The 68,909-nt window shown below is 30.6% G+C and overlaps 1 protein-coding gene and 1 long non-coding RNA gene across 2 annotated transcripts in view; both read left to right on the forward strand.

The window, feature by feature from the left end:
- The first annotated feature begins 31,372 nt into the window (after window positions 1–31,372).
- LOC113512555 (uncharacterized) lies at window positions 31,373–57,245 on the forward strand. Its single transcript, XM_052900226.1, has 37 exons — window positions 31,373–31,496; window positions 33,466–33,489; window positions 34,441–34,455; window positions 35,848–35,877; window positions 36,492–36,509; window positions 37,414–37,437; window positions 38,423–38,443; window positions 38,941–38,964; window positions 39,655–39,681; window positions 40,883–40,897; window positions 41,842–41,865; window positions 42,223–42,243; window positions 42,814–42,834; window positions 43,413–43,433; window positions 44,706–44,726; window positions 44,853–44,876; window positions 47,380–47,391; window positions 48,117–48,128; window positions 48,503–48,514; window positions 49,240–49,251; window positions 49,618–49,629; window positions 50,003–50,014; window positions 50,372–50,383; window positions 50,680–50,691; window positions 51,066–51,077; window positions 51,453–51,464; window positions 51,825–51,836; window positions 52,203–52,214; window positions 52,590–52,601; window positions 52,959–52,970; window positions 53,337–53,348; window positions 53,715–53,726; window positions 54,102–54,113; window positions 54,471–54,482; window positions 54,870–54,881; window positions 55,254–55,265; window positions 57,217–57,245. Exons 1-37 carry the CDS (start codon window positions 31,427–31,429, stop codon window positions 57,243–57,245), a joined length of 669 nt encoding a protein of 222 aa, XP_052756186.1. The 5' UTR covers window positions 31,373–31,426.
- Window positions 57,246–64,967: 7,722 nt separating this feature from the next.
- The window catches only part of LOC128201847 (uncharacterized), a 5,503-nt gene continuing 1,561 nt past the window's right edge, over window positions 64,968–68,909 (forward strand). Inside the window, exons 1-3 of the long non-coding RNA XR_008253464.1 lie at window positions 64,968–64,994; window positions 65,813–65,824; window positions 67,530–67,832. This is a non-coding gene — a long non-coding RNA (uncharacterized LOC128201847). The remainder of the gene's footprint in view (window positions 64,995–65,812; window positions 65,825–67,529; window positions 67,833–68,909) is intronic.

Consider the following 68,909-nt stretch of genomic DNA (forward strand, 5'->3'; position numbering starts at 1 on the left):
ATGGACATTTTAAAACATATATATAATTTAAATATTTGAAAATATGTTCCTACAATTTTCATGTCATAATATTTGATATTTTTTACTTTATGGATACAATAATAAAAGAACATTATTTACACATATAACTTTAAAACGACATTTACAATAATTTATATTAAAAATTATATTAATACAGTAAATCTTTAGTAGCCTGAATAAATAGTCTATTTGCAAATCCACTACTAATTTAAAAAAGTTTATTCTGCCTTTTCGATTTATTTATAGGTTAGTTATTTTAATTGAAGTTATTTAGTCACAAAATTTAAATGTTACTATGAATACAACCGCCCAAAAATCATTGTACAATTTTTATTTTTAATTATGTTTATAATTTTCATACATTGTATTATTATGTACACATAAAATAAGAAAAATCTACATTTCCAACTATGTGGGAGGATTTTCTCAATTTATGTTTATTGCAATCAAGAAGTTCATTCGAAATCTTTTTCATTTCTAAACCGAATTTGATTTTCTTTTTTTTAAATAGCTAATTCGGAAACCTCCCTCGTAGGTTAGTTAATTAATAAATAATCTACACTTCCTAGGCCAAATTAGGAAGGGCTATTTTCTTCAAGACTGGAGATTTTTTATGGGGAAAAATCATACATTTATTCAATACAAACTTTCACTTTTGCAAACTTTAAATTTTAAAATAAACAAAGAATTATTTATTGCTTAATATTTTTTATAATATAATGGCAAAAATTCTACTTTAATCAGACAGTTCTCACTGCTATTAAAATAAACGGATTTATATTTATTTAAAAAATTCACATTGTAATCAGCCGCTTGGTATTTAAGCGCTGTACTGTTACAGATAGATACCCATTTAAACAAAACTTAATACTATTGTAAAATTTAAAGCTTTTTCACTATCCCTCTTTATGTCAGAAAAAAATCAACATAATAATAGATAAATGAGACTGTAAAAATTAAACACGCCATCCCATCAAACTGCACGTCGACAATCACCAACTCTATCACCTCCATCACCATGGAAATTAACAGCCGTGTTCTCACATAAACAGGGCAGTGAAATGTAAATTGTGCCAGCTATCCTGGAAAATGATATCTGCATTCAGTATCAAGGTGCCCCCCTAATTAGGCGAGCGACTTCACGCTATGCATGCTAAGAGCTCACATTTGCATTTGTACGGCTCGCATTATGAAGTGGGCAATTCTAGTCAGAGTAGGCGACTAGTCGAATATTTTAATACCATTTTGAGCTGGGTGTTCATTAGTGGATAATATTTCTTGCCAAGAAACTATTATTGTAATAAAAAAGTAAGATTCATATTTGAACTAGCTTTTTGCCCACAACTTCGTTAGCATGGGGGGAAAGGGATTGTTAGTAATGGAGACTGAGAATCCTATTGCTAACAATATTGGGTATATTGTTAGCAATAGGTCGACCTCCTCGCGGTTCTCCCTGGAAACTATCATGATTAATTCCTGATGAATTCATCATGATGGGCTAACTGGCCTGTTTTCATTATCATCTATTACCCTTCACTGGTGCTCCGCCAGCGTATCCCGTCAGCGCAGGCGGGGTTACCATACCATTTTCACCCATCAAAAAAAAACTTCTTTAGCATGAATTTCAGAAGAAGGAAGAACAATTAAATTGACTACTTCTAGACGCATTATAATAAAAAAAATCGTCAGATTTTAAATTAGATATTCGGAAATAAAACTGTGGAAACTGTATTCAATTTGATGCATTGGTAGTAGTTTCTGTATGACGCCGAAACAGGCAGACAGGCAGAATTTTTAAAATAACTGTTTCGTTATCTATTGCTCTTATTAAGACTCATATAAAAAACTCATATAATCATCCAATTATAATTTTATTATATTAGTTACAGTAGATTTTCAGTATTGCATATTTGTTAAGTTCCATATTTTGTACTACTACTAGTTTTTTTTTTTTCACAATTTCGTTCGTGTGACCGAAATATGGTGATTGTTCCTTCACCATAACTCAAGCTATCTGATTACATCAATTAAAAGTATCGATTTATTTTTTATTGTTTCTACATTTGATCTTTCAGAAAATAAATAAATGCATTGGGTATAGACCCAAGGCACAGTGGACATAGAGTAGACAGGTAGTAACAAAAGAAATATATTATCTTCAAAAAGTTAGAGGTATGTATTAAAAATACAATGTGAGCCAAAGTATCAAAAATTTGCCTATTAAAGCTAATATTAATTATTAATTTATCTTTCTATTTATCAATCCGCGCAAAGCAGAGAGGTATTTCTAGTTTAAAAATAAAAAAAGGTGAATTATACGTACAAATAAAAATAGATTAAAATCAACATAATAATGAAGACCCGGCTTTACGAAACGCGGCGCGGAACAACTGTCAAAATCACGTGATCATTACACCAGGGAATGAGTCGGAAAATGAGCGTGCACGGATAATTGGCGTCCCGAAATGAATTTGTGATTCTGTAACGCGATATTTTGATGAGGTGCGGATGACGCGCAAATATAAACGGACGTACACTCAATATATTTAAGAGGGTAATAAGTATATGTATCATAAACCTTACAATTATTATTTGAATATAAGTTTGTTTGTTGCCTCTTAGCGCCTTAACTGCGTAACCAATCACTATGAAATTTGACATACGTGTACTCTATGGAATAGAGAAGGACACAGACTAGATCTTTATACCAATATCCAAAGTCACGTGTAAAAATTAATCTGTAAATATAAGCTAGTGACTCACTCTTAATAATAGCGTTTCTATAATAGTTTGTATAGACTAGAAGTAATCTAATGAGAATTTTGACTATTTTGATATAATATATGCCACTTTTTAAGTTCGTCTAATATTTAAAACATAAAATATTGAGCCTCCTACACTAATTTAATAATTGCAGGCACTGTTCAGTTTCAATAGTAGAATTAGGTATTGTGTTTCGATTTTAACTCAATTTGATTTCATGCTACGAGTATATGTACATCAATAGCATTATTATATATAAGCCGTCAACTGCTGAACAAAAGTCTCCCCCTATTGGGGTGTTTTGCCAGTAGTTGCCACGCTTGGTATACTATAATAATAGTATACATAACATAAAACTATAACATTATATACAAATTCTTGCAAAACAATTTAAATTTTTAACTACCTATAATAGAAGTTCCTTTCCTTTGTTTCTTTGTTTTTTTTCATGCAACTTAGAATGGCAAACAATCTGACAGCTCACCTGATGGAAAGTGGTAACCGTTGCCTATAGACATGAGCAGTACTATGGACATAACAGAGTATACTGTTTCGCCCATGATACCTCCCATGCATTGCCATTTCAGAGGACTCAGGTATTATTGCTCTGTACCCTGTAAATTTATTCCCTGTAAGTTCCTTTGTGAGACCGAACTTCTAATGCATTATAGGAAAACAACCCATCTCGTCTAAATTAAATAATATTATTCTGCTGTTACAGCACTTAAGTACAACGAAGTAAGCAAGACTATAGAGGCTTCTTTATTGTTATTATAACATATAAGTATTCTCTTTGCATATACTGATACTGAAATTGCAGTTCACTCCTGAGGGACATTATACCACCCGCCGAGTCTCGTAGTTTCCTTCGGCTAAACGAGTTTTTTCCTGTTTATCGAATACTATTTCATATTTGATACTACATATTTGTTATTCACGACGTAAAATAAATACGGTTTATTTTACGGTTTTGAATAATAAGTAAGTAAAATATTATATTTTTTTACCGATTTCAAAAACAAGGAGATTCTCAATTCGGTTATATTCTTTTCTAAGTTTGTTACCTCATAACTCAGTCAGTTCTAAACCAGTTTGGAAAATTTCTTTTTTTTATCTGTAAGGATATGCTTACAGATTAGTGCCATGAAAATTTTATCAAAATCAATTCAGTAGTTAAATTTTTACATGAACATAACTGGTATTGCCACAATTGAAGTCGTTTTTCTTTGTAAGGCACAATCTTAATTTCTGAATAAGTATTCTTTATTTGCATTAAACGACGTAGGGAATAAAGCAATCTTAATTTCTGAATGAGTATTCTTTATTTGCATGAAACGACGTAGGGAATAAAGCAAGGCAACTAACAAATGTAACAATACAATTGTGTAATAACCTTAGAATAATGGATTAATTGTTGTAGGCACAAGTAGATATATAATTATAGAAGTTATGTAACTTAGAATGGCAAACGAATTGGCGGCCCGCCTCGTGGAAAGTGGTAATAGTAATCTCTATACACACATAGACTATCGTTTAAAATTATCAAAAAAATTGCCAAATCGGTCCAGCCCTGTGATACGTTTAACCATAAATAGCATATCATTTTTATACATATATGTATGATACAAAATATTCCTAGTTATAATATTGATTATTTGTACTAATTGAAACATGTTAAGACATAAAACTTACTTAAGAAAATTACATTAAACATTTGTATACCAAATTAATATATTTTTATCGCACGCTCAAGGTAAATAATAGACTTTTTAATTGGCACACTTAGTTCTTCATATAAACATTCGCTTTCTTAATCACTTCATAAGAACAAATCTTGGATTCAAAATATTGATCGAACATTCCTTACGCTTATATTGGTCGTATTTTGCAATTCAGACACACTTTATCTAGAATACAATCATTTTCGCGCAAAATATATTTCAAAATTTAAATGTAGATAAGTATAGATTATTGTGGGCAGATGATGACTGATATGATGATATCATCATACCTATAAAATTCCTACATATCCTACAAAATTCCTAAACCTAATCTGTATCTATTATTATAATTCGTTTGAGATAGGTATTTTTATTATTACTGTTGTTTCCCGTTTTGTTACAAAATATCCTAACATCGGTGTGAAAGTTACTAAAGAAGAAAAAAAAAACAATATTAGTTAATTTATATTATATTCAAATATAATAAAAATATTTATTGTTATATCAATATACAACAATAAAAATATATTAAAAATTAAAAAAACTACCTAAAATTATTTTAAAACGGGAAACAAATTTCGGTTTTATTTAAAACAAAACTTGATGACTATGTACAGAGGTCAATGACTATTTCATTTCACATCAATAACAATTAAAACTATTAAATTAATTAATAAAATTAATTCGTATTTTAATGATATATGATTTATTACTTGTATTTATAATTGAAATTTTATTCAGAACTTAATTAATTTAATTATCAATAAACAACAAATAAATTCTGCTAGTATTTAACCATAGATTATATTGTGATCACTCAGAAAATTTGATACCTACCCTCTTGTTTATTCTATGTGCTTTTGTACGAGTATTAAACACGAAAATCGGATCAAACATAATTATAAGATTAAATTAAATATAACAATGCTTGCTCACACAGCTTCATCTCTATATGACTATAAGGGTAGTATATTACGTATATTTTTTTTAATAAGATTACTTTTAAAAAAATGTCACATTGAGAAATCAATTAAAACTATAATAACAAATTCCACTCGCTTCGAAATTTAATTATCATTCGACTTCGAATACAAGCCGTTTAAATTCACTAATTATTAGAATATAATTTTAAATTTTATTATTATTTACATAAAGACATTTACTTTATAAAATGTGCAAGTGCATTATTTTACCAGAGGAAGACTTTGTACAAAAGTCGATTGCTTGGGTACCTCTGTCCCATTCATGTTTCAACCGTGAAGCAGTTGTGTTTGCATGGCTGTGTTTCGGTTTGAAGAGTGGGATATGGCGTGAATTTACTGGGTACACAGGAATAACACCTGCGTCCTCAGGAATGGCAACGCATGGAAGGTATCATGGGCGAAACAGTATACTCTGTTATGTCCATGGTACTGCTCATGTCTATAGGCGACGGTTACCACTTTCCATCAGGTAGGCCGTCAGCTTGTTTGCCATTCTGTGTTGTATAAAAAAAATATAAAAAAAAAGTTAAAGTTTTGACCATTCCTTTCTTCTTTAATTTGTAATTGACCACACTTTATTTATAATAAAATAAACCCTGTGTGATTACCAAAATCTAACTGCGATTGCAATCTCGCCTGTCAAGTGTGGCAACTACAGGTAAACCCCTCCAAGGGGAAGGCCTATGTTCAGGGGTTAATATTAACGGCTGATACGAAAATGATGACGGTAATATTCTCTTCTTTAATACTTTATTTTAATAATAATCCAATACTAATATATAAAATTATAATATTTATATATATAAACTACATTTTTTATGAGTTAAATAAGATACTTGTGTGAAACGATCTGCGATTAGGTGGAGCGACGATATACGTAGGATTGTGGATAATGACTGGCAGCGAAGAGCCAAAGATCATGCTTCGCGGGGTGCCTTGGGAAAGGCCTATATCTAACAGTGTACTACACTAGGTTGATTTTGATATAAGTTACTTTTTTTGTCTTTTTTAAAACTCGGACTTCCTACAAATAAAAATACGTAACACACGGCGCAATACGAATGCGCCGCATCCCCGTTTACAGTCTGACAAAACACCAACAAATGTGCAAACAAACAAAACTCATCAGAATAATTACTAGCTCAAAATTTCGAATGTTTGTTAAGAAAAGAGGGTTCATTATACAACGCCATATGCCTGCCCAAAGTATTATAAAAACGCTTTTGTAAGCTACCCTTTCTATGCGAATGTACTGCAATGAAATGCTCTTTTATCCGTCAAGAGGATGTACAGTTCGAATGAAATTTTTTACAGATACGAGTATTTTAATCAACCGATGATAGAGAGATCAACGTCAAAACCCGAATTTTTAGAGAAACAAAGGGTTCTATTAAACTCCCCTCCACATTTTGTCGTGATACAGAATTCAATAATGTAATACATTAAGTGCTTGCCATTATTTAAAAAAAACCAAATAGTTGTACCTGCAAATTTGTTTGCATCCTATTTTATATAAATAACAACAATATTTACATTTAAGTTCACAAAAGCACAACATAATATCCTATTTTCTCTCTCAAAGTAATTAAAACCTAAACGTGTTGTTATTAACGGGATTAAAAAATATATAATAAAAAAGGAAGTGATAAATATTGTATGCTTGTATTTTTAGTTACAATGTAATGATTTCAAGCAAAACAGTATTAATTTATCTAAGCGGTACTGCTACAAAATAAACCTTTTAGTTTTTAATAAGAATAATATATAAAAAGAAAATACACATAATTATTTTTTTACTCACACTATAATCTATTATAACAAATATTAAACTAGCTGATTCTTAACACATTTCTAGCCGACTGTACCTACTGTACCGTCAAAAACACACAAGGCCCTACAAAACCAGATACTCCACTCCTTTAGACAATACATGTTTTGATAATATAACGCTTTTTGATGAGGGTTTCCAGTGGAGAGAAACAGACAATTGCCTTGCTGGGATACCTTTAAAACGTTCCGCTGAAATACCCATAAACCAACTTTTTTTATTTCTGAATACAAGCATACTTGTAATAACGTATTGACTTCGGAAAGGCTTTTAAAGTGTAAATAGATAACTACGTATCTCAACGAGTGTTTTGGTCATTTTGGATTTGTAATATAAAGCCTTATATATAATAGATAAGTAATGTAGAGACGGCATCAATAATCGTTGTATACATTAAAATATCACTTATACACACTTATACTTGACCAAACACATGCCTCAAACTTCAAACCGTATCCAATCAAAGAGGTTTATGATATTACAGTCAAAATTTACATCGTAAACAGAGTTTCAAATCAAACGGTCCGAAATTCCCCAATAGTTTCGCCTTAAAGGATTACCTTTTGTAAACTAAAATGGGACGCAATCATCATCTTGCGTACTAGGATTACATGAGGGCTCAGGATTATGCACGAAACTATGTCTTACTTACGTTACAGCGGCCTCAGGCACAACGAGGCGACCACCCTCCGTCCTCCGCAAATATTCAACATAATCATTCGCTTTTAATTATTATTGCTGTAGTGGCTAAGTTTTGTTTGATGTATTGATTAAATTCGTGTATGGGATGCGGCGGGTCGTCGTGTCAATGGACTAATACCTTGGGGTATTGCGTCTGCTTTATGGGGTTGTAACTGAGAAGCGTAAAAACGTTGTATGGCTGCTTAGAATTAAAGTGATATGTCAGAACTGTTATTGAGCCGGAAATTAATTTTAAAAATAATTAATGATATGTTGTTTAAGCCGGAATTCGGAGATAAATTCAGAATGTCTTAGTAAAGGGACTAATGAAGTATGTTAGTCAAAAATAATATAATTTATTTAAATCATAGTTTTCACCACCATTTGTTTAATATTGAAGCGTCCTGCGATTGATTACGATCTGACCTGATGGAAAGCGATGATGTGGTCTAAGATGAGGCGTACGGGCTCAAGTTTTACTAATAATAATATATTAATGTATATAATGTATAATAGTAACGCAATGTAGGACGACCCCCCACTAGATGGAGTGACGACCTGAAATGCATTGCAAGGAGTCAGTGGATGCAGGTAGCTTAGGACCATCCTATGACCGACCGGGATATGTGTATTGATTAGTATAACTATTAGCACACCTTCTTTTTCATTCTACACAATACGTGTATACCAAATTTCATGACAAATGTTTGAGCCATTAAATTACCAAGAGGTACCAAATAAACTTACTTTTACATTTATAATATTCGTAAGGACTTATCCTTATCCTATCCTTAGATAGTAGGGATTGTATCATAAATCATTCATATAGAACTACTTATAACTCTTTGCAATTCGTAACATAATACTTTAGCTAAAATATTACTTTAAAATTCTAATTTTAGAGATAGGGAATGTACTTCGAATCAACTTCATCGTGTTCACATCGGCCACACGAATAACACATATAAAATAGCAAGTGGTAATATATATTTAATATTTATGCGCATATCTTGTGAATGAGAAATAAATTACAAGTGGCCGCAAAACGTGCGACGAAGCAAAAGCGACGAGTAACATTAAAATATTTTATCAGGAGCGCATCATGTCTCAGCAATAAATACCCAGCGTCGCTCGTTACATTGAAAATTTCATATTCAGAGCGTAAACACATTGGGTAACATTGTCGCGTAAACTAAACGACCAGCAACTTTACGATCGCATAAACATAAAAAACTCATCGGTACTATACAGGCGAAAAATATGAAAACAGCCCTAATATTCCACCTATATGTGTGAGAAAAGTTTTTCCATTTAGTGGTACATTCGCCAATGGTATTTCCCTATAGAACTCATAAACATCCTGGTCCGCGGCTGATAGGGCCTGCATTGCACTAACCCTCTCGCTGCTTAACGGCCAAAGTTGGATTTTATTTTGGTCTGTTCTGTAGGTACTAGCAAAAAATTTAATTTCGGATTAAATACCGGCTAACTAATAGCTTAAATTTTCTTTTTATTTATAAAACTTGTAATATATTTACGTATAAATTAAGACGTGGAAATAATAAACCCGAATATCATATAGGCAACTTCAAGTAATAACTATATTTACACTGGACTGGACGAAATTTGATTAAATTACTTAATTTACAATTTATTCCATAGAGATATAACTTTGTATCCTAACTCAAAACATATGCAAATCTATAAGTTACAACTGATATTCTAGTAATTCTGCCCAAAAAAAGTCACTTACGTCAAAAGTAAATATTTGAAAACACATAAATAAAATGAGTGTATCCCAAAAAATAAGAATGCCTATTTAGAAAACAAAGACTTTAATTTATATTCGCTATAAAGGAAAACAATTAAGGTGTATCTTTTAAAATGGTTTATATTTGTAAATCACAACTTAATAAAGAAAAAGAAAGTAAGTGACGCTTCCTGCGTTATTGGGAGCAATTTTTAATAATTACATTAGGCAACCCCAAAATGCTTATTGTATATCAGACGGCGTGCTATTAGGGATATCAAGAGGCTCGCGGTAGAGCCGGGCGAGCAAATAAACTTAGCCCGGAACGCACGGTAATGAGAGTTCATTGGATTACGGCGGGCTTATATAAGCCCCAATAATAATAACCAAAAATGCACGTGGACTGGGCCGCGCATCAAATAACTCAGTCAATATTGTCTAATTTAGGGACCGGGATAGACCCGGGCGAATTCCAAACCCGGGTGCGCTAAGGACTTTATGCGGTTTAGGCTTGCGGTACTCCATGTTTATGGTTATTCTCATTACCATTTAATGTTATGAGTCTGTGTATTTTTAAACACGTTATTATAGGGTTACTTATTTTTTTCCAGTTAAGTTAAAGCAATTATAAATTAATGTAGCTTAAAATATTATTTACTGCTTTCCTAATCCAATACCCGTAATTTTGGATTATTGTCTTAGTTTATTAAAACAATATTATTTACTTGCCACATTTCCAGAATTTATACATGACCTACAATTTTATGTTCAGTAGTAAATCTTAAGTTATAAAACGTAACACTTAAAAGTAATTATGAGCTGTTAAAAATAATAATCTAATATATATGTATAGTATGTGTAGGTACTTACTACCTTTTACCATTTTTGCAGAAAAAAACGACTATTTAAGTCTTATAAAACTATAGTTTAATATAACGAAATAAATACTTATAAATACTGTGGTATTCTTACTACTTTTTATCCTCAAAATATTACGAGAGGTGACTTATGAAATTACTAATCCTTCATTTTTGAAATAAGCTAAATTTTATGATGATGATGAAAATACCACTTACTGAATATAAAATTTGAACTATAGATTCAACGCATTTGAAAAAACTTGCAACTTAGATTAATGTAGATTAATGTCATACAAGCTCGCGGCTCACCGTATAAAGAGCCAAACGATACTCTCTAAGATTTACTCTCTAAGATATACATCTTGTATATTTATTTCTTCTATATTTTGAGTTACAGCGACGAGAAAAAGTATTTAACGGGTATAGAAGGATTATTTATTTCGTGTCTTATTTTTATACAACTTAGAATGGCAAACAAGCTAACGGCCCACTTGATGGAAAGTGGTAACCGTCGCCTGTAGACATGAGCGGTACCATGGACATAACAGAGTATACTGTTTCGCCCACGATACTCCCCATGCGTTGCCATTCCTGAGGATTCAGGTGTTATTCCTCTGTACCCTGTAAAATCACGCCCACCCTTCAAACCGAAACACAGCCATGCAAACACAAATACTTCACGGTAGAAACACGAATGGAACAGAGGTACCCAAGCAATCGACTTTTGTACAAAGTCTCCCTCTGGTAATTCTATTACATTTATAGGATATAATCATGGAGAGCTATAGTACCAAGGGTATTTCGAGCGTATTGGCAACCATGGCGAAACACTTTCACACTTTTTAAAAACCCAATAATGTCGTTTTTTAACAAAACACTGGCAAGGATCTCATTCTGTAACCCGTGATATTTGTGATGTCAATATCGAAATATGAAATAGAATAAGCATTTGCAGACATTCCATTCGTCTACAGCTATAATCGCTCTAGATAGTGGATGTCGCCGGCGCAGGTGTTGTATCAGAACAATTTCGAGTCATTTGTCCCCAGCTAGCGACATAGCAATAATGCACCACGCTCCATTTGCACCTAGTGCAATTTGTTCTAAATTCAGATGCATTTTTCGCTACGCCCCACGTATCTTTTTCACTTCGCTGGAGCAATTTAAAAAAGATTTCGTGTTTGTTTTCTGTCAGGAACGCTATTGTTCTTTCTGTGTAAAATGGCTGTAATATAATTTAGAGAGAAATATAAATATCATCCAGTTTTTTAATATATATGTATATATTGTTTAAAATACGAATATGTTACGCCATATCTCTTGCATGATAATGAAAAAAGCATCTATTCTCGACCTGATATCATGAACATGGTTAATGGGATATAAAACTTCTATATCTAGCAATATACTTTATCAAATTGACCTCCATGCGGTTCCTCGTCGGAAACTGTTGTTTTTAAATCCTGATAAACTCGTCACAAAGGGCCAACGGCTTTCATACTCACATATCACCTTTCACTAGTCCCTATCAATATATATAATGTAAAATATATATTACTCATTTAATATATTATTAGTTACTCTATAGAACTAAGATACTATGAATCTTGCCGATTGTACTAGAATAAGTATCTAAAATGTCTAATAATAAGAATGCTTACTAATAACAGTTTAAAGTGTTTAAATTACCTATTTGGTATACATATAAGTAATTTGTCACCACTTGTTTTCATTCCAACAATATCTTGAAATATGTCTAGAATAACATTTGATTAGTGTTAGTGAAGAAACATAAGAAGAACAGACCTTAACACAAGATGCTAAACCATGCCGTCTGATCAACGTGAGAGAGGCTAGGGAGTTATCGATACACAAGAATCGGATAATAATAAATTCCGATAATCTGCATTATTGGCAGTTCAAATATCAGCCACTTGTGGATTCTGGAGAAGAAAAAATAATTCTTACTGGATCAAGATTGTGAATACGAATTAATAGCAACCAAATGTTTCTTGTTTAACCCCACCACTATATTTCCAATAATTAATTCCGCATTAGTTTTTTAAACACAGTAAAGAAGTAGTTTTGTAATTGCAGCTTCCATATAAAATATGTGGTTAAAAAAATTAGAAAGCAACAGATTCATCTCTTTAAAAACGAGTAGTCATTATGTATATATAAAATGACATATGCTGCGTGACTGACAGACTGATACATCGATGCTTAAACTGCTGAGGTTAAAATTTTAATACTTTAAATGCATGTTCCTCTTATGATGTGGATAGATATCAAAAGTATTTGAAAATGTTATATTTACTATAACATTCAATCAATACCACTTATGTATTCTTGTTTCTTAAATATATTTTTGGTCAGTTTGACAAATAATATCGTCAGCAATAACTATTGCTTCTTCTTGCGCTTCGTATATTTAAAATTTTCATAAAGATGTAAAGTGAACACTCCATACTTTATAGTAGCTACTTCTTTGGAATATTTATCGGAGACGAATATAAGATATTATGCCAACGCGTCGATTGTAAATAACATTGTTCTCCGCAACATTAATACAAGGTACGATTCACCGCCACGTCTCAGCTTTATATCTTTTATTTCCGTTTTGCAAAATTTTGCCCCATAACATTATGTTGATGGCAGCAATAACGCTTGAAATATTTACGAATATCCAAACAAACGAGCCGGCTTGTGATAAATAGGCGATACTCAGTGTTGGATTGACCGTGTCTGAATAAAGATTAGCTCGGGACCGCGAAATCGTTTCATTTTTCACCCAACGAAGATTTGTCCAATTCGATTTGTTTTCACTATAAATTGAATGGTAGCATTGGAATTCGTAAAGAATTTATTGGTTTTTGTACAGGTTTATTGTTTCTTGTATTAATATTTTTAAATTTATAAGGACTCACTTTTTCCTTCTATATATGTAGGTGAACTAACCGCTAAACATTATTTTAAAATTATTTTTGTTTTGTCCACACCAAACATCGTCTATTTGGAGCTTAGAATTTTGGATGTGGCAAAAATTTCACATTTCCAAATCATTCTGTTTATTTTTGCATTGATTTATCATTGGATTTCTCCTTTTATATTTACATATAAGCTAATATCACACTTACTCTATACTAAAGTATTTTCCGTGCTTATGATAATTTCTAAAAATAGCATTAACCTTTTTCGTTTTTAAGCTTATTCTATTTCTTAAAAGCTAAAATTAAAATTTATTAAAATTATTAATAATCTTGCTATTGAGACCGTGAGTGAATTTCTTATGAATAGGAAGACCTCTCGTTCTAATTTTAATATATTAAATTAAATATATTAGGTATACGCTAGCATAGTAGCCTATACCGGCTACTATGCCAGCAAATACTGTAACAAAAAATAAATAAATACAATAATAATAATAAATCTTTATTGTCAATCACAATGACACTTTATTTTAACATTTTACAAAATAAAAAATACATAGTTTGCCATGGGGAGTGGACAAAATCCGTACCACGATACCCTGTGTGTATTCTTAATCCCACACTCGGCCCTTTGCTATACAAAGAACAGGTAGATAAACCAACAAATAAATATTAAAACAATTATCTATAAAATTAAAATAAATAATAAAATAAAATAATAAAAGGTATAAAATTGTATAAATAAAATTCAGACTCATAATTTTAATTATAATTAATATTGTGACCAATCGGCTCGTTTACTATTCTAAACTATATAAAAAATGCACTGAAACATTGATTTAGATTCGATAGTTGTTATAGATTGTTCGCAAAATCATTCACACGTAATATATCCTTTCACGCACCACGGGCGCCGTCCCTTATTAACAATACGAGTAGATTTGACAGCCGGCAGCCTCTTATCTTGGATTATATCGGAAGCAAATCCCAAACGTCACTGTACGAAGTTCAAGCCCCGGCTAATTTGGCCCTGTACTCCGACTCTTTACAAATTACTGGACAATATCAAATCTGGACATACGGATAGATAAATTCAATTATTAATTGTTAACACTTAAAAAAAAGTATGTAATAAAATAATTAAGATTATGTTACACAAAAAAAAATGTTTTCAATTGTGGCAATAATAGTTATTTTGGTTTAAAAATTAAATTGCTAAACTGATTTTATTATACTTTCTATGATAGCAATCTGTAAGTATATCCTTTCAGACAATAATTAAATAGTGTTGCACAATAAAAAAAACTTCATTCAAAAACAGTCATTTTAAATTAAAAACTAAACTACTGATGCGTTTCCTTGATGATTACATATCATCTGTATAAATAAAAGGAAATATTTGACAGTTACACAATCCTTAGTTAATTAAAATAAAACTTTAATTCATTGTATCGTATCAGCCGTTAACTGCCCACTGCTGAACATAAGTCTCCCCCAAATGAGGAGTTTTTCTGGTAGTTGTCACGCTTGGCAGACGGGTTGGCCACCTCAAATAGGCTTTGAGAATGTTTTAAGAGGGACGATGCTGAGCATCTCTCGACCATTAAGTTCCTCTAAAACTTTAGTAACCTCTTACGACACCCACGGGAAAGGAAATGACCAATTCTATACCGAGATCGCACGGCAAATTAATTCATATTAATAATTTATTATAACTTAATTTTCTTCAAATATTTATTTAATTTATTTATTATTTATTTTAACGGCTGTGTGTAGTATCTAATGGTCAGTTACAACACAATCGCCTACAGACAAGTCAATATGAAGATCCCCAATTACTGGACGGTACCCTTCTAACACGACCCAATTAAATCACCAAATATTCAATAGTTATACTAATTAACGGGGTACCTTGCTCTTTTGTGTACACATGCGTATATAACTTCTATTTCAGCTAATTTATATATGTATGCATCTAACTGTATCTATGTTAAATACACTATGAAATTTGATCTACAAGTGCACTTAGTATTTGAAATACTATGTGGATATTCACTATAAGTTTATAAAGTTATTTTACGAGGACAATATTAGCAAAGAATAAGAATATATTTATTAATATTTTTTTCTATTATATCATCCGTAAACTGGCTACTGCCGAACATAGGCATTCCCCATAAGGGGAGTTTAGCCAGTTGTTGCCACAGTTAGTTAGCGGCTTTGGTGATGTTTTAAGAGGAAACTTGTTGTCCATTTCTCGGTCATTATATTCTCTCAGTCGCCTCTTACGACATTCACGGGAAGCGGTTTTTTATTTTTAGTATTTTTACGTTTTTATTCTGGATATAGTAAATATGTAACAAATTATCGTTGGTGGTCAAAATCTGCGGAAATACCAGTAGACAATATTTATGGAAATCCTTTGTAGTAAAAGCTAGCTCACAATACCTACCACCCTAGCCGGGTGGTATTGTATTTTTTTATTTTATGTTTCTTCCTTTCTCTCTTCACAGTATACACCTAACAGTAAAATAATATACACCTTCTAAATGGATAGATGCGTAGGTAGCAGTATGGTGTAAATTATATAAGTAATTAACGTTATTATATTATGACTTTCAATAAATTAATCTAATTTCATTACAACCATAATTACCGAAAAATAATAATATATTTAACAAATAGGTATAACTAGATTTTATTAAAACATTTATTATAATAGATACTACTATCGTATAAACACCTTGTTTACAATGATGGCCAAATAATTGGAAAACAAATCGAGACCAAGTATTGTGCAATGTCATGCTTAATTCATGCGGAGTCGTGACGTCAAACCGTCGGGTACGATTTCCCCAAGGACCCTACCGCAAGACAAGATACCAATCTAATTATAAATTCGATTCGCCAATAAATATTCCAATGGTTTTGAATTTACATTATACGGTCCGCATTTACTGATCTAATATTACAGACCTATCTGTATACGATACGAAGAATAAATTGACATTTTATCTGATCGCATCGAAACTGTTTCTGAACGCAACGTAGAAGAAATAAAATCAGACGTCAATTGTATGCAGACATCAAAGAGTACAAAGACTCAATTACAAGTCTCAAATTGATAGTTGACAACCCTACGTTATAACCACGAAATAAGGCAATTTCGCGGACAAAGGATGTACCTCATTGGCAGAATGGACGCTGACGGCGATTCAAAGTTTCCAGTTGAAGGGCTGACGGGGCCGCCCCTACTGTCCGAAATTGTCCGAATTTATTGAATTTCGTCTCTGGGTGACCACACGTTTATTGTTCTGTCCGGCTTTGATTAGGGTGTAACGTTGTAACAGGTATATCGAGGACGGTTAATGATGGAGGGTACATATATGATTATACATATTTAAATGATATGTATAATCAAATATTTCATCATACGGTTTTGATATTAAATGATAAAACACGATATTGGTACGAATATCTTATTAATAAAATTAAATTGGAACTATATATATCTTAATATGGGAGACATTTAAGTAAAATTGATATAAAGGATTGTCATAAAAAACGAATGGTCAAAATAATCATTTTTAAAAATGTTGTCTCTCTATCTATCTGTCTGTATGTTTATTCCAACATTACGTAAAATTTATACCAAATTGAATGTGGTTTTTGAAGTTGTATTGTTGAAAGTCTAATTTAAAATCTGATGGATGGTAGATGGTAATTCATTGGTTTTCCTAATTCTGACATCGACGTGTATGAAGTAGCTGGCAAAGAACTTTATAAATATATACGTTCTATATATAATATAATTATATAATCTATCAATGCTCTAAACAGATTTCTACAAATTTCTATATTCATGATATGAGTAACAAGTTGGATTATTTACAAAAAAATAAAGCCTTTCTCTTCAGTGGCGTGACCTGTCGTGAAAATATATAATATAAGCATCAGTTTCTATTTGTATTCAGTTTATTTCACTCATAAACAATATTACTCCTCTATCAACTTCAAAGTTGTCTGTCAATAAAAATACATTTTAGATATTACTGAGAACAAATTCATAACATTATTTTAAAAAGTAATAAAATACAAAATTCTTTGTCAATTTAGAGCACAAAATAATCACTAAAACTGCTTGTACGAGATTACCTTCACTGAACAATTTGTCTGTGAACACACAAAGATGATGTAATTGGAGGAGACATTTACATATGCACTGCGTATGTGAATAGTCTGAATAGCATAGAGATGCAGAATCAAATTCTGTCAACCCGCACTGTCGAGAGGTAAAATTTTCGATCTTACTACGTTTTTAGAATAAGAAAGAAACCTATGAAATACTTATTTATGCAACTCTTTAGATATAAAATACTTGTACTTGTAAAAAATTAAACAATGTAGATACGCCGGTATTAGAATCACTAGATATGCAATCGACTTTGTTCGCGGATACCAAATATGCGTAATGGAACTTTTATGACCTTACCATGTTTGTCGTTTCCAACAATTGTTTCGACTTCATCCAGAAGTCTTCTTGATGCTTAAGTCGCAACTTCTCGCCTGCATATATTTATCGATAAAAAAAAGCATATATAATTTACCACGCTATACATTATTTGTCTCACAGATGGTAATGAAATTACACGGTACGAAAGCATAATATCTTAGTCCTCAGAAATGACAACGTATATCCACGGTGCCGTTGACGATTACGACTTTTCATCAAGTAGATTGTCAGTTACTTCCATTGCAAGTTCACGATCTGCCTAATATATAAAAAAATATTTAAAGCCAAAGTTGCTCCATTTTTTATTCTCAGTGCACCGCTCCAAGAGAGATTTTCAATAATAATTCCACGATAAATTCTGCCGGTGACCACGTTTCGAGGGGATATGGTGAACAATTAATTATTATATAGCTTTTTTGACAGCATTCTCAGCATTCTTGCTTTATTGAGATAGTGTTTTTAGGGTCGAGATAGTTTTATGGGTAGGTGTGAAGATTTATATTTTCCTTTGCTATAATGTTAAGGACTTTATTATTTAGGTAGATGTACCTATTTTAGATGAGGCGAGAAAATTAAAAATGATATTCTAACTGAATATATTTTTAATACAATTTTGTTTTTATAAGATGTACGCGATATTTTCAAAAATATCATTGATTTAATTTTATTTATTTTTTTTTATTTATTTAACACTTTATTGCACCAACATAACATGATTTGTTAAAACAATTTTCAATACGTATAGTGTAGTACAAAAGGCGGTCTTATTGCTAAGCAATCTCTTCCAGACAACCTTTGGGTAGAAAGGATTAAAGCATAAGTAGGTAGGTGGCGCGTTAAAAAAGATAGATTTGTAAAAAATAATATTTGTGACAGCATAGTCATATACATATACATACATAAATAAACACATACAACCAAACATATACATATATATACATACACATACACATATAAATATATATACATACATATACATATATACGCATAAATACATACAAATATACCATATTAATACACATATATATAACACACATAAAACTGGAAATACGTAGGACTAAGTGATTATAAGGATAGGTAGTGGGCTTTAACTAAGTTTTTAAAAATGGGCAACGATTGAGCGATTTTAATTATAGAAGTTTATATTAATCTTTTTTTTATCGTTAATATTTGTTTCTGCTTAATGCAGACGTAAGCACATCTGTCATATTATAGCATCAATTGAAAACGGACTTCCTATAAAAGTTAAAAGTAGGATATGTGTTCGAGTCTTGGTTTTAATTTTGAATTTCGTTTTAAATTTTAAATTAGAAAAATATGTTTACATTTTTTGACGCAAATCCTTTAAGACGATTTAACTTCCGATGTCAAAATAAGTATGCTACAGTTTATTGGTAACGTAGTCCAGGGTTCATTAACCCACCGTCTACTGCGATCTGTTACTGTAATGTTGGCAATATGTCGCTTAACCACCGTTATAACTCAGGAGTGCGGTATAACAACTGATGTCATATAATGGTTATTTTGCTAGCTTGTTTATTGTTATTGCCTAGACAGACAGTTTTTGCTTGACGATCGTCGTTTGCAGACGAGATTGATGAAAGCTATCAATCCCAAACAATCGTAGATACCTACTCGTAATAAGGGGATTCCAAGCTCATTATGATGAGATTTTTTTCGTAAATAAAATCTGTTGTACGTTTTGGAATTTGTATAAACTTAATAAAAATGTAAGTAATCATATAATTAAGCCGACAACAGTCTGCTAATATCAAATAGTAGTATAAATAAAATATGTAACGTAAATGTTACTGTTCCGTGATTTTTAGAACGAGACAATTTTCTTTTAATTATTAACATCATAGGAATAAATTACATTACATTATTATTCAATTATAATGGATAGTCGCCATGTAGTCCCAGCATAGAATAGGTCACTCCTAACATTCCCGTGGCTGTCGTAAGCGGCGACTAAACTCTTCAAACATTTCCAAAGACTAACTGCGGTTGCCAATCCGCCTACCAAATATAGCAACTACGGGCAAAATCCCCCAAGGGATACATAGAATTTTCGAAAATAATATATAGCCTATATTACTCATTGATAATGTAGCTTTCCATAGATAAAGAATGTTTAAAATGGGTAGAGTTAATTTTTGAGTTCATCCATTACAAAAAAAAAGTAATGGAATCTTTCCTCTTTATAACTATCATCATGATCTCAGCTATTATCTGACTATTGCTGAACATAGGCTCTCCTCATAGACTACAATAAAGAAGGGTCCTGAGCCACCTGCATCCATTGACTCCCCGTAATACATTTGAGGTCGTCACTCCATTTAGTGGGGAGTCGCCCTACACTGCGTTTGGAATAGTCCAAACGTACTGCTTTCGGAATATATCTGCCATTGGTTCTTTTGCAGACATCCTAAATTCAGAGGGCCTACCATGAAATATTTTCCGAAATTTCGGGGACGAACGAAACAGAAATTTGATGTTAAAATTTCATAACACATGCCGTTTAAAAATATTAAAAATGTTAAAATATCGTTCCTCTGGACTATTAGGATAGGATTTATGATGAACGAAATTTTAAGCTCTATTTGCTAGGTCGATTTCGCTACAAACAAAAACACGAAATTGAGTTCGAAAATTCGGAATTTCATTTCATGGACGACCATCAGATTCTGTCACGCAAAGAAACTTCAAGCATAGTCCTCTCAATAACTCACTGAGTAACTTGAAGCTTTTGCATACAGGAAACCATGTGGAACCAAGTTGATAATAACGACAATATTTTAATTACTAATAAACTGGATGTACCGTTAAATGAGTGCACGTGTGTTGCTTCTGCAAAGCAAGGGGAAATTGTAAAATTGCCCGCGTTACTCATACTGCGCGCACGGAGGACTTTATTAAAGTTTAAAGGTCTGGCCCATTATTCATGAGGTGGGTTGTCTCACTTGATTCTCCACACGTAATAGTTGCAATAAATTGGATGAACTTTATTGGCTATTAAAATAAGTAATGACGTTGCATCGTAGATTCTGTCTAGTCCGCGTTCGTTTACCGCAGAACGCGGAATGTACCGGGAATAATAGATTTTCGGGGGGTACGAACATGTATGACGTGAGTTTGAATGTACGTGCCCAATCAATTATAATACTTAATCCCTTGTCCATAATGTGCAATTTACTGACAATTCTAAATCTATTAAGCTTATAAATTATCAATGCAAAATTGTTTAATGGATTTTAGTATTCACACTACTACACACACATATATCCTTATAAATATATTAAATTGGAAGTAAGTTTGAATGTTTGTTATCTCTTAGCTTTGTAACGACTCAAACTGTCATGAAATTTAGTATAGACATACTATACGGGATACATACTATAAGTCGGAAAGTCTTTGTAAAGTGATACTTATGGTATATGCCGTGTGGTACCCCTCTTTAAATATCATCAAAGTCTAACTGTAGTTGACAACTCGCTTGCCAAACGTGACAACTACTGGTAAATCTACTAATAAGGGAATCCCATGCTCAGCAGTGGACAAGTTAACGGCTAATTCGATGATAGTATACGAGATGGTAAAAGATATAGGCTTATCTACATCACCAGAGAGAGACTTTGTACAAAAGTCGATTAATTAGGTACCTCTGTCCCATTAGTGTTTCAACCGTAAAGTAATTGTGTCTGCATGGCTGTGTTTCGGTTTGAAGAGTGTGATATGGCTTGATTTTACAGAGTACAGAGGAACAACATCTGAGCCCTCAGGAATGGCAACGCATGGGAGATAATATGAACGCAACAGTATACTCTATTATGTCCATGATACTGCTCACGTCTATAGGCGACGGTTACCACTTTCCATCAGGTGGGCCGTCAGCTTGTTTGCCATTCTAAGTAGTATAAAAAAAAAATCAATTGTAGGATTTATCCCCATCAATCAACATATAGCAATTGAGTGGTCAGAGTCACAGGTAAAAAGTAAAGGATGTATAGTCCGTGTATGTACATCTTCCTGGAAGCTTATGTACTCGTAACACCCGCGTGTTAATTAAATTCATATAAAAGTATTTACTACATAAATTTTCACCACTATACTTGAATCCTTGCTATTGCTAGCAGTATTATAAAATCAAAGTTTGTCTGTAACCTCTTCCTTTACTCCTTGGTGCCTTAACGACTCAATCAATCATCATGTTATTTAATATACTCGTACTATTTCGAAAGAATGACAAGTTACTGTTTACACTAATCGGTTAGCATCGTAGTTACGTGAACTAAGATATGAGTAGAAACTAGTGACATGTAAACTAACGAAGGACTGTTATGGTAATATTATGGTAATCATATCCGAAAAACGCAATTTAGCATCCTTTTCAGGGATATTGTACCACTTAATATATATTTAAATAATAAATTAAGCATTATTGTACAACTTCCAAAAGAAGTAAACTCTCAATTCACCCTTATTTTTTTTATTTCCATGTTTAAATTTTTTTATTACGCAATCACATAATCAATGTTGTATCGATTTAGATAATGGTTTATACAATCAATAGGACCTATTCCCTATTCATCTCACATTAATTTTAAAGTCACAATTAAATTGATTTCTTTTTTATGGGATAAAAAGTTTTATTGTTACAGATTAATTATATAGGAAGTTTCTGTCGTTAGACATATTACTTTTACCTATATTAATTTATTCATTTTTCATTAGATAAGGAAGTAAAGTGAAATTAAACAAAATTCAAATCAACTATTTAGTGATAATTTCACAAAATAACACTGATACAAAAAAGCAATAGAAAATAATTTTATTCTGTGGATTCTTATCTCTAAGAGAATAATTATTAAGTTCTATAGAATCTAAAAGTGCCGTATTCTGCGTAATGCTTTCAAAGTTCCTCAATTCTACAGCGTTCATTTTAATTAGCTGTGTGAGTACTTATTGATAAGAGGCTTTAATATCTTGTTACTGGGAGCAACAACAGTACTACAACAGGTCTTATTCACATTTTACTTATTTCGAAAATATATATTCTTATACTTCATATTTATGAAAGTAGGTATATAACTTAGATATATTATTAAGAAGGAAAAGAATAGTTATTTTCTAATATCAAATGGCAGTATATTTATTATTAGTATGAATCGAATAAGTATAAAAATGATAATCGTAACGTCACGGTGAAATCTATAAATTTATTATCTCAATGATATTATTGAGATTTCGATAGAAACAATATAATATTGTACTATCCTATATGTCTGCCTTAATTCTGTAAGGAAACATCTATTTTACGAGGGTAAAAAGACAAAATAAATTTTATAATTTTAGCAGTTATAAAATTTATATTTTATTAATAAGTGTAAGTTTAATTTTGTTACTCTTTAGAATTTGTACAACTATTGTTATAACATAGCTAGACCCATTTTGTCTTAATCAATTTCCCTCTGATCTTTTGTACCTCGTAATTATGCAGCAATAAATAAATTACCTATATATAGTCCCACAGAACACAATCACGCTTACATCCCAATTCAATTAAGCATTTCACTAAGTTCGCGCAATACGTTTGACTTCCCGGTATGCATTCAGCCAAGAGGCGGATTTCCATCAAATTAAACACGATCTTCTCACAACTATTTATAAAGATTCCGTACTGAGGGTGGAAGCATTCAGGATGTGAAATTTGACGTGTGGGACTATCGGTTCGTATAATGCGAGACGACCTTTTGTGCTCAGTTCATAGGTGAGGCGTATCCAGCTCATAACTGTCTTATTATTCTTTGTGACGTTTTCATTTGACGGAATAAAATGGAACTATATGGAGTTGCTAGTATAAAAAAAAATATTCAAAGCGCCCATCTATACATATAATAAGACTGTAAAGATGGAATGTCTGTACGTAGAAAAAAAAACGCAAAATACCAAGTTAAGAGGATGTTAGAAGTGAAATAGAACACATCCATATTTTTTCAATTTTTTTGTTTCTCTGTCTGTTTGTTTGTTTGTACGGGCTAATCTCCGAAACTGTTGGGCCGATTTAAATGAAATTTTGCATCGTGGTACCTTACATCCCCGGTCAATATTCTAGATACTTTTAATCACGAAAAATCTACTTAAATAATTTTGACCTAAGGCAAAGAGTAAGAATGATACGTTATTTGTATCTAGTATTCTCTGACATAATAAATAGGTAGGTACATACATCGATACGTACTAAACAGGATTAATGATCCCACACGAACAAAGTCGCGGTAATTATTTAGTATGCAGTAATAATAATAAACCGTAAAATGAAGTATAAATACCACATAGATGTTTAAGCTAAGTATCTATTTATTAGTACGAATAAATTTTATTATTTAAACTCAAGATTTTATAAAAAATACGAATTGCTTTTTTCCGTTCTCATTTTGTTTATTTAATTTTATAAAAAAGAAACGTGATTTAGTAATTGACACCAATTTGTGCATGACCATTGATAACTTAAAATCAACTTTTATGTACCGTAACGAAATTAAAAGAATTGTATACTTACTCGTATGTATCAATTATGAAAGGATTGCTTAACTCTCAATTGCTCAACCCATGTACCTGTGAATGTCATATACTACTGTATATGACATTTACAGTATTATGAACATAATTATCTTATAATAACCTAATACATGCCATTCAGTGTAAGTATTTAACAGTGTATTTATTTCCAGAGCGAGACTTTGTACAAAAGTCGATTGCTTGGGTACCTCTGTCCCATTCGTGTTTCAACCGTGAAGCAGTTGTGTTTGCATGGCTGTGTTTCGGTTTGAAGGGTGGGATATGGCGTGAATTTACTGGGTACAGAGGAATAACACCTAAGTCCTCAGGAATGGCAACGCATGGGGGGTATCATGGGCGAAACACTATACTCTGTTATGTCCTTGGTACTGCTCATGTCTATAGGCGACGGTTATTACTTTCCATCAGGTGGACCGTCAGCTTGTTTGCCATTCTAAGTTGTATAAAAAAAAAATTATAATATTGAAACTTATTTGAGTATACACTATTAATAGGACTAAAATGTATAATACTTTACATAATTTTGATAAAATAAAAGAACGAAATTTTCTTTTAGAAACAATGTCATTTATGCCAAAATTATTTGAATTTTCAATACTATTAATTTGCTTAGTTTTGTATATTGTAATCAGTTACATTAAAATGAACTGAATTTGTAATATTCAACATGAATTAAAATTTCAAGAATTTTTTTATTTAATTAACTTTATTGATCAAAATAAAATAAGGTACTAAAGGCGGATGAACAGTGATAGTAAAGATTTATCAAATTGTAAAATTAATTTTATATACATGACAATATCATAATTCCTATAGTTAATATGAATCTCTACACGTGATTTTAGCTACAGATCAGCGCATATATACACAGATAGCTTACACACATATATACATAAAAAGGAAAAAGAAAAATATAAGAATAATAATTTCCGAATGAATAATTCGAAAATAATGATTCTCCTATCTTCAAGAGTAATCTAACAACATAAAAGTAGACCACGGTTTTTCTTAACACAAATAACTAACGTATTATCCACTCTTTAGAGATAAAAATAACATATTATACCCCATTGCTCTTGAATAAGTATACACATAAAGGGCTCCATGTGACCCACGTGTGCAATACATCCAAATTATTTGGAACTCTCTGAGACGCAAAAACGGCCTTTGTCTTCATCAGAAATAGTATTGGAATAAGACATCTAAGGGATTTTTAAATTTGGTTCGTGTAAAGGACAATCGACTCGACATTTATATAGATTCAAAACGTATTCTGCAAATGAACACAATTTAAAGATAGATGCGTTTCTCTATTTACAATTTAAATAAACATACTGTGCATACGTTTCAGTCGTAAAGAGGCTATATCTCATGGTAAATTGGAGATGCGGCAAGAATATAGCATTAGTATGCTATCTAAACGTAATTCATCAATTTTCTCTTCTATATCGGTTTATTAACTAGCTGCATTTTAGGTGTCTCTTGGAAAAAAATTAACTTTTACTTATGTCATTATTATCAAAATATAGAATGACCTCCCTTTCTGTATATTTTCTCCAAACGACAACTTTAAGGACGTCAAGAAGCACATAAAAAGCAGCATATCTGACATATCAGAGAAAATTTGTGAATTAGGTATATCTAACTCGATAGTGGCCATTAGGTGACAGATATTTCGATAGCTTTGTCTCGCTATGAGCATTACAGTGATGCAAACGTTTTTACAATAACGAACTTACAGGGTGTTGATTCTTGAGTGTGTAAATCATTAGGTTTTTAATAGAAAATTAAGCATTTTTATAGAATAATTACCTCGCCTGCGCTTTTGATATATACTGATAATAATACTACTAAATAATAATACTGATTCAAAATACTAGTGAGGATCGACAGTTAAAGATGAAGTCAAGTCAAGGCCTTAGCAGTTAGTCTGGATATCGCGAAGGCCTTTGATCGGGTGTGGCATAGAGCGCTGCTTTCTACCTTCATTTGGGTTGCCTGCGAGACTGTGCATTTGGGCGCCAGTTTTCTCAAGGAACGTAGCATTAAAGTCGTAGTCGACGGAGCATGCTCTGATTTAAAACCTTTGAACCCCAACTCTGTTTCTTCTGCATATCAATGATGGTTTTGCAGACGACAGTACAGGAGATACATTATATACCGGTCATGCGTATCTCACTGTAACTCACTGTATGACAGCACTGACCACAGTTTTAAGTTTGATCATTGTTGCGGGGCATCAACGTGTCACTATTGTTAACATTTCATGAAAAGTAGCATCCCAATTACTAGCAATCCCATTCGCCTAGTTTTATTAGGTCTTTTGCAATAATAATGTCTGTAAATTTTGTTGCAGCTTGAAAGCCTAGATAACTGCATACTGTATACTGTATACATATATACAACTGTATACAATAATAATATATATTAACTGCATACTGTATACTGTATACATATATACAATATATATATATATATATATATATATATATATATATATATATATATATATATATATATATATATATATATATATACAAAAACTTACCTCTTTTCTCTTACCACTTTGATTTTTTTGTGTAGTATATATATAATAGATAATTATGGAATGGTAACCCTGCCTACGCTCTCAGTATACGCTGGCGAGGCACCATTGATGAATAGGTAAGAATAAAAACAGATCAGTTAGCCTATTATGATAATTTCATCAAAATTAATCACAATTGTTTCTAAAAAGAACCGTAGATATCGACCTGTCAGAGTATATTGTAGAAATGGGGTTGCTAGTCTTCGTTACTAACAATCCCTTCTCCCTCTACCACTTTAATTTAGGTAAGCCATAAGCTTGTTTAATAAGAATTTAATCCCGACTATTTCTATCTATTTTCACTACAGATTCCTGTTGATGGGGCAAAAAAAAACAATAACCAAATATCTATATACTAAAGTCTCTTGCTTTATTCACTTTTAACAAATATCTCCTAAAAATATACCGGTTGCCGATGCTATTGATAGCACATGGAATATTTGATCGTAATAGCATACTCTAGACCTCCTCCGACACCTTCATCACTCCACGTTTGCATCACTATCATTTTCTACTTACTAATATTATATTCAAATGTAATTTCTCTTAAAACCGAATTTATTTACTAATTCCTAACATACTTGAAAACCCCTTTACAATCTCATACGAACAATCTTCAGTACAATTATATTAATATTTATACCCATATAATATGAGCAAAGGGAATAAAGCCGTAGAAAGCCATGCTCGGTAGAGTGAAGTGGATGACGTTTACCCATAGAATTAATTCCCATATTAGCTATGCATCAAAGGACTCCAAAAGCATCATTGAGTGCCCTTCTGTGATTTAAACCTGAATACAATACCGGGGAAATCATAAGCTATCGCTACCTTTGAGCACATCTTGACCTACTTTTGTCTACAAAATCTTATACCTATACTGATACACTATTTTGCATTCTTCTATGAATGAGGTAGTTTTTTTTTTTTTTAAATAAATAATTAAAGATTATGTCTCACAAAAAAAACCGTCTTCAATTTTGACAAAACCAACATTTTGGTCAAAAATTAAATTTAGATTTTTGATAAAACTTCTGTGAAGCTAATGTGTAGTATATCCTGCAAATAAAAAATAATTTTCCAAATCGGTTTAGAATTGATGATGTTTTAAGGTAACGAACGTAAAAAAAATACAACTGACTTGAGAACCTCCTTCTTTCTAAAGTCGATTGAAAATACAATGTAGGTACTGAAGTTTTGATAAAATTGTTATTATAACTTTATACCCTACTACACCTTTTTTCCGTGTGGTCCCAGCATAGAATAGGCCATCCCTTCCTTACCAGTGAGTATCGTAAGAGACGACTAAGGGAGAACGAGGGATGGCCAGCAGCGTCCCTCTTAAAACATCTCCAAAACCTAACTGCGGTTACCAATCCATCTGCCAAGCGTAACAACTACTGGCAAAACTCCCCTAAAGGGAGGCTTATGTACAGCAGTGGATAGATATGACGATGATAACGATGATACCCTGTTAAGTCGTACCGGAAAACTATCATTAATTCTTTCTTTTTTATCTTAATCTATCATTAATTCCCAAAGAATTGGTCACAAGGCCTATCAACCTAACTTCGGGGAGAAAGGGATTGTTAGTAACGGGGTCTAACTGCTCCATTGCTAGCAATATACCCTATCAGGTTGACCTCCACGTGGTTCCCCCTGGAAAGCATCGTGGTTAATTCTAGTGCAATTTATCACGATGGGCTAACTGACCTGCTTTCATCGTCACCTATCATCCCTCACTGGTGCCCCGGCAGCGTATACCTTTAGCGTGGAGGGGGTTACCATTCCATTATAATCCATTAAAAAAAACCTGACTTCATTCTGACTTGTCATCAATCATTACATACCATCACCAGAATATACCAGTAGCAATATTATGCAATATTAAAAGGACTATATTAGAAACAATGATATTAGAAGACATAAAATCAAGATGTCTACGCCGTTATTGCCATATAGGCGAACATCGTACTGAATATTGTGCGAATTGGAATCCTTTGATATAGTATGTCATTCTGTATTGCCTATAGGCGAGAAAAATTGGTCATAAACAATGCCCTTTTGTACATATGTTCTCTAATTTATCTATATTATTTTATACACAATAATCAATCACTGTTAATTATTCACGCAGAAACTAAAAAACGGCATAACCACATTGATTTTTTTTTCAATTTGTTCGTTATAAAACACAGCTGATTTAAGAGAAACAAAATTCAGAAAATCTTAAAGTTTCTTTTTTTTATACCACTGAGGTGGCAAACAAACATACGGCCCACCTGGTGGTAAGCGGTTACCGTAGCCTATGAACGCCTGCAATGTCAGGGGTATTACGCGCGCGTTGCAGACCCTGAAGAAACCTCTTTACCCCCTTTTTGAAGTACCTCATACTATAGTCTCTTGAAAAAACCTCAGCAGGTAACTCATTCCATAACCTGAGTGTTAAACCGCGTTGTATGCGACCATCTAGGCTGTAGGGTACGAGGGTGAACTCCCTGTCGAAGAAAGTACTATATACTAACTTGCCGTTGATGCAAAATTAAAATGTTAAATTTTTGTATGGATTAAAAATGGCTTCATTGCGGTATTGGTTTACATTGATATCAGTGAGACGACCAGTGGGGATGAAAACAGGTGTGTCGTGATAAATTGATTATATCAGAAACTAGACAAAGTTTCAAAAATTGCATGAAGGTAAACTTAACATTTGTTATAGTTTGGAACTGCAGTCTAATATTTTCAATGAAATTCTTTTTTAGATGTAACGAAATATCTGGAAGTCAATCAGTAAATATTCGTCATTGAAATTGCTTTTTACCTTGTTCTTATTTAGTTTTTTTTATTTATTTATAGATAACAAAAAGGCATAGCAACGACAAAAACTCATAAAAAGACTAGGTACTCAATTTATTACATAAAATATGCCATAAAATAATAATAATTAAATATATATTTTTTATGTCAGACACGTTTTATTGTTTGTAAAATTTATAATCATTACATTTTATTAGTAACATGTCACGTATTAAATTCGTGACATAGAAATATTTATATGGAAAAATAAAATACATGTATAATAAAACCTGATCGTATCTGAGGTAAACGTACAGACCGAGAGTTCCATACATTAAATATTATAGATTTTGTTACCTTCAGATGAAAATTTATAAGAATGGATATAACTCGATTTAAATACAAATGTATTTACTGTTATATCTTAAGTAAAAATGACGTTCAGCAGTTCCAACTATAGTTAATAAGTAGATCCGTAACTAATGGACTTTCTAATTGTATCTTGATAATTTCTCAAAAATTTTGCTAATTAGATACTTTATACAATTCTTTATGTGTGTTTTATCAACTGTAAATCAAACTTCAAACTTTTATTTTCATGAATTTCAGCAATAAGGATGATATTCTCAAAAATTATGCGATATAAAAAGTACAGAATGAAACATTTTCAATTACTCTATTTGAATTAAAACGCTTATTTTGAAATAAAAATAAATCTATACTTTTCTTGCGATAAGGATAAATATATGAAAAGCTGTTTCAAATTTAAAATTGATAGAATTTTATTTATATATGTTATTAATATTTTTTTAGAATCAGTGATTATAAAGGTTTTATTTACATTTCTAAAACAGAATCCTAATTAGTAATTGTTTTAACTTAGGCTGAGTATGCATAATACGCATCAAGTATTTACAATAATGATAGTAACTTTTTTGTTATTTTTACCTGTTTTCATTTTCTCCGTCAAAGAATAAAATAAGTAATGTTGATGCACATATATAGTTTCAAGAGTATGAGTTTGTCCATAGTCCATTACAAGTGGACAAGTTTTTTTATACTAAGAGCCACATGCTTATTGCGGACTTTGAAGAAACCTTAATACGTCGTATTTCATGAACCCCATACAGTAGTCTCTAGGGAAAACCTCCACAGAGAAGACGCTCTTTTAAATTCTGCAAACTGAATTCGATTTATTTGTACTCCATTTCTACGTTATGTTCACAGCCTAAAATAAGTCGTGACAAAGATTTTAATAAAAAATAATAATTAATTATTTTATTGTGAAATATAAAATTGTAATAAATTTTTAAAATATTTTTTTACTTTATTGCATTTTCTCCTTTAAATACTCGAGCTTCATAGAAACAATTCAGTCTTATCCAGAAGGAGAAATCAAGTCTAAATCAAGATGAAACCCGTAATATTGGCTTTGTTCCTTGCAACCTTGCCTGTTGGCCTATTCGCACAATTCATGTCACGTAAGTAATCTTTACTAATAATATAAATGAAAAGTCTTGTTTGTTTGTTTGTTATCATATTGGTGCCTTAACGGCGCAGCCTATCATCATGAAAATACAAAATTTGACTACTTCTTATCTCGATCAATTAGCACATCTCACTTAGACAAAGTTGCGGTTTATTGGTGTCACTTATATGGAATACAAAGAGAAATTAATAAACTTCCTACGCTTGTCGATTCTAACAATTGTTACGACTTTGTCCGGTGGTCTTCAAGGACAGTACGGTGCTTATATCGCAACGACTCGTCTCACAGTGTCCATGTATCAGTACGAGTTCGGACAAGGTCACTAGTGGTAGCAATAGATGGCGAGGTTGTTGCTAGAGGTGAATTATTACCTCTGGTATCGTAGTAACTGTATTCCATCATAATTTGTCATTGTACCTTCTCTCAGATCCTATAAATTTTTAAATATCCTTAAAACTAGACTAAATACAATCGAAATGCATTGTACAAATTTTGCAGAGTGAGATTTGCAAATTGCATTCGTGATACAGTAGTGCAAGGGCGAGTATATTTTAAAGATAGTGTCGGTGTAAAAATTAACTACATTGGTTAGAGTATGTAAAATCAATGTTAGATGAGTCGTGAGGCTGATATACAATACGGGGGTGGATAGATGTAGGTATTTATGTAGGTTTATATAGGTATTTTTTATTATTATTTCAGCCGTTAACTGTCCACTGCTAAACATAAGCCTTTCCCATATGAGAAATTTTATTAGTAGTTGCCACGCTTGATAGGCGGTTTGGCAATCGCAGTTAGGCTTTTACAGATATTTTAAGAGGGGTACTGCTGCCCATCCCTCCACCATAAGCTCACTTAGCCATCTCTTACGATACCCATGGGAAAGGAAGTGGTAGCCCATTATATGCCAGGATCAACATGGCAACACAGTATAGTGTTGTATTATCTATACCTCCACGTATTTAATATATATCATAATATGATATTATCATATAATAATCAGCAAGCTATAACTTTCCATAACTTGCTGGCTCTAGGCTATGATATGAGTTTCTTTACGTTACATAGTCCCAAATGAGGATATCAGCAAAAGAACCAAGCTAACCAACATAACTCGAAAGATAATCAAGTTGAAATGGCAATAGGCTAATCACATAGCTCAAAAAACTAATAACCGGTGAACAAGAAAGATTCTTGTGTGCTGACTCCGTACGGGCAAACTCAGTGTAGGATGACCCTCCACTAGATGGTCTGATGTCCTCAAATACATTGTCAGTGTCGGTCAGTAAATGCAGTTGGATCAGGACCGTTCCTTATAGCAGTGTATGGGGGAGGCCTATTATATACTGAGGACATGATATGTATATTGAGACCTTTGGCTGTCATTTCTCCTTACCCACTCCGCAATAGACTTTGCGTGAATCTTTACCTTCCTAGACACGAAAAACCCTTCATAAATAAGAAGAACAGAGAGGCACCTAAAGAAAAAGATATAAACATATATCTTCTTCTTTAGATGCTCTTCTGTGCTTCTTCTCTAAAGGAGATTGACTGCATTTTTTTTAGTTCCACTCTGGCAATTCTGGTTTATTCCAGTGTGTTCCTAAGCCATGACTTTCTATGTGTTCCAATATCTCTTACCTTCTATTTTTTCCATTATAATAAGTTGAAGTTGCTAAAAGCTATCATATCGTAACACGTGCCCGAGATATTCAACCTTACGATTTTTAGTAGTTTACATCAACTTTCTCGACATTGAAACACGTCTGAGAACTTTTTCATTGCTTACTTTGTGCGTCCATCTGATACCGATAATACTACGCCGTTTCATGTTATCTTTAATAGTTCACACGTTACTGCCCTACAATACTATAGGCTAAATATAAAGTGGATGATCTGTAGGTAGTTTGAATTGAATATAAAGTTTATATCTATAACTTATTATAAACTTATTATTATAGCATGGTGGAGTTTCATGAATCCAGGTTAGTAGATCACATAGTAGCATATTTAATAATTTTTAGTCCTCTAAAATAAATGTAAGCTGCTAATCTATGTCCCATAGTTAACAAGAGAATTGAATTTGAATTTAATAGATTGACTATTAATTATTTTATAGTATAGTTAATCGATATTAAACGGGAAGAAAATAACGAAGAATAAAGAACAAAATATGAGGCAAAATGCAAGAAAAATATAACTTAAAATACAACCATATACTTACATATAGGTATAAAGGATAAAAAATTTACCTATGTTTAGATATACAAAATCTTATATAAACTATCATGTATCGATATATATCAGTATATGGTATATAACGTATCCCATGTATTAAAATATAACCTACATGAGTGTCGAATTTCATTCAAATACATTGAGTAACACATCAAAACATCTTTAGAAACATTCAGATTTATTTGTGTTAGTTGGATATCTAGCGCTTGAAATATTTAGAAATAATAGCTATGCTAATTTAAGTTGGTAACATTTTTTAAATACACTGACAAAATTTGTCAGACTGTCAATTAGTGCACAGAAATTTGGTTAAATTAAATAACCTACGATAAATTTATACCCTGTATAACAGAATATTATTTCTTATATAATATAAAATTCAGATAAATATGTATATATAAAACATAAAAATCTGTTAACAGAGTCTTTCAGCTGCTGAAGTATATTTCATTGTGAATTTTAATTCGAGTTACCCTTAAATTCAATTCAATTTTTTTTTCCTCCTTTCCCTTTTAGTTCAGATTATAAATAGGGGATATAATATATCATCAAAGTAACAACTTTGATCTAGATATTTGCATATACTTTATTTTACAGTAACTGCTCAGATTTGTAACTTAGCCGAAGAAACCTATCTTCATAATTTCTTGTATAAGCATCTGTATATCGTGTAATTAAAATATCTAAACTATTAACAGGAAACTCAGCCACAGGTGAGTATATATTACTCTATATTAAAAAAATAAAAACACATAATTACCAATGTGAGAGCTGTGCTGATGGTGAGCTTTACGTTGTGTTATGTTGTGTCTATCTATATATATGTTTGTTCAAAAAGTACACAAAATTCCATATGAATGAAGGCGCTAGTATAGTATAAATAATTGATCAAAGAGGGAATAACATTACAGAGAATTTATAAAAATAAATACATAGTAATTATAATGGATAAAATATAGCTGTTATTAATTATGTCTATTTATATCAAACCTATTGAAAGTTTGATATGTAGGTAGGTACATAACCAAGTACTGTAGGGAGTCAGTGGGTCAGGACCATTCCTTATGACTTTCTATGGGGGAGGCTTATGTTCAGCAGTAACAGATAATGGCTGAGATGATGATGATATCAAACCTAAGTAGTTATCTAATAATATTTACAATAATCGACGTGGTTTTGGTAATAGTTTAAATAACTCTTGTGCATTTGTTATTCTGTATTAAGACAAATTTGTAATATAAAATCAACTTTTGTTTGAAAAAAACAATTGAGTTTCGTCAGTCGAAGTTGCATATCGAGGGGGCAATATATTCATAAAATATGATTATTCAAATATGTTTATAATTAAATTTATGTCATTAATAAATACTCTTATTCCTATTTCTACATTTGTTTCACGTGATGTCAGCGCATAAAAATAAAAACTCACTGCTCGACTTTTATAAGGAATAGCTTAAATGTACCATTACAAGATCGATTTTCGACACCCACGCAATGTATATCAGCCATTACTGTTCATTGCTGAACATATACCTCCCTCATAAAGGGGGTTTTGCCAGCAGTTGCCACGCTTGACAGGCGGGTTAGCATCCACAGTTAAGCTTTGGTGATGTTTTAAACAGGCCGCTGCTGCCCATTTCTCGACCATTAAATTCCCTTAATCGTCTCCTACGCCACCTATGGAAAAGGAAGGATTAACCTATTTTATTATTGGGACTGCCGGATGGAAACACATCAGCGAATTAACCCTCAAAATCTGCCCACAGTTTTTTACATATTATTAAAACACGCCGACAATCAAACATTACAAATTTTCTTCAAATATTTATTTATTTTATGGTTTCTGTATGTCAATAGTAGGTGTAATGTTACAGTACAAAGTACCACCGTAATTTTATTATTTCCTAAAGATAAATTAATATATGTAAGTTTGTTTAAAAGATATTATGCAGAGGATATTCATTTCTAAAAGGCCGACAATACACCTGCAATTTCTTTGATGTTGCGGGTACCTGTGTTGCCCCTATATTTTAAAAAATACATTATTTTAATTATACATAGTAAACTTATTGCTGTTAAATATTTATTATTATTATTATTAATAGCAATGGCCTCATCAAGTGCAAATAGTGATGGTGAGTCTAATAATTCATTTAGATTTCATGTCTAGCTCACACTAGCGTAATTGTAAATGTTTCGACAAAAACAATCAAATAATAATAGTTATTGCTTTTTGATCGCGTTCAGGACAAGTTGCATCTATGACAATCTGCATACATGTCGAACCTGCATTTATGATAATGCGACGAACTGCGTTTGTATCAGATGGCATGGAACTTTTTTGTTATTGATCTGATGTGAAAATAGCCGAATATGTTACTTCATGTAATTTACCGAAGTCATGTAATCCCAATATTACAATTATTATTATTATTTGACTTGAAAATTCTGAAGGATAGTATTTATACTGGACTGTAGTTTTTGATGTATATCTTGCTGCTTGGTTTCTTTGTTAATCAGTAATACCTAACATATATTGAGGATTATAATTTCGAGTTAACCCACACTTGTACTTGTCTATTTCTTCATAACATAGTAAATTAATATTTTCTACTTAGACCGTTTTGTACAACCACTATGAAACCTTATTAAAAAAGAAATATATGCTATCACCATACGAGGAATCAATATTCTTTAGAAAAAAAAACCTATCTTTATTTTATAACGAAAATATCTCAATTTTTAACAGGAAATAGCGGAGCTCAAGGTAAGTTTATGAAAAATTAAATAAAAACCATGCTATTACTCGATTAGTTGTTTCTCATAGCTTAATTATTAGTTAGTTACTAGAGTATACTTATAAAAAAAAAAGGCTAAAACATTTAGAGAAATAAACCTAGAAACTCATAACCACTGTAATGAAGGAAAATTACATAAAAAAATATGCATATTATTGTATTTTTGTCTGTCTGCATGTATGTTTAAAAACCACATAAAATACTACAGAACGTAAATGCATTCAGAAAATAAATGTATCAAAAAGATAATATGTATGTTATTTTTCAATTACTATTTTAATTTCTATTCCTATCTACAGTCGAATGGATAGATAACGCCATATGGTGTTAAGTTCGCCATTTATACATTCTAAGTATATTAAAATTTAATAAGATTTCGTGTTTCAACTGTGCAGCAGTTGCATGGCTGTGTTTCTGTTTGAAGTGTGGAATATGGCGTGAATTTACAGGGTATAGAGGAATAACACCTGAGTCCTCAGGAATGACAACGCATGGGAGGTATCATGGGTGAAACGATGTGCTCTGTTATGCTCATGTCTATAGGCGACGGTTGCCACTTTTCATCAGGTGGGCCGTCAGCTTGTTTGCCATTCTAAGTTATAAGAAAAAAGAAAAACATAAGATACATAAATTAAGACAATCTGATTAAAACTGATAAATTATAACAATATACCCGTAACAGACAGAAAATCAAACTGCAGGCAATCAGTGGATGCAAAAGGCTCAGAACTGTCAACAACAAGTTTAAAAGTTTAAATCAATTATATTCCTAAAAATATCAATCAGCATCAGCAACAGAATTCTTTAAAAAAAATATTTAATCACAATAAATTTTGTGTTGTATTAAATTATATTGTACTATTATTACAATAGCTATCTCACAAGCGTCGTCATCTGGTAAGTCAATTAAATTATTATAATCATTATTACTCACAGCATCAAATGGCACGGTGCTATCTTATCCATGTTTCCAATTCCTTAATAAAAAACAAAGAAAAAGCTTCAACCTACATATCGACGTCTAACCGCCAATAACTCCTGTCTAACATGAAAAGAATTTTACAGGTGCTACAGACATCCTAATCCTGAATTTATTCTAAATAACGATGAAAGCAAGAAATAGACTATATGATTTTGATATAAATTCTCATTAATATAACTATGAATAAATATTTTATACTTGTAGATATCAATTAAAAGTTGTTAGCGATTGACTGTCAATATAATATTCATTCCCCGAAGGATAATCAAGCTGAAGTGACAATAGGCTAGTCACATAGCTCAAAGAACCGACAACCGATAATGAAGAAAGATTCTTGTGTGGCGATCCCGTACGACAAACGCAGTGTAGGATGACATCCCAATAGATGGTGTGATTCTCTCAAATACATTGTAAAAAGTCACTGGACGCAGGTGACTCGGGACCGTTTCTTATGGCGATGTAAGGGGGTGGCCTATGATCAGCAGTGGACTGATAAAGGCTGATATGGTGATAATAATTTATCTCATATAATGATATTAATTTATCTCAACTATGAATGATAATGGTGTAAAAATAATTCAGGGAATTCATAATGACAATAGTAACGAAACCACTAAGTCTTACAAACAAAAAGAGTCAATGTTACCCCAATAAATAATTTATTCATTCATTCATTCATTCATTCATTCATTCAACATCCCCAACTGCTACTGTAATTAACTGACTAAGCTGTCGCCACTTATTTCCATAATTAAACATTTTTTTTTTATATATCTGGCTGTAAACCTGAATATACTTATACAATAAAATTGAAAAAATAATAAATTCAAAACTCAGTTTAAAATATCTTCTTAAAAACTTATCTATGTTAATTATCTAATGAAAATATTAAACTTTTAGGAGGAAATGCCGGAGCCGTAGGTAAGTTTACAAAAAATAAGTACCATACAATCATTCCATTACATTATTCTTATAATAAATTATACACGTTTAAAAAGAAATTATACGAAAATCACCTGGGAATACAACCGAGAACACTTAAAAACAAGCTAAATTAAAAAAGTTGTTTTTTTTTTCTAAATTGGTTCGACGGATTTCTTATCTGATGATTTCTTCCCAAATCTCCTTCCATAATCTCCCTAAGGCGACCTGAAATCGTTTTTAGTTTTCCTTCTCTTGCACTTATTTATTCTTTGCCCTCTATGACATCCTTGGAATAGAAAGAAACAGTGTTAAATTATTCTTACGCTTTCACCACTCGAACACAGATTAGAAAATACTAAACTATTATATATAGGTGTGCCTTAGCTTATATGTGAAATTATTTTTAACTATATATTTTTAATAACTTATTCTGTATATCGTGTTTTTGAGCAAATAAATAATTATTTTTTTAACTATTATTTTCAATACTATAGCAATGTCGTCAGCGAACTCAGGCGGTGAGTGAAAATTACAATTAATTTTTCATGACAGTCCTAACTTATTTTTACTTTTTTGTATTAATAAATGTTGTTGTGTTAATAAACCGCAAAGCAATGGAGTCAATGAGCTTCTTAACTTACCCGACTGAGTAAGAGAGGAAGCATCGTGTTTCAGGTGTATATAAATACCAAAACATGACGCAGCATATAGAAACTGCCGAATGAATTTTGTATTAAATAGAATAGGTATTGTTTCATTCATCATAACCGTAAACAATGACATTCTACATAACAGCAATTAAAAATAGATATGGCAACACAAATGTTGTTTATTTCTTTATCGAACATGTAATCATCGTCATCGTGTAAGCCATTAACTGTTCATTGTTGAACAGAAGCCTTTCTCATAAGGAGAGTTTGCTAGTAGTTGCCACGCTTGCCAAGAAAGTTGGAAATCACAGTTAGACTTTGATGATGTTTCGAACATAGATGCTGCTATCCATCTCTCAACCATTAAGTTCCTTAGTCGCCTCTAACGATACCCACGGGAAAGGATAGAATGACCCATTCTATGCCGGGACCACACGGCAATTATATGCATGTAACATAAATTATAACCAAAATAGCATTATTGAAATTTTTGTATAATAAGAAACTTTTAATTATATTTTTAAAATACTAACGATAAATACCTAATCTCACCCACAGGAAACAACACAGGAAGTCAGGCAATAGGTATGTAATAAGTTATAAAATATTACGAATTGACAATTATTTTTTATTATCTAATAATAAAAAAATAACTATTTATTATATACCATATATTATATACTATTTCACATCAGGTGAACCGTATGCTCGTTTGCTCCTTGTTTTCAAAAATCAAAAAAAGACAAAAAACTACATTCCCCGGCTTCGAAAATTTGTCTTATTTTTTTCATTAGTATATCCGTGTATAGTAATAAAGAAAATGAGACAAATTTTCTCTTTATACATACTACCTTCTGTCTGACTCAGTCGCACATTTTTTTACGTGGAAATGTTTAACCCATATTTTCACTGCTCCATGCACTTTTTAAAAAAAAAATTATACAAAACTTGTCTTACCAGTCACAAACACTACCAAAAAAGAATTGGCAAAATGGCTGCATTCGTAAAACTATTCTTTTAAAACCGATAGGATTTGTAGTTGTTGAGTTTAAACACAGACGGATGGAAAAACACACGACATTAGGATTCCTTTGTACCATTTTTGGTATGAAACCCTGAGGTATAATTTTTATGCAACTTAGAATGACAATCAAGCTGATAGTCCACGTGATCGAAAGACCGTCGCCTATAGACATGAACAGTACCATAGACAACAGTATACTATGTCACACACTGAACCACTCATGCCATGCCATTCCTAAGGACTAAGGTGTTATGCTTCTGTACCCTGTAATTTCATTGCCTTATCTCACCCTTCAAACCGAAACACATCCATACAAACACAACTGCTTTAGGACAGAAACGGATTGTGCTTAAAGGAATTGTTCAATCTGATGCCCACGGCCACTTTCTTTCAACGCAGTTTCAGAGATGTTTTCTCCCACGAACACTCAGGTTATGTAATGGACTCCCTGCTGAGGTTTTCCCAAGAGACTACAACATGGGGTTTTTTAAAAGGGAGGTAAATAGGTTTCTTCAGGGTCGGCAACGCATTCGTAATACCCCTGGTATAGCAGGCGTTCATAGGCTATGGTAACCGCTTACCATCAGGTGGGCCTTATACTTGTTTGCCACCTCAGTGGTATAAAAAAAAGAAACACGAATAGAACCGAACGAAGCGAATAGGTAATGAAGCAGAGGACTTTTATACAAAGTCTTTCTCTGGTATAAGATATACCATATACGTGAGAGTATTTCTGATTATTGTTTATTTTTATTATAACAGCAATGGCATCCAGTGGTGAGTGAGAATCATAATTTATTTATCATTAAAAACATAATTTATCTATATACATACATATATAATCTCTTCTTCTTATATTTCCATATGTGAAACCCGTTAAAACATAACAACAAAATTAATAAGATAATTTATATTTTTTCTATGCCTATATACATATATATATATATATATATATATATATATATATATATATATAATAGATAATGCTGAGTGACTAAGTAACTCCATATATCAACACAAAGGCGAAATGGCTGAATCTAATATCTTTTAATTTTTTTTTCTGAAAATTCAACCCCCAAGGAGGTAAAACAAGGGTTAAAAGTTTGTATGAGATTTTATTAGTTTAAATACATTTTAAATATAGTGTCATAGTTTAAAACAAAATATGTTTAGCTTTTTGAAGAATGAATTCTTGCAAAGACTATAAACCCCTAAAAGGTTGAAATAGAGGATAAAAATGTGTATAGGAATTCTGTTATAATAATTATAAAACTTCTAGTTTCAATTATAATTTAAAGTATTTATTTAGGATTTAGAACCCAAAAATTTTAAATCAATAATAAGATTCCTAGCACCCAGCAAGATCTTACACCACCAGCAGTCACCAAAAAGTATTATAAAGTTGTAAATTCTGAGAAATAGACTGCATTTGTCATCTCTATGGAAACACATTATATAATAAATAAATGAAATAATATTGTATTATTGTATAAAAATTAGATAAGGACACTACTCATTTTCTCCCCCTTTGGCTGATTTTAAGTAGGTATTTGTCAAGAATTAAATGCACCAGGGTTTTCAGCAATTCCGTAAAGTATAAGATTATGTTTGAACTTACACACTTATATATAATAAGTGTTGTAACGTGGTATGAACCCACACACTTCACACCACGTTACAACGCTACAAAAACAAATTTGAGGTTTTTTCTAATTCCGTAGAAGCAGAAAATTCTGGAGGCGAAGGTACGTATGGAAATTTAAACTTTTCATATGCGAGTCTAATGAAATTATATAGTTTTATTGAAAGAAATATATTACACTGCAGAACATCGTTCGGCATATCTATAGGGATAAATTATATAATGTATTACAAATATTTTAACCTAGAACGCCTTCTCTCTGTCTTTGTCTCATACTAAATCGGTGTTTTATAAGAAACAAATCTTATGACAAAAATTTAACTGATAAGCTTAAGGTTTAATGTATATATTTCAAATTATATCACAACACAACAATAATATAATAATTAATATTTTCTCCTAATTTTATAAAAGAGGAAAATTCTGAAAATTAATTTAATGTTTTTTTCAAATTCCATAGAAGAAGAAACTACTGGAGAAGGTACGTAAAGAAGTTTTATCTTTTCTTATGCAAGTCTAATAAAAGAAAATTATAATATTTTAAAGGAAAGGATATATTTTAACGCGCAAAGTAAAAATTGTTTTTTCAGTCGTAGCAGAAAATGCCGACAAAGACGCAATATCGGAAAAATGTTTGCACTTTAGTCTAAAATTTCAAGAACATAAAAAATATTTTGTTTTGTACTCAACAAATGTTTACTCTGCAAAAATTGGGGGGCGCAAAAATGTTATTAGGCCAACATGGAAATAACAATTTATGATTGTAAAAGAATATCGTTTGGCATATCTAAAGGAACATTCTATATAATATATTACAAATATTTTACCCTAGAACGTATACCTCCTTCTCTTTACTTCTTTGTCTCACAATAAATCGGTGCTTTATAAGAAACAAATCTTTTGACAAAGATTTAAATGATAAGCTTCAGGTTTAATGTATATATTCCAAATTATATCACAATACAACAGTAATATAATTAATCTTTTCTCCTAATATAATAAAAGAGGAAAATTCCGAAAATTAATTTAATGTTTTTTTCAAATTCCATAGAAGAAGAAACTACTGGAGAAGGTACGTAAAGAAGTTTTATCCTTTCTTATGCAAGTCCAATAAAAGAAAATTGTAATATTTTAAAGGAAAGAATATATTTTAACGCGCAAAGTAAAAATAGCTTTTTCAATCGTAACAGAAAATGCCGACAAAAACACAATATCGAAAAAATGTTTGCTCTTTAATCCAAAATTTGGAGGACATAAAAAAATATTTTGTCTTGTACTCAGCAAATGTGTACTCTGCAAAAATTAGAAGCCGCAAAAATTTTATAAGGCCAATATAGAAATAAACATTTATGATTGTAAAAGAACATCAATTGGCATATCTATAGGGATACATTACATAATATATTACAAATATTTTACCCTAGAACGCATACTTCTCTCTCTCTCTCTACCTCTTTGTCTCATATTAAATAAATGCTCTATAAGAAATAAATCTTTTGACAAAGATTAAAATGATAAGCTTAAGTTTTAATGTATATATACCGAATTATATCACAACACAACAGTAATATAATAATTAATCTTTTCTCCTAATTTTATAAAAGAGGAAAATTCTGAAAATTAGTTTAATGTGTTTTTCAAATTCCATAGAAGAAGAAACTACTGGAGAAGGTACGTAAAGAAGTTTTATCTTTTCTTATGCAAGTCTAATAAAAGAAAATTATAATATTTTAAAGGAAAGGATATATTTTAACGCGCAAAGTAAAATAGTTTTTTCAGTCGTAGCAGAAAATGCCGACAAAGACGCAATATCAGAAAAATGTTTGCACTTTAGTCTAAAATTTCGTGAATATAAAAAATATTTTGTTTTGTACTCAGCAAATGTTTACTCTGCAAAAATTGGGGGGCGCAAAAATGTTATTAGGCCAACATGGAAATAAAAATTTATGATTGTAAAAGAACATCGTTTGGCATATCTAAAGGGACATTCTATATAATATATTACAAATATTTTACCCTAGAACGTATACCTCCTTCTCTTTACGTCTTTGAAAATGCCGACAAAAACACAATATCGAAAAAATGTTTGCTCTTTAATCCAAAATTTGGAGGACATAAAAAAATATTTTGTCTTCTCATAATAAATCGATGCTTTATAAGAAACAAATCTTTTGACAAAGATTTAAATGATAAGCATCAGGTTTAATTTACATATTCCAAATTATATTACAACACAACAGTAATATAATAATTAATCTTTTCTCCTAATTTTATAAAAGAGGAAAATTCTGAAAATTAATTTAATGTTTTTTTTCAAATTCTATAGAAGAAGACACTACTGGAGAGGGTACGTAAAGAAGTTTTATCCTTTCTTATGCAAGTCTAATAAAAGAAAATTATAATATTTTAATAGAAAGAATATATTTTAATGCGCAAAGTAAAAATAGCTTTTTTAATTGTAGCAGAAAATGCCGACGAAAGACACAATATTGGAAAAATGTTTGCATTTTAGTCTAAAATTTCGAGAACATAAAAAATATTTTGCTTTGTACTCAGCAAATTTTTACTCTGCACAAATTGGGGGCCGCAGTCGTCTCAAAAATATTATAAGGGCAACATGGTAATCGAGATATGATTTTAAAGAACATAGTTTGGCATATCTATAGAGATACATTATATAATATATTACAAATATTTTACCTTAGAACGCATACCTCTCTCTTTCTACAACTTTGTCTCATACTAAATAGATGCACTATAAAAAACAAATCTTTTGACAAAGATCTAAATGATAAGCTTAAGTTTTAATGTATATTTTCCGAATCATATCACAAGACAACAGTAATATAATAATTAATTTTTTAATAAAATAATTAATTTTCTCCTAATTTTATAAAAGAGAAAAATTCAGAAAATTAATTATAGTTTTCTTAAATTCCGTAGAAGAAGACACTACTGGAGAAGGTACGTAAAGATGTTTTATCCTTTGAATTTTATCACAAGACAGTAATATAATAATTAATCTTTTCTTCTAATTTTATAAAAGAGGAAATTTCTAGAAATAAATTTAATGTTTTTCTAATTTCATAGAAGAAGACACTTCTGGAGGAGAAGGTACGTAAAGGGGTTTTATCCCTTCTTATTTTAAGTTTAATAAAAGTATAATGTCTTATTGGAAAGAATAAATTTTAATATATTAAGTAAAAATAGCTTTTTCAATCGTAGCAGAACATACCGAGAAAAGAGACAATATTGTAAAAGTGTTAGCACTTGACCCCAAAAATTCGAGTACGAGTGCTTTGCACCCCTCAAATTTTTGCTCTCTCTCTCTCTCTCTCTCGCTCTCATTTTCTTATACTAAATAAGTATTAAGAAATACACCTTTTTATAACGATCTAAATAATAAGCTTAGGGTTAAATGTATATAGACCAAGTCAAATCACAACACAACAACAATATAGTAATTAGTCTTTTTCCTAATTTTATAAAAAGAGAAAATTCTGAAAATAAAGATATATGAAGAGATTTAATCTTCTTTAATACTAAATTAATAAACTGATCAAATAATTTGAAAGTGTTTCTATTCAGAACCCAAAGATTCTTCTTCGCACCCACTCTTATTCATAATATTTGTGTACGTAGTTTTCAAATAAGTATAACTGTCTATTATGTCTATAACTTATAAGTATGACCACGGGGGGGGGGGCATTTTTTTTTAATTCCTATGTGTATATATTTGAATATTACATTAAGTCTCATGAATAGATTAATCTGATCATCATAATTTTTTATATACCATAGAATGGCCAACAAACTAACGGCTCTCTTGATCGAAAGTAGTGACCTTGGCCCATAGACAAGAACCACGAACATAACAGAGTTTATTGTGTCTCCCATGATACTTTTCATGATATCATCATATCATCATATTATACTATATATTACAATAAATACGTGACTTTAATTCATCTGACGGAGAGTTTGTTTGTACTCAATCGCCTACTTGGGTGGATTCCATGGATAGTAAACTACTAGGCCATAATACTTAAACAATTATGATTGATTATATATAAAATTATCCTATTAATACTGTTATAAGCAGAATACAATGACTTACAAATTAATAATTTTTTTCTTCACAGCTAATTCAGAAGGTGATTCAAGGACTTACTAATTTTAAATACAAATAAATCTCAAATCTAATAATAACCTTTCTCTGTTTTTATATGTACATTTTACATTCGTTATACGTAAATAGTTTTCAATGAAATAATTTTTTATCAGTGATCGATTGAAAGTTATTGTAATATGAATGAAATATTTCACACCATCTGTTAATATTTTCTAATTTACATAAGCATAACGAATATTTACATAAACTTTACATATTTATGTTTGATTAATATAACTTAATAAAAAGTATATACGAAGATATACTTTTTATATTACTGTTTTTTAAATTCATAAGTTATTTGTGTGACGGCACTTGGCATTTCCTGCACTTGGCCGAGAAGTGATATGTTCTGTAGATACTTAACTAGAAGTTATTTCATTAACAATTTTTTCCTTATTTTATATCATAATCATTGTTTTTTCTTTATTATTTACAGCATCATCAAATGGTAAGTTAATATGTTAGATAAAAATAATTTTTTTAATAAATTTTATATAAATAAATCGAGTACATATTAATATATATTTTCACACTTAGATGTATAGATAGCTATATAATGGAGAATATATATATATATATATATATATATATATATATATATATATATAACGCGTAAAGTTTGACGCTTGTATAGGCTCGTATCAACCGACTTCTTTGCTAGTCGGGAAGGTTACTCGAATGAGCATCAGCCATTGAGAGCTTCACCTTGACTCTCAATGTTTAATACTCATCGGTGCATAAGATCACAAGAAGAGGTCACCAGTTGAGTGACTTTGGCGAAAGCTGTATTAGCGGTCACTCAATAAATCACGATTCTCGAGGTATTTCAACAGCTGTACGTTAAATATATGCTACATCAGATGATGGTGCGTATAGTTCATTTGATTTCCGGGGTAATTTCTGGGGTAATTTTTTATTTCCCTCAATATATGTTTGAATTTTATGTCAATCTTCCGAATAGTTTTGATAACAATCACAAATTATTATTCTGCGTACAGATCTTCACGATGTTCTATATTATACTTGCAATTACGTAGCTACTTAGTACAAACTCTCTGCTGGAAAATCCAGGCGAAGCATTGGACTTATTATTTTTTGCACTTGTCTATATAACATTTTGTAATAATCAAGATAATTTCTTTTTAATGTTTAATTGATTCACTTTCTATAACCAATATTTTTCTTTATTACCTTCACAGCAACAGCAACTGGTAAGTCAAGATTTATTACCTTATTTATTTACCTATATTTTTTTCTATCTATGGACGTTTGTTTGTTTTGCAATAAATAATATATACGAGTATTATTATTATTTAATGGATATTTTTTGTGATACTGAAAACTGATATCAAATTTGTATCCTACTATATATTGTGCAATGGAGCATAACATTATTTAAGGATTAAATCACATAAAATATATTGTTTTTACTTATATTCATAGCTGCAGCACAAGGTGAGTCTACACTTTCTATTTCTACACACAAATAAAATTTTAATAATAGCCTTTAAAATATTTATACACATAAGGAGAAACTAACGAACCCAATATGTTTTTGACATATCCGGAAATTGTATCAACTTCATATGGAACTTTTCTACAGGAGGTCTTTAGCGCTTTGCGTCACAGCATCTCGCTTCGCATGTGTGCGAGTTCCGCCTATTTAATTTACAAGTGCCGTAACGAGTATTATTATTACTTAACAGAAATTTATTATGATACTGACAACTAATACCAAAATTATATCGTATTATATAATGTGCAATAGAGTTTGACCTTATTTAAGGATTTAATCGCATTAATTACTCTGTTTTCCTTTATATTCATAGCTCAATCACAGGGTGAGTATAAACTTTATATTTTTAAATACAGATAAAACTTTAACAATAGCCTTTAATGTGTCTTAAAACATTTGGGAAATTAATGAACTCGCTGTATTTTTGTCGTTTCCAGTAATTGTTTCGATTTCATCCTGAATTCTTCTTCAAGGGGCGTTTTGCATTACAGCGTCTCACCTTGCATGGGTGCGAGCTCCAATTATTTGTATTACATTTGCCATAAATAACATTTACGAGTATTATTATTATTTAACAGTTACTTAGTACGATACTTGCAATAGAGTTTAATCTTATTTAATGATTTAATTACATAAACTGTATTGTTCTTACTTATATTTATAGCTGAAGCGGAAGGTAAGTCTAGACTTTCCATTTTTAGATACAAATATAATTTTAATAACAGCCTTTAATATATTTAAATACATAAGGGAAAATTAATGAACCGACTGTGTTTTTGTCATATCCGAAAATTGTATTAACTTCATCCGGAAATTTTCTACAGGAGGTGTTTAGCGCTTTGCGTCACAGCATCTCGCTTCGCACGTGTGCGAGTTTCGCCTATTTAATTTACAAGTGCTGTAACGAGTATTATTATTATTTAACGGAAATTTATTGTGATACTGACAACTAATACCAAAATTATATCGTATTATATAATTTGCAATAGAGTTTGACCTTATTTAAGGATTTAATTGCATTAACTACCCTTTTTTCCTTTATATTCATAGCTCAAGCACAGGGTGAGTCTAAACTTTATATTTTTAAATACAGATAAAACTTTAACAATAGCCTTTAATGTGTCTTAAAACATTTGAGAAATTAATGAACTCACTGTATTTTTGTCGTTTCTAATAATTGTTTCGATTACATCCTGAGTTTTTCTTCGAGGGGCGTTTTGCATTACAGCGTCTCACCTTGCGTGGGTGCGAGTTCCACTTATTTGTATTACATTTGCCATAAATAACATTTACGAGTATTATTATTATTTAACAGTTACTTAGTACGATACTTACAAATATTATTAAATTATATAGTATTATATACTATGCAATAGAGTTTAACATTATTTAATGATATATATATATATATTATTTATATATATATATATATATATATATATATATATATATATATATATATAATTTTAATAACAGCCTTTAATATATTTAAATACATAAGGAGAAATTAATGAACCCACTGTGTTTTTGTCATATCCGGAAATTGTATTAATTTCATCCGGAAGTTTCCTACAGGAGGTGTTTAGCGCTTTGCTTCACAGCATCTCGCTTCGCACGTGTGCGAGTTTTGCTTATTTAATTTACAAGTGCCGTAACGAGTATTATTATTATTATTTAACGGAAATTTATTGTGATACTGACAACTAATACCAAAATTATGCAACGGAGTTTAACTTTATTTAAAGATTTAATCGCATAAATTATTCTGTTTTTCTTTATATTCATAGCTCAAGCACAGGGTGAGTCTAAACTTTATATTTTTAAATACAAATAAAACTTTAACAATAGCCTTTAATATATTTTAAAACATTTGGGAAATTAATGAACTCACTGTATTTTTGTCGTTTCTAATAATTGTTTCGATTTCATCCTGAATTCTTCTTTAAGGGGCGTTTTGCATTACAGCGTCTCACCTTGCATGGGTGCGAGTTTTGCTTATTTGATTTACAAGTGCCGTAACTAGTATTATTATTATTTAACGGAAATTTATTATGATACTGACAAGTAATACCAAAATTATATCGTATTATATAATGTGCAATAGAGTTTGACCTTATTTAAGGATTTAATCGCATTAACTACTCTGTTTTTCTTTATATTCATAGCTCAAGCACAGGGTGAGTCTAAACTTTATAGTTTTAAATACAGATAAAACTTTAACAATAGCCTTTAATGTCTTAAAACATTTGGGAAATTAATGAACTCACTGTATTTTTGTCGTTTCCAATAATTGTTTCGATTTCATCCTGAATTCTTCTTCAAGAGACGTTTTGCATTACAGCGTCTCACCTTACATGGGTGCAAGTTCCACTTATTTGTATTACATTTGCCATAAATAACATTTACGAGTATTATTATTATTTAACATTTACTTAGTACGATACTTACAAATATTATTAAATTATATAGTATTATATACTATGCAATAGAGCTTAACCTTATTTAATGATTTAATCACATAAACTGTATTGTTCTTACTTATATTTATAGCTGAAGCAGAAGGTAAGTCTAAACTTTCCATATTTAGATACAAATATAATTTTAATAACAGACATTAATATATTTATATACATAAGAGGAAATTAATGAACCCACTGTGGTTTTGTCATATCCGGAAATTGTATTAACTTCATCCGGAAGTTTCCTACAGGAGGTGTTTAGCGCTTTGCTTTATAGCATCTCGCTTCGCACGTGTGTGAGTTTCGCTTATTTAATTTACAAGTGCCGTAACGAGTATTATTATTATTTAACGGAAATTTATTGTGATACTGACAACTAATACCAAAATTATGCAACGGAGTTTAACTTTATTTAAAGATTTAATCGCATAAATTATTCTGTTTTTCTTTATATTCATAGCTCAAGCACAGGGTGAGTCTAAACTTTATATTTTTAAATACAAATAAAACTTTAATTTTATTAAATTTTTGTCGTTTCCAGTAATTGTTTCGATTTCATCCTGAATTCTTCTTCAAGGGGCGTTTTGCATTACAGCGTCTCACCTTGCATGGGTGCGAGCTCCAATTATTTGTATTACATTTGCCATAAATAACATTTACGAGTATTATTATTATTTAACAGTTACTTAGTACGATACTTGCAATAGAGTTTAATCTTATTTAATGATTTAATTACATAAACTGTATTGTTCTTACTTATATTTATAGCTGAAGCGGAAGGTAAGTCTAGACTTTCCATTTTTAGATACAAATATAATTTTAATAACAGCCTTTAATATATTTAAATACATAAGGGAAAATTAATGAACCGACTGTGTTTTTGTCATATCCGAAAATTGTATTAACTTCATCCGGAAATTTTCTACAGGAGGTGTTTAGCGCTTTGCGTCACAGCATCTCGCTTCGCACGTGTGCGAGTTTCGCCTATTTAATTTACAAGTGCTGTAACGAGTATTATTATTATTTAACGGAAATTTATTGTGATACTGACAACTAATACCAAAATTATATCGTATTATATAATTTGCAATAGAGTTTGACCTTATTTAAGGATTTAATTGCATTAACTACCCTTTTTTCCTTTATATTCATAGCTCAAGCACAGGGTGAGTCTAAACTTTATATTTTTAAATACAGATAAAACTTTAACAATAGCCTTTAATGTGTCTTAAAACATTTGAGAAATTAATGAACTCACTGTATTTTTGTCGTTTCTAATAATTGTTTCGATTACATCCTGAGTTTTTCTTCGAGGGGCGTTTTGCATTACAGCGTCTCACCTTGCGTGGGTGCGAGTTCCACTTATTTGTATTACATTTGCCATAAATAACATTTACGAGTATTATTATTATTTAACAGTTACTTAGTACGATACTTACAAATATTATTAAATTATATAGTATTATATACTATGCAATAGAGTTTAACATTATTTAATGATTTAATCACATAAACTGTATTATTTTTAATTATATTTATAGCTGAAGCAGAAGGTAAGTCTAGACTTTCCATTTTTAGATACAAATATAATTTTAATAACAGCCTTTAATATATTTAAATACATAAGGAGAAATTAATGAACCCACTGTGTTTTTGTCATATCCGGAAATTGTATTAATTTCATCCGGAAGTTTCCTACAGGAGGTGTTTAGCGCTTTGCTTCACAGCATCTCGCTTCGCACGTGTGCGAGTTTTGCTTATTTAATTTACAAGTGCCGTAACGAGTATTATTATTATTATTTAACGGAAATTTATTGTGATACTGACAACTAATACCAAAATTATGCAACGGAGTTTAACTTTATTTAAAGATTTAATCGCATAAATTATTCTGTTTTTCTTTATATTCATAGCTCAAGCACAGGGTGAGTCTAAACTTTATATTTTTAAATACAAATAAAACTTTAACAATAGCCTTTAATATATTTTAAAACATTTGGGAAATTAATGAACTCACTGTATTTTTGTCGTTTCTAATAATTGTTTCGATTTCATCCTGAATTCTTCTTTAAGGGGCGTTTTGCATTACAGCGTCTCACCTTGCATGGGTGCGAGTTTTGCTTATTTGATTTACAAGTGCCGTAACTAGTATTATTATTATTTAACGGAAATTTATTATGATACTGACAAGTAATACCAAAATTATATCGTATTATATAATGTGCAATAGAGTTTGACCTTATTTAAGGATTTAATCGCATTAACTACTCTGTTTTTCTTTATATTCATAGCTCAAGCACAGGGTGAGTCTAAACTTTATAGTTTTAAATACAGATAAAACTTTAACAATAGCCTTTAATGTGTCTTAAAACATTTGGGAAATTAATGAACTCACTGTATTTTTGTCGTTTCCAATAATTGTTTCGATTTCATCCTGAATTCTTCTTCAAGAGACGTTTTGCATTACAGCGTCTCACCTTACATGGGTGCAAGTTCCACTTATTTGTATTACATTTGCCATAAATAACATTTACGAGTATTATTATTATTTAACATTTACTTAGTACGATACTTACAAATATTATTAAATTATATAGTATTATATACTATGCAATAGAGCTTAACCTTATTTAATGATTTAATCACATAAACTGTATTGTTCTTACTTATATTTATAGCTGAAGCAGAAGGTAAGTCTAAACTTTCCATATTTAGATACAAATATAATTTTAATAACAGACATTAATATATTTATATACATAAGAGGAAATTAATGAACCCACTGTGGTTTTGTCATATCCGGAAATTGTATTAACTTCATCCGGAAGTTTCCTACAGGAGGTGTTTAGCGCTTTGCTTTATAGCATCTCGCTTCGCACGTGTGTGAGTTTCGCTTATTTAATTTACAAGTGCCGTAACGAGTATTATTATTATTTAACGGAAATTTATTGTGATACTGACAACTAATACCAAAATTATGCAACGGAGTTTAACTTTATTTAAAGATTTAATCGCATAAATTATTCTGTTTTTCTTTATATTCATAGCTCAAGCACAGGGTGAGTCTAAACTTTATATTTTTAAATACAAATAAAACTTTAACAATAGCCTTTAATATATTTTAAAACATTTGGGAAATTAATGAACTCACTGTATTTTTGTTGTTTCTAATAATTGTTTCGATTTCATCCTGAATTCTTCTTTAAGGGGCGTTTTGCATTACAGCGTCTCACCTTGCATGGGTGCGAGTTTTGCTTATTTGATTTACAAGTGCCGTAACGAGTATTATTATTATTTAACGGAAATGTATTATGATACTGACAAGTAATACCAAAATTATATCGTATTATATAATGTGCAATAGAGTTTGACCTTATTTAAGGATTTAATCGCATTAACTACTCTGTTTTTCTTTATATTCATAGCTCAAGCACAGGGTGAGTCTAAATTTTATAGTTTTAAATACAAATAAAACTTTAACAATAGCCTTTAATATGTCTTAAAACATTTGGGAAATTAATGAACTCACTGTATTTTTGTCGTTTCTAATAATTGTTTCGATTTCATCCTGAATTCTTCTTTAAGGGGCGTTTTGCATTACAGCGTCTCACCTTGCATGGGTGCGAGTTTTGCTTATTTGATTTACAAGTGCCGTAACTAGTATTATTATTATTTAACGGAAATTTATTATGATACTGACAAGTAATACCAAAATTATATCGTATTATATAATGTGCAATAGAGTTTGACCTTATTTAAGGATTTAATCGCATTAACTACTCTGTTTTTCTTTATATTCATAGCTCAAGCACAGGGTGAGTCTAAACTTTATAGTTTTAAATACAGATAAAACTTTAACAATAGCCTTTAATGTGTCTTAAAACATTTGGGAAATTAATGAACTCACTGTATTTTTGTCGTTTCCAATAATTGTTTCGATTTCATCCTGAATTCTTCTTCAAGAGACGTTTTGCATTACAGCGTCTCACCTTACATGGGTGCAAGTTCCACTTATTTGTATTACATTTGCCATAAATAACATTTACGAGTATTATTATTATTTAACATTTACTTAGTACGATACTTACAAATATTATTAAATTATATAGTATTATATACTATGCAATAGAGCTTAACCTTATTTAATGATTTAATCACATAAACTGTATTGTTCTTACTTATATTTATAGCTGAAGCAGAAGGTAAGTCTAAACTTTCCATATTTAGATACAAATATAATTTTAATAACAGACATTAATATATTTATATACATAAGAGGAAATTAATGAACCCACTGTGGTTTTGTCATATCCGGAAATTGTATTAACTTCATCCGGAAGTTTCCTACAGGAGGTGTTTAGCGCTTTGCTTTATAGCATCTCGCTTCGCACGTGTGTGAGTTTCGCTTATTTAATTTACAAGTGCCGTAACGAGTATTATTATTATTTAACGGAAATTTATTGTGATACTGACAACTAATACCAAAATTATGCAACGGAGTTTAACTTTATTTAAAGATTTAATCGCATAAATTATTCTGTTTTTCTTTATATTCATAGCTCAAGCACAGGGTGAGTCTAAACTTTATATTTTTAAATACAAATAAAACTTTAACAGTAGCCTTTAATGTGTCTTAAAACATTCGGGAAATTAATAAACTTACTGTGTTTTTGTCATTTCCAACAATTGTTTCGACTTCATCCGTAATTTTTCTTTAAAAGGCATTTTGCGTTTTTCGTCACGGTATCTCACCTCGCACGTGTACGAGTTCCGCTTATTTGTTTTACAAGTGCTATAACGAGTATTATTATTATTTAACGGATATTTATTATGATCCTGACAACTAATATATTTTATTATATTTATATTGTATTATACGAGTATATTTTGCAACGGAGTTTGACTTTATTTAAAGATTTAGTCGCATAAATTATTTTGTTTTTTCTTTATATTCATAGCTCAAGCACAAGGTCAGTCTACACTTTATATTTTTAAATACAAATAAAACTTTAAAAATAGCCTTTAATGTGTCTTAAGACGTTCGGGAAATTAACGAACTTACTGTATTTTTGTCATTTCCAACAATTGTTTCGACTTCATCCGAAATTCTTCTTCAAGAGACGTTTTGCGTTTTACGTCACGGCATCTCACCACGTACGTGTACGATTTCCGCTTATTTGTTTTACAAGTGCTATAACAAGTATTATTATTATTTAACGGATATTTATTATGATGCTTACAACTAATATCAAAATTATATCTTATTTTATATTTTGCAATGGAGTTTAACCTATTTAAGGATTTAATTTCATAAACTATTCTGGTTTTCTTTATATTCATAGCTCAAGCACAAGGTGAGTCTAGATTTTACATTTTTATATACCAATAAACCTTTATTAATAGCCTTTAGTATATCTATATACACACGTAAAATTAATGTACTCACTGCGTATTTGTCGTTTCTGACTATTGTTTCAACTTCATCCTGAAGTCATCTTCAGGAGGCGTTTAGGGCTTTGCGCCACAGCACCTCGCCTTGCGCGTGTGCGAGTTTCGCTTATTTGTTTTACAAGTGTAATATAGAATATGTATGTAATTATTATTATTTAACGGATATTTATTATGATATTTACAACTTTTATAGTCTCATGTCAGCATGATATTATACGATACATTTTTATAATCATTAAGCTACGATTTATCTTACAAGGAGTTTGTTTGTACTTAGTCGCCTTCTTGGGTAGATTTAAAAGATATTTGACCATCAAGGGAAATGGTTATAACTGATATCTAGTAAAATACAAGTAATAAATAAAATAATATTTTATTATATAATTTCTAATGAAATTTGACCTTGTCTTATTTAATTTTATATATTTGGTTTAATTCATAGCTAATGCACAAGGTGAACCAATACTTTCTTTAAGAATTGTATTAGTACGGTATATACGTAATTTTAAATACGTATTAATTAATTTCTTAACTTAAAATACTAATATTTTTTAATTGGATCAACGAGATATCGATTTATTTTTAGATGAATGTAACATAAAATGTATACATTTTATATGTATATGACTGATGACAATAATCTATCCTGACCTGTTAGTTTATATATATAAGTTGTATGTGTCACTTATGCTGTAGTGAATTATGGTGTGTTCTTGATTACAAACTCAAACTAATTTTGTTATCAAAATTTTTAAAACAAGAGTTTGTATTGAATTGTATGTGATAGCATGGGTATATAATAGTAGATATATTGATGCAGTGGAGTCAATATATGACCTTATTAATAAGTTCAATTAGACTGTTATTTGTTCAGGTTAATAATTGAAGTTACGATTGTCATAAAATCTCACATATTTGGTAACAAATGAGATATTATAACAATGTAATTTATTGAAAATCTTGTGAGGTAATTTGAGTGTTGTTTACAAAAGGATTAGTAATAGTGAAATAATGTAATCAGCGTCATAACTTACATTTATTATAAAATTAAATAACCATGCATTCACTTGCATGAGCAGACTATATACAATCGAAAAGCAGTAAAATTCATTGTTTATTGTGATACTAACAGACTTATCCGTAAAAAATCTTATTATAAATTTAAAGAGCTGTAACTAAAACGTTAAATAACTCTTTAAAACAGTATGTTATTCATACACACTCAATAAGTCCACAATAACTAAAATAGTTTTATTGGATGATTAACGACATTATCTTACAAACTTGTCAAGTTCTACACACAATACACATAGTTGTAGTCAACTGTTAAAAATATTATGTTAATTTAATAAAATTATATTTTTATAACAATATATTACCTTTATATATCACCGTGTAAGTTTCGGCATAAAATGGACCACCCCTTCCTTTTCCGTGTCGTAAAAGGTGACTAAGAAAACTTATGGTCGAAGGATAGGCTAGCAGCGTCCCTGTTAAATCATTACGAAAGGCCTGACTTCAGTTACCAGCCTATCAAGCGTGGCAACTACTGACAAAAACGGTTATGATAGGTTTATAAAACATCTAATATTGCTATTGAACAGTCATAGCAAGGTTAGGAAGCACATTTTTGAATATATTTTTTTTATAATAATGTTACTTCCTTATTATTTAGAGAGAGTTTATAACGGGTCAATATTTTTTTTATAAATAAAACAGTAATTTTTCACGCTACGGCAGTTGGGAACAAGCGAATATTTATTTCAGTATCGATGTACTCATTATTAATTGCATAGTAAGCAGTCTGCAATGAAGTTATTAAAATTTTAATAATTTTGATTTTTTTTTTCATAGCTGCAGCACAAGGTGAATTAAGAATTTAATCTGTTTTCTTTTTAACTTTTACTTTACACTCTTCTTTTTCCCTTCTTACTTCCGTTTTTGTTTATACTAAAATTACTTAGAACATTACAATTTTTACCTATAGAATATGTAAAAATTTAGTCGTAAATGATGCCGTTTGTGGAAGAAAACTACATTTAATCCATCTAGCTATTAGGAACTAATCATGTTATGAAATACTTATTTTCGTGACGAAGTATTTGCTCAATATTGGGGTTATGTATAAAATATAATTTCAATCAACCCAAAAATATAAAACGTGAAGTTAATACCACATAACTGCTGTATTATTTACCAGTCAGCCGTTGATAGAAATAATAGAAAATATAACTGAAAGTAGAACGTTTATTACGCAAAGAAAAAACAATGAAGTATATCTTAACACAGTATTAGCTATTGTTATATCTATTTATACAATTTGTATAACAATCTTTACTAATGATATAAATCTTTATCGTATCTATATCGTTTGTTTATTTGTTTGTTACCTGTTATTTGCGCCCTAACGACTCAACCAATCTCCATGTTTGGTATAGATATATGTACTATATAGAATGGAAAAGGATAGAGGTTACTTTTTATCCCGGTCACGCAGATGAAGTCGCGAGATAAAGCTAGTAGCATATAAAATTCATTTCCATTTTTAATTTAAAAGGTAAACAATCAATGTATTTTTTAATTTTTTGTTTACTTAAACATTATTTTTTTATCTCTATAGCTGCATCAAACGGTGAGTTAACATTTAGTATATATATTACAAAAATACTTATTTGTTTGAAAATGGACATATCTTAATTCCCAAACAAGCATATTTTTTTATATGTGACTAGATAGAATACTAACAATTCACCCCCCCCCCCCTTCTCAATAAGTACGTATTTACAAAATAAAAGTTATGTCAATCAGTTACGAAATAGGTACCCATAGTACAAACCCTACTTAGTTTAGGATAAAATAGCGCTGTGTATGAGTTCATTATCATTTCATCCGTTTATTGTCCACTGCTGAACATATGCTCTTCCCTTAAACTACCATAAGGAACATAGCGTATTTACGCTTTTATAGCCATGATGGACCATAGACTGCTATTTGTTTTTTTATATCTAGATTTAAGTATAGATCTAAATGTAATACATACCTTATATGGTTAATAGTACTAGTATTGACAGTAATAGTATTGTAGCTATATTTTTTGCGCTTGTCTCCGTATAGTTATAAATTGTAAGTTTCTAACTATGCATATATCAAATTTTGTTTATTTCATTTATTTAAACGTTTTTTTTCCTTATAATTTCAGCAACGGCTGGTGAGTCAAAATCATCTCACTTTACATACAGTATATTTTTCATTATAGACGCAAATCATCGCCGTCAACATGTGTACATAACTTATATGTATAATATTTATATGTTCTAGGATGAAATATTTTGAATATAATGATTTTTGGATTGACAAATTTTACATCTCCATGGCAATGCATTATGTTATGACATTATTACAAATGTTTACACTATAACAATCATGATCCCACATGTTTGATGTAGTTTGAATTCACATTTACAACACAACATAAAATACATTTAATATTTTTACTTAATTCCATAGGAGGAGAAAGTTCCGGAGGCGAAGGTATGTAGGGGGTGTAATCTTATTTTTATATGAATCTAATCAAAGAAAGTTATTTTATTAATGGAAGGAATATATTTTGCTGCTTTGCCTCCTTAATACGGACCTAATCAAAGAAAATTAAGTTATTTTAATATAACGCTATAACTTGTATTGCTAAGAAAAATTAAAACGTATATCTTACAAAACACAACGAAGAAAGATCAAATAATTTGAAAAAGTTTAAAAATCTACGTATGTGAGACTTAAATATAATAAATATATTTTGCTGCGCAAAGTAAAAATAGCCTCTTCAATCGTGACAAAACATGCCGACGAAAGACACAATATAACAAAAATTATTGCACTTGAGTAAAGTTAAACTTAAGTAAAGTTTTATGATTACAAAATTCAGCATTTGACGTTTTTACAGTATTAAATATAGTGTTATATTTATAATGTGAAATTATAATAATTTAATATATACTTTGTTTCGCGCTAAACCGGTATTCCTTAAGAATAATGAGAACCTTTAGAACCTCTCGATAATTATCTAAATTATCAGCATAGGATTAAATATATATGATCCAAGCTATCTCACAACACAACAGCTAATATATTTAATATATTTTTTAATTCTGCAGAGGACGAAAATTCTGATGATGAAGGTAAGTGAAGAGATTTAAACTTCTTTAATATTGACTTAATAAGACTAAATAAAACAAATATTTTAATCGTGACAAAATACAAAGGTAAACGATTAAATAATTCTAAAAAGTTTATATTCAGAACCCGAAATTTGGAATCAATTAGAATACTTTTCTTCACAGCCAATATGATTTTGCTACGACAGAATGGGGGTCTAAAGTAAAAATAGCCTCTTCAATCGTGACAAAACATGCCGACGAAATACACAATATCACAAAAATTATTGCACTTGAGTTAAGTTAAACTTAAGTAAAGTTGTATGATTACAAAAGTTTAGCGTTTAACATTTTTACAGTAATAGTATTAAATATAGTGTTATATTTATAATGTGATATTATAATAATTTAATATACACTTTGTTTCGTGCTAAACCGGTATTCCTTAAGAATAATGAGAACCTTTAGAACCTCTCGATAATTATCTAAATTATCAGCATAGGATTAAATATATATGATCCAAGCTATCTCACAACACAACAGCTAATATATTTAATATATTTTTTAATTCTGCAGAGGACGAAAATTCTGATGATGAAGGTAAGTGAAGAGATTTAAACTTCTTTAATATTGACATAATCAAAGAAAATTATTTAATTTTAATATAATAATAATTTTTTGCTACGAAGAATGAAAACAAATTTTTAATCGTGACAAAATACAATGGCAAACGATTAAATAATTCTAAAAAGTTTAAATTCAGAACCCGAAATTTTGAATCAATTAGAATACTTTTCTTCACAGCCAATATGATTTTGCTACGAAAGAATGGGGGTCTAAAGTAAAAATAGCCTCTTCAATCGTGACAAAACATGCCGACGAAATACACAATATCACAAAAATTATTGCACTTGAGTTAAGTTAAACTTAAGTAAAGTTGTATGATTACAAAAGTTTAGCGTTTAACATTTTTACAGTAATAGTATTAAATATAGTGTTATATTTATAATGTGATATTATAATAATTTAATATACACTTTGTTTCGTGCTAAACCGGTATTCCTTAAGAATAATGAGAACCTTTAGAACCTCTCGATAATTAACTAAATTATCAGCATAGGATTAAATATATATGACCCAAGCTATCTCACAACACAACACCTAATATATTTAATATATTTTTTAATTCTGCAGAGGACGAAAATTCTGATGATGAAGGTAAGTGAAGAGATTTAAACTTCTTTAATATTGACATAATCAAAGAAAATTATTTAATTTTAATATAATAATAATTTTTTGCTACGAAGAATGAAAACAAATTTTTAATCGTGACAAAATACAATGGCAAACGATTAAATAATTCTAAAAAGTTTAAATTCAGAACCCGAAATTTTGAATCAATTAGAATACTTTTCTTCACAGCCAATATGATTTTGCTACGAAAGAATGGGGGTCTAAAGTAAAAATAGCCTCTTCAATCGTGACAAAACATGCCGACGAAATACACAATATCACAAAAATTATTGCACTTGAGTTAAGTTAAACTTAAGTAAAGTTGTATGATTACAAAAGTTTAGCGTTTAACATTTTTACAGTAATAGTATTAAATATAGTGTTATATTTATAATGTGATATTATAATAATTTAATATACACTTTGTTTCGTACTAAACCGGTATTCCTTAAGAATAATAAGAACCTTTAGAACCTCTCGATAATTATCTAAATTATCAGCATAGGATTAAATATATATGACCCAAGCTATCTCACAACACAACAGCTAATATATTTAATATATTTTTTTTTATTCTGCAGAGGACGAAAATTCTGATGATGAAGGTAAGTGAAGAGATTTAAACTTCTTTAATATTGACTTAATAAGACTAAATAAAACAAATATTTTAATCGTGACAAAATACAAAGACAAACTATTAAATAATTCTAAAAAGTTTAAATTCAGAACCCGAAATTTTTAATCAATAAGAATACTTTTCTTCACATCCAGTATGATTTTGCTTCGAAAGAATGGAGGTCTTCAATCGCTTCTTACTTTGATTGTTAATAGACGCCATTTGTTGTCTTCAAGGAGACGCTTTGTCCATATAATATTACAAATACTCGTCTTTCTCTTTCTCTCTCTCTCTCTTTTCTTGATATTAATTAAGAAAGTCAAACGTACCAAGGCGTGTTTAACAATAACCTGAAGTATTAGATTATATTTGAACTTATGTAGTTCACATCACGTTACAACACTACAAAAATACGTTCAATATATTTTCTCATTCCATAGGCGGAGACAGTTCTGGAAGTGAAGGTACGTAGGGAGGTTTATTATGTTTAGTAGTTATAATAGTGTTGTATACTTATGTAATAGACTTTTAACACCAAAAAATATTACTGTACGGTCTGGTAGCCTAGAACTGAATTAAGTAAAACGTGTAAATACACTAAATATATAAAGAATTTATTTATTTACATAAAATCCAATTATAATATATATTCTTTTGTTTATTTTGTAAATAAACATTTTTATATAAATATAACAGTCTTGTTTTTGTTAAATCAATGCACCTGAGAATGTCATCAGGCATTAAGTTCTCCCTGTAGACATATTTTAATATGTTTAAAAGTACAAATAAATAATAAATTGTCTATGTCTGTAACTTATGAATGTGACGATGTAGAGGATATTTTTATTTCCTTTATATATATTTAAATATCACGTAATATCCAATGGATATATTTTATTAAAAATCAATAATCAATAATTATTCATAAAGATTAATATTGTTGATTTTTAGTAATACATAGCATCATGATTTTGTTCTTGTGCAACTGAAAATAGTAAACAAGCTGACGTTCCTATTAGAAAGTGGTCAGGGTCGTTATAGTACCATGAACATAACAGAGTTTATTATGTCACCCATGAAGGGTATCCTTCACGATATTACACGATACGTTATTATAATTATGTAGCTACAATTTGTCTGAAATAATACTTAAACGATCATGATTGATAAATATTTGTAAATACATAAAACTGAAAAGTAAAATTATAATCTCAATATTCTTATTAGTATAATAATAAGCAGAATATAATGGCTTATATACACGTTTTGTATTTTTTCCTTTACAGCTAGTTCGCAAGGTGATTCAAGATTTACTAATTTTATATACAAACAAATCTCTAATCTTACCTTTCTCTCTGCTTTTATATGCACGTTTTACATCCATATGCACAGATATGTAGTTTTCTATGAAATTATCTTTTATCACTGATTAATTGAAAGTTATGATTATATCAGTGAAATAGTACCTGTTAATATTTTTTAATTTACATAGGGAAATATGAATATTAACATGAGCAATACAAATTCATAACTTAATAAAAAAAGTATATCTAGCCCTCAGTTATTAATTTATATTCATCAATTGTATGCGTGGCATTTCATATGCTTGACCGAACAGCGATATATTCTGTAGATACCTAACTAGCGGTCAAAGCGAAAATCAGCCCATTACTCTCAAGATTTATAACTATACAGCTTATGTTCTACAAATGGAATTAGAAATACAAATATATGATTATTATAGTTATTATATAAATACTTTCAACTAATAAGTAAAATAATATCCTATTACGTTGTTTGCAATGGCGTTTAGCCTGCTTTTATTTAATTATTTAATTACACAAACCATTTTTTTTTTATTTTTGTTCATAGCTGAAGCACAAGGTGAGTCTAGATATATATAAATATTTAATAATAATATCTATGTGCCTATATAGCACGGCATACAATAGACCACCCCTTCTTTTTGTGTGGATATTATAAGAGAAGACTAAGGAAACTTAATGGTCGAGAGATGGGCAGTAACATTTCTCTTTAAACATCACAAAGAACCTAACTGCTGTTGCCAACCTGTCTGTCAAGAGTAGTAACTACTGGCGAAACTTCTTAATTGGAGAAAATACAAATAAATACAATAAATTCTCAATTCTTCTTAACTTCTACAGTGGACAATTGACGACTGATATGATGTTGATGAATTGTTTTTGATACTACTATTTATTACTACATGAATCAATTTAAATCTAACTCAAAATATACCTTGTTTGTATTGATCTCTAAATTTATTTTCATAGCTTATGTGTGATGGTAATGAAATGATTATTTGTTGCACAATATCCCAAACACAAGATCATTTTGAAATCAAAGTTTTACTTATTTTATTTCTTTTTTTTTTTTTGTTATTATCTCTACAGCATCATCAAATTGTGAGTTAAACCTTTATTAGCTTGGCTAAAATAATTCTAAGTACATTTTAATATTTTTCATATAGCTATACAATAGATATAGATATATATAACGATAGATAATGCGTAAAGCTTGACGCTTGTATAGAATCGTTTCGACTGACATCTTCACCAGTCGGTGGAACAAGTTATTCGAAGAGACGAAAAAGACACTATCGCCTACCATGTGTTGGCAAATAGCAAAATCTCTTAAGACTGACCAACATGACACTGGCATGCCCCCCTTAATAAAGCTGGCTAACACTTTATCCTACTTCGACTAGAAAAAAGAATCGCCTCGCTACTAACTTACAGTTCCAATGGTCACATTTCCAGTCGAGGCAAGTCGTATCAAGAGAATAGATACCGAAGGTGAATGCATCGCGTCCCACCTAACGAAACGCTCCCAACAGTCGTGCTTAACGAGGTCCAAATTTAATAAAAAAATTACCTTCCAAAAAGTCACTAGGTCTAGACGGAACCTCTAACAGACTCGTCGTAATCTGCCCACTTGCGGCAGCTATACGAGCAATAGAGGATAAAGCAGGAGTGGGTCATTATCTTTTACACTTGTCTACATAACGGTGTGTAATATAGGCACCTAAATCACGGTCATTTTTTATGAGGTTTTTAATTGATTTGCTTTTTGAGACTAATGTTTTTTCTTTATTATCTCTACAGCAACGGCAACTTGTGAGTCAAGATTTATTATTTTATTTATTTACTTATATAAAAATTAAGTCAAAGCATATATTTATATACTTATTTCTTGTACTCAATCTTCCAATAGATATGGTTGTCTACTTTTATCTATAATTTACTCATTTCAATTTATTATTTTTTTCAATCCGTCCGTATTTGTGTCTCATGAATAAATTTCGATAAGTACTAATGATAATTCTTTGTGAAGTTCAATACATGTCATCATGACGCTTATTGAACGATACATTATTACATTTGCATAACTGTAATTAATCTGACGAAGAGTATATGAGTACTAAGTCGCCTACTTGGGTTGCTTTCGTGGATAGTAAACAACAATTCCGCATTACTTAATAATTATTATAATAGTTAAAACCAATAAATAAAATTATATTGTCAATATTCTTATTAATAAAATAAAAAGCAGAATATAACGAATTATATACAACGTTTTGAATTTTTTTTTCTTCACAGCTAATTCACAAGGTGGGTCCAAACTTACTAATTCTATATATAAATAAATCTTTATTCAATATTTTTTCTCTACTTTTGTATATACATTTTACATCCATTATACACAAATAATTTTCAACGATGTAAATTTTGTGTCACTTTCAATCAATTGAAACTTAGGATTATTTTAGTGAAAATATATAACTTGTTAATATTTAATTTCTCTTCTTCGTGTATTCCGGCATAGTATAGGCCACCCCTTCCTTTCCCGTGGATTTCGTAAGAGACGAAAAAGGAGGGCGAAGTATGGGCAGCAGCGTCCAAAGCCTAACTGTGGATACCAATCCGCCCACCAGCGTGGCAACTACTGTCAAAATCTCCCAAGGAGGAGGCTTATGTTCAGCAGTGGACAGATAAAGGCTGATATGATTATGATAGCCACTATGCATACAATATTATATATATATATATTGGCGTGAATTTACTGGGTACAGAGGAATAACACCTGAGTCCTCAGGATTGGCAACGCATGGGGGGTATCATGCGCGAAACAGTATACTCTGTTATGTCCATGGTACTGCTCATGTCTATAGGCGATGGTTACCACTTTTCATCAGGTGGGCTATCAGCTTGCCATTCTAAGTTGTATAAAAAAAATAATTTTTAATGAAAAATATATCTTACCATCACCTCTTAATTTATAGTTATAACTGGTATATTACGAAACTAAGAATTTCTTGCAATTATCCGAATAATGATGTATTCTGTAAACACCTATCTAGAAGTCATTTCATTAACAAATTTTTCCTTGTTTTATTTCATAACCATTGTTTTTACTTTATTCTCTACAGCATCATCAAATTGTGAGTCAATGTTTTATATATTTATATAAAAATAAATCGAAGTACATATTAATATATTTTTTCATACGTAGATATATAGATAGCTACATAATAGAAAATAGATATATGTATATAGCAATAGGCAACGCGTAAAGCTTGACGCTTGTATAGGAGCGTAATGACCGACTTCTATGGTGTGGTAAGTTACTCGAAGAGATTACGCTGTCGTACGCCGCGTATTGGCGAATAGCGAAATTAAGACATTATTGCCATTCGACCACTAAAGGCTATAAACAAACTGGGCACATGATTACATCGGTGAAATGAATAGAACTATTCGGCCATGTAATCCCGTAGGTGCCCCATGTCAAATATCTAGGCGTTACTTTAGACAGTAAACTAACATTTCGACCTTAAATAAAGCATGTCCGCAATAAAACCACTTTCGTTCTCGGACGTTTATACTCCTTCGTCAATAAGCATAATAAAATGTGTCTTAATTAATAACAAACATTATACAAAGCTTGCGTAAGGCGATATCCTCACCTACGCCATTCCCGTATTCACCTAGGTAGAGTGCCACCTTCTTAAAAGGTTCCAGACTTTATCAAATAAATTCTTGAGGCGAGCCACTAGCGTGCCATGGTTCGTCCACAACGTAGATCTCCATAGCGGTCTCAAACTCCCCACTATACAACATATTATAAAGGAAATATCTAGACGCTTCTTCAACTCCGCCCAACCGCACCCCAATCCACAAAAAACCACCTCACAATGACCTCAGAGTATTTAAGTCGTAGCTGGTGGGCAGGAAACGGCGAAAAGCCGTTGTGTAAATGTTTCCGCAAGTTTGGATTGTTGTATACACTTACCCAGTTTTTTCATCCAGTGAAGCTGAAAAGGGCATCTGCGTTTAACAGCATAAAATAATTTAAAAAAAAACGACCTATTCACATAGGAATGCTAGCAATCTTGCGCGATGGTTGTCAGAGAAGCTCCGCAGCATTTCCAAAAATTCTGTGAAACTTAATTCCATATAAAACTTATAAAACATAAAAAAATATAATAGCTCATACGATACCGATACATTCAAAATATTACTCTAGGTTCTATTTTCAATAAAAAAATACTCAAATATTCAAATGAAAATTATTCCAGTATCGTGTTTAATGATTGACTATACAGCGTTCAATAGATTTATCGGTATTTAAGTTCGAATTAGATTATTTCCTTCCTTATTAAAATCTGTCTAAACTTACGTTCAGAGCGTACCTAGACTTTATAATATTTATAAAAAAAGTATATACTTTAGAATATATAATAGAAGTATATAATGATGAATCTTCCTACGTACTAAGAATTTTGTAATCATCTGAATTGCGCAGGCGTTGGTAGCCAATGCATGTCGATATCGAATTTTACCAGAGGGAGTCTTTGTACAAAAGTCGTTTGCTTGGGTAACTCTGTCCCATTCGTGTTTCAACCGTAAAGCAGTTGTGTTTGCATGGCTGTGTTTCGGTTTGAAGGGTGGAATACGGCGTGAATTTACAGGATACAGAGGTATAACATCTGAGTCCTTACATGAAAGCATTGAGAGACATTGGACTCATTATTTGTTGCACTTGTTTATACGAGTATAACAGTGTGTAATGTCCCTGAATCAAGATCATTTTTTTAATCAATTTTTAATCGTTTTACTTTTATAACTCCTTTATTATATCCACAGCAACAGCAACATGTGAGTCAAAATTTATTATCTCATTTACTCATATAGTTTCTCTTCTATACATGAGCGTTCTGCTTATTTGTGTTGCAATTACGAATATATTGTATTATTGAATAATTTTTGGTTATAAAAATACAATATATTTATAACCAGTATTATTATTATTTACGGATGTGTATTATGATACTGAAAACTAACACCAATATTATATAATATAATATATTGTGCAATGGAGTTTAACTTTAAGGATTTAGTCACATAAACAATTTTTTTTTATATATATATTCATAGCTGAAGCACAAGGTGAGTCTACACTTTCTATTTATAGATACAAATAAAATTTTAATAATATTCCTTAATATATCTATACTCATACGGGAAAATAATGAAGTCACTGTGTTTTTGTCGTTTCCGACAATAGTTTCGACTTTATCCGTAAGTTTCCTACAGGAGGCATTTTGCGCTCTTCGACTCAATGTCTCGCATTTCAAATATGCGAGTTTCGTTTATTTGTTTTACAAGTTTTATTTGTACGAAAGTCGTTTGCTTAAGGACCTCTGTCCCATTCGTGTTTAAACCGTAAAACAGTTATGTTTGCAAGACTGTGTTTCGGTTTTCAAACCAAAACAGCAATGCAATAACATCTGAGTCCTCAAAAATGGCAACGCATGGGGCAGTATACTCTGTTATGTCCAGGGTACTACTGCTCATGTCTATAGGCGACGGTTACCACTTACCATCAGGTGGGCCGTCAGCTTGTTTGTCATTCTAAGTTGTAAAAAAAAGAGCAATAAAGAATAATTATATATATATATATATATATATATATATATATATATATATATATATATATATATATATATATATATATATATATATATATATATATATATATATATATATATATATATATATATATCCATACATACAAATTGTAAGTCTACATTTTAAACTTTTTGACACAAAATTTAGTAACAGCAGCAGAATTTAATGGCATACTTTATATTATTTTTTCAATGTATAAATGCGCTAAAATGTACAATAATAATTACTCTATTCGCGCACACAAATGTAACTTTCCTCCAATATCAGATTGCAATTGCCCCAAAATTAACACAACACAACACATAAAATATCTAGGTGTTATAATAGATGCAAATTTAACATTTGAAAAGCACATTGATTCTGTTTCACATGGTGCGTAAACTTGTCTATATCTTTAAACAACTTCGAAATAAACTATAAAATTGGTATACGATGCATTAGCAAGATCTGTCTTAACCTTGTGCAAAAACTAAATTGATAACACTAGAAAGAGCTCAAAGATTAATATTATGCTGCATTCGACTATAAAACTTTATGAAGACGCAGAGAGGCTTA

Source organism: Galleria mellonella, unplaced genomic scaffold (genome assembly GCF_026898425.1).
Source record: "Galleria mellonella isolate WM207_F2 unplaced genomic scaffold, CSIRO_AGI_GalMel_v1 utg64, whole genome shotgun sequence".
In the NCBI taxonomy this organism is placed as follows: domain Eukaryota; kingdom Metazoa; phylum Arthropoda; class Insecta; order Lepidoptera; family Pyralidae; genus Galleria; species Galleria mellonella.

Bases quoted from the DNA above. Each gene is read 5' to 3' on its own strand.
- LOC113512555 (XM_052900226.1), top strand. From the start codon at position 31,427: ATGAAACCCGTAATATTGGCTTTGTTCCTTGCAACCTTGCCTGTTGGC. The intron at 38,965-39,654 runs GTGAGTGAAAAT...TCTCACCCACAG, and splicing joins GTCGTCAGCGAACTCAGGCG to GAAACAACACAGGAAGTCAG. The intron at 42,244-42,813 runs GTACGTAAAGAA...CAAATTCCATAG, and splicing joins AGAAGAAACTACTGGAGAAG to AAGAAGAAACTACTGGAGAA.